The sequence below is a fragment of the Ixodes scapularis genome, unplaced genomic scaffold (genome assembly GCF_016920785.2).
Source record: "Ixodes scapularis isolate PalLabHiFi unplaced genomic scaffold, ASM1692078v2 PGA_scaffold1__304_contigs__length_218370807, whole genome shotgun sequence".
Taxonomy (NCBI): Eukaryota; Metazoa; Arthropoda; class Arachnida; order Ixodida; family Ixodidae; genus Ixodes; species Ixodes scapularis.
Window position 1 is genome coordinate 205,790,997 of NW_024609846.1, and position 72,089 is coordinate 205,863,085.

A 72,089-nucleotide genomic window follows, 5' to 3' on the forward strand; every position below is an offset into this window, starting at 1 on the left:
AACACAATGAAAAGCACATCAACGCAGATGCTTCGTCACGGAAACCGGCGGGCACACCGCGCGTGCGCTGTGGGAGAGCATCATGTCACCACCGTAGGCGCATGCCAAAAGAAGACGTGGCGCGCTGCCTCTTCGGCACTACAGGGAGTTGTAAACGTCTTTCTTTTTTTTTCTTAGAACCTTACCGTTTGCGCAGAACCAACCCTACCTAAAGGATCAGTCTGTGCACTAGAATTCATGACGTCATCACAGTAAAATCGGACGATAACGCGAATTTAACACTAGTGCTACATCACATTCGGCTATACTTCGTTTCAGCTTCCGTCCGAGCGCAGCCAAAGGCTGAGGGACGGTTCGCAGCTTTGAGAAGAGCATTCCTACGCACCACAAAGTAGTCCGCAAAAATAATTTTTATTAACAAAAATTGCTGTTTTGTGCGTAAACGTTGCACAACATTCCAGATGTGTACTGCTGAGAATGATTTGCAACAAAAGGAATTAAATATTTGAAGTTTATGCTTTTATTAATATATGTAAATGCGTGTGGTCTGGTGAAAACACGTACATCCGCTGGCAACACGGCTGCAGCGCTCGGTTCTTCTGCGCGCTTTCGCTCCCGTAACAACCGAATCATGTGCTTCGCTGCTTTCCTCACCGAGTCACATTCACCGAGTCGCTTCAGAACGTCCTTTCGCAAAGGCACGTTTGGCCGTCAGGCGCGAGCGGTTGTGATGAATGCCTGCTTTCAAATTCGCCAGGAGACTCCGGCCACGTCGTGCCGCGAATGCGTTGTAAACAAGAAAAGCGTCCGGGCGATTTCAGTTCACTGATACGCGGCGAAATCGGGGCACCCCTTTACCTGCCGATCACATTGAACGCCTAGAAGCTGGTGGAAAGAACTGCGCCTCGCGCCCTGGTATATCCAGACCATCCAAGGAAACATCAACGGCCGGGTCATCGGGCACCTTGCAATGTGTACTTACATCTCGAAACTATGCCGAAATGCCAGACGGGTGGAAACTTCGGACACGGACGCCAGCGGCCAGCCTACGTACTGACATCCCTTGTGCTTAAGTTTCAGAACGTGAAAGGGCACTTTTTAAACCTGTAGCAGACGATACTGTCGATAAACCCGTAGCAGACGAAATACTTGGAGAGCGCGGGCGGTGCGGACGACCAGCGGCGCAGCGAAGTGATACAAAAGTGCAGGCGAGATCGGATGACCTATTGCCGGCGTGTGATTGGCTCCGGCCACACGTAGCTTTGGCTGCGCTCGGATGGAAGCTGAAACGACATATAGTCATCGTGTCTGATCAACGCGTCAGAAACCGAAGCAAAAGAAAATTAGCTTTTTTTTAAATTTTATTACTTTTACCTTTTACTTTTACTATTACTATTACAGGACTGCATACAAGCTACATATAAAAAGAAAACAAAATAACAACGCGTCCGCGACAGGACTCGAACCTGCAGTCTTCTGATCCGAAGTCAGACGCCTTATCCATTAGGCCACGCGGACGTCCGGAATCTGCAACTTTGCAGTAGCCGCTGAATAAGAAGCAACTGTAGCATTCCGTGCCCAATCCCGCTTGTATAAAAAGTATTATTAGGACCAATCGAAGGTCCATGTCTAATTAGAACCAACCGAAAGCCTCGTAGCCTGAAACCAAGACGAAAGTTATAACAGCAGTGTTCAGGACACAAAACCTTTCTATTAGGGCTGGGCAATTGGGCGATTAATTTTCCGAATAATCGCTTATTGATCTAATCGCGATTAATTTGTTTAACTGGTTGATCGGTCGAGCTTGAGGCTGGGTGGACCAAAACTGAAATAACAATTTACCGGGGATTTGTTTTGTTGTTATTGTTTTTTGTTTTTGTTTTTTTACTTTAGTAATATATATTAATAGAAGAAGAAAATAGATGGTGCTATCTATATTAATGGAGTTTTAGTAGATCTTTCCGAGGATTCCAGTAACGGATTATTGGATTATTTTGATGGTGAAAAGACAGCGCTCCTGGTCCGAGCTATACATAATAGAGAGCGATATACCACTGATACATGGATTATACGTAGGATTTCGTGTTTTCGGAATTTATTTATTATGCAATTCGGAAACTGTTTTTCGAAGTTTATTTTTCCCTGGAAATCTGGGGTTTATCCTATTTTATTTTTCTTAGATTCCCAATTCTTTAGAATTCGGAGCTTAATTTTACTGTATTCCTATTTTTTTCAAAATTAAAAATAAAAATAAATTATGTATGAACAGATACGTAGCACATACTCTAAATCAACAAACAATTCACCGGTATCGAAAGTCATTTCCGCAGCGGCATTGGCATCGGTGCCCTTTCGATTAGCAATACCAAATGTCCCACGACAAATGTTCCGAACAAGTGTTGCTTCAATAAATGTCGGTACTTTGAAATAGCCACACCGTTGAACGTATATCTCTGGAGAAAATAAAAACCTCAGCAGCCCTCCCCCCGTGCTTCAAGTCTATATAATATTAACTGATTTAGTGGTTTTCGGTGGCACTCAGCAAGTTTTTGTATTTATAACCATGTTTATTTTCACTAATTATAAAATAAATTACAAAAGTTTAGTTAATTATTTCATGTAACATGAGGCATTACCGTCTATATCAGGGGTGGCCAAGCAGCTGCTCACGGGCCGCATAAGGCTCTTCGCGTGTTAAATTGCGGCTCGCCCCGAAACGAGAAATGGAACGCGTTTCAAATCGAAAGACAGGTAGCGGTTTCGTAGTCTTGTGCTACTGCTACCTTACGTACAGTTGGACTGCTTTTGACTAGGATAGTTTGATATTTCAAGTTTCGTTTATTGCTTTAGAGTCTAGACAAAAGTACCCCCCCCCCCTTCCCCCCCCCCCCCCCTCTCCCGCGGCTCTTGAAAATTTCGAGGTTTTGTTTGCGGCTCTTAGGTCGGGTCAGCCTTGCCACCCCTGGTCTATATAATGTTCCACTGGCCGTGTAACTCTCCTGCACAAATATCATCAGTATTCTTTTTACGTATTTTAATATAAATTTGTTGGAATTAAAATCAATCACCCTGTATATGAGAAGCCGTTGCATTTTGACGGATTTACGGAGGCTCGAATGATTTCGTCTACATTAAAAGCAACCTAAGCTGATTTTGTGAGAGAACATTCATCTCAACAAGTTCCAAAGATTCTTTAACGCTTTCTCTTGTCGACATGCTAAAGCGTAAGCTTATCTCAACTTTTGCAAAGGAAGATTTTAAAGGTTCTGAACGCTTTTTCTTCCCAGCCTTGTCCCAGACGCAAGGTTTTGGATGGCTTTTTGTCCTTTATTTTCTGCCCAACGACTGAGCGAGCCTTGTCCCAGAGAATCGGATAATGATGTCTGTAGGTTATTACCGCAGGTTCTTAGGCGAGCATTTCGAGGGCTTAGGGATCGTTTTATGCGCACGGACATTGCAAAATATTAAATCCCTTCGCATGTAGGTAGAAAATGTCGGTATGACTTTTTACCTTTTCTGTGTGTTTTTCTTCTTTCGTTTGGGCTTTCTCCAAAAAGGTTTTCAATTAAAACCTTTGCAAGATGCTAAATCCCGTTCTTTTTTTAACATTTGCAAAGAACATTTTGTAATGCTTTCTTTTTTCAAGATGCAAAGGCAAAATCTGAAGGTCTATTAACGTACCCTTGGGCAATAATATAAATTTACTTTTGAAAGTCTGTGCGTAAGGACGCCTGACTTGTTGATGCTCAATCATGGTCGGTTCTAGGGTGAATGGAAAGAAGAGTCACGATGTATTAAATGTGTGTTGTTGATTTACTGACCTTTTGTGCTCAAATTATATTCAAACAGAAGGAACAGCAAACTAATTGGTATAGTGACGCGCTTCGTGTTCGATCTGTTCTAATCTCTTATGTCTTCCGTACAAAGCATTATACTTTTAATATGTAGCTGATTAACGTTGTAGTTTGGACTTGTTCAAACTTCAAATCTCAAACTTCATTTGAGAGTCAGCGCTGTGTCCTGTCGGTTAACTTTTACTTTGTACTCGTCTTGCGCTGTATTTGTTCTTATTTTAAATGCACCTTATTTGAGGCAGTAAGGGTTGATGTTACAAATTTTAGCATATGAAAATAAATCTATTGCAAAATTTTTATTATTTTACGGTTTCTTTTCTTTTTTTCATTCAGGAGCTGATTATCGCGGTTTCGGTTCATTTTTAGAATTTTTCTTTTAGACATTATAAGCCCCGAGCGTCGCTGCGGTCGCCGCGCCCTGATTGGGTGAGGTGTACCGTGACGTCAGGTGAAGGACTCCGCTTCGCGATCTCGCATCCGGCTCGCTTCCCAGCCCCGGTTTCCCGGATTGGCCGTTGCGTTCCTCGAGCACTTCGAGGAGTGGGACCTCGTTTACCCGGTGTAGAAGACGCTGGGTTAGGCCGATAACGACGTGCTTCCGTACCTTTTATAAACGCATTTGCCCCTTTTAGCTTTATAATTGGGTTACAAATCCTGAAAGCTATGAATTCCGCCGATTAACCTCCCTGTCGGTCCACACGGCACAAGGCAATCGTGCGAGTGGCCGGTGATGCGGCGGAGCAAGTGTTTCAGACGCTGAAATTCTGTTCCTTGCACGCTCATGATTTAAGAGAATATTACATCCCGCTTTGCAGGCATTTCAAATGGCATTTATATGAAAGATCTTGGGGTGGCCGGCAAATAAGCTCGCGACCCCGACTCTGCGCGTGCCACTCTGAATCCGCTGGTTCGCAGATGTTTTAAAGGCTCTGGGTCTGAAGGCCGTGGAGCAGGCTTGTTTTTCCTAAATGTAGATTCTCCGTGAATTAATGATATAGTTCATACACGTTTGCAGGCATGTTTTATTTTTAGAAGATGCGCAATTACTGGAAATTAGTTTGTATAGTAACAGAAAAAACGGCCGAATTTCCCCCCGTTGCCTGTATAAGATGTATTGAACTGCCAAAAATATGCACAGCAATAGAACCGCAATTTGGACTTTTTATACTTTTTCCTGTCGTTCTTTTTTTTATTCCTGCCTTGTGTATTTGGAAAATACACAGTTTAGTTCGACTTGTCCTTTCTAACTAAAAGAGACCCTGCTGCAAGTCCCCAAAAGCTTCCTCAGCCTCCAAATTTCGTACAGCTGGACTCTCTGGCAACGGTGGAACAGAGGAGGAACATCAAGCATTCGAACGGCTGTCCAGTGGAAGATGCTGCACTAGTAGAAGAAAATGTAGAACCTGTGAAGGGCGACAGTCTGCGTGAGAAAAGCTTGTGGTATTTTCGCTTCAGGACAATTTATTTAGCTAAAATTTAAATTTTTGAGCCTAAGGGACTAATAACGGGCTAGACACCTTCGCTTACGTTTCTTCTACATTACTTGAGGGATGATATAAACAAGTCCACAGATGCCACCAGTGGAGTTTATAAAAATACTGTCCGAATTCAGGAAAGGTCAAATGCGAGCAATGTATATAAATAACTGCTCGTTCTTTACACATTTTTGAAAAACCGGAGACGACGGACATGTTCCTTGTTTCTTTACTGTGCCCCAGTGCTTGGGCTGTCTTACTTATGATTCTCTCTCAATGGCCCAGACTATATTTGACACGTTGCTCGAGCCACATGAAGCATTTCTGCTTCGGCGTTTTCGTTTAAAAACAGAAATACAAAAAAAACACACGAAATAGTACACATAACTTGCCAATTCATTTAGACCATCAGCAGCATTGATTGTACGTGAGATGTAAATCTATAGGGATGTTCCTCCAATTGTGGCCATATTTCTTCCTTTTCATACACCAGTTGCGATCCATACATTGCCTGCCCTGTCAACCATGCCTGAAATGTTGGTTGAAGTTTCGCCTGCAGCTACAGGCCATACCTCAATAAAGCCACATACGAAAATTTACACCTCTTACAAAAAACGCGCACAAAAAAGAAATTTAAATCGAAACGAGCGCGCGTACACCTAACGCCGTCACAGCCTCCACTAGGCGAGCGGGGCGATTCAGGGAAAACTTCTGTCCTTGCCGTGACGTCACCCCGATTCGCCGAAGGGGGCGCCACGCACACTTCGACAAAAAGCAACAGTAACACCACGTCCGCGACAGGACTCGAACCTGCAGTCTTCAGATTCGAAGTCAGACGCCTTATCCATTAGGCCACGCGGACGGCTGGAGCATGCGAATTTGCTAAAGCCGCTGAATAATAAGTAAACTTTGAGCATTCCGACGCAACTCCGGCTTCTATAGACTGTTATGTTATCCCTAAGACGACTTCAAGGCGAAAGCTCAAGCTCCGATGCATTAAAGACAGGCGCATGATTTACTTTATTTCAATTCAATTCAATTCCTCTTAATTCGCTGTGTCATCGTTCTTCATTTCATCGCCTCTAATTCGCCTGAGCTGTCACGTACACGTTTTGGTGCCATTCGTATCGCCGACGTATTTTCGCTTAAGGACTTTGAAGGTCGACTGAACGATGGGTCATATAAGGCTTTCGCCTTAAAAAAGTATTATCCGGACCAATCGAAAGCCTCGTAGCCGGAAATCAAGACGAAAATTCTAGCCCCGGCGTTCAGAGCACAAGACCTTTCAATTATTGCTGGGGGATTTGGAAATTACCCTTCCGATTAATCGACTAATCATCTAATGGAGGCCAATTTTTTTAACTGGTTAATCGGTTGAACTTGCAACTGGGTAAACCTATACCAAAATAGCAACCTTTTTTTTCTCTTCAGTGGTTTCTTCAAATAGAGTTTTGTTGATTGTTCCGAGAACTCTGATAACAATACCCGTACTCTGCCGCCGCCTTTGTGCATGCATCGTATCGTTATCAGGTATCCTTATCGAGGGTATCGGAGCATCAGAAAGATATACTAAAAGTCTCCTTTTAAAACGCAAACATCAGTCTGTTCGTCGACGTAAAACTCACAAAGAACAACACCATGCTTATCACCAGCTCAAAATGCGCATCACGTTGTTTATGATAGGAAAGAGAGCATAGAAAGAAATAATGTGCTTTTGCCCTTTTAGCGCTATTATGCCAGGGAATTAACGAGATCGATTAATCGGTTAATAATCGATCAAAAGGTGCATATCAATCGGCTTAAAAGTTTTAATCGACGCCGAGCCTTACTTTGAATATACCTGGGGCCCGTTTGCTCGAAGCACTAACCGCGGCTAAAGTTAGCCGCAGTACCCAGGAGAGGGATTTTGAGATCACGTGACTGGCTCGGTAGGGAAGCGGGGAAACATAGAGGTGCCCCAGTGAGTGAGCGCCGCTCGCTTTGGAACTAGTATGTCGTTGTGGTTGCAATATCGGGCGCGTTAGTCAGCAACGGATGGAGCAGGAGGCTTTCGCTTTGCCTTACCTCACTTAAACCGCAAAGCATGGGCAATGACATCGCCGCATTTTTTAGATAGTGTTTCGATTCTGGGCACTCCTAAGCCTAAATGAACGCGATAATTGTCGGCATAGCAACGTCTTTGGAAGGCGGATTGTTGATAACACACAAAAGCAGACGGCGTCCCAACAGATCCTTTTTCTAAATTATCCGAGGTGCATGCTACGACTGTAGTTGCACGCGTCGCACGTGCTGGCGTCTGCAGTAGTAACCGTTCTAAAGTAAAAAGTATAAAACAAATTTTGCTTTGCACGCGCGTTCGCTAAAGCCTTATTATGTTGTTTTTTTTTTACTTCAAATCTTTTATAAGAGGAAGGCCAGCGCGTGTGAACCGTAGAATTACACTTCCAGCGTTCTCCTCGCGATGCTTGGATAATTTAGGAAAAATTCTGTCGGGACGCTGTCTGCTTTTGTGTGCTATCAACAATCCGCTTTCCAAAGACGTTGCTATGCCGACAATTATCGCGTTCATTGAGGCTTAGGAGTGCCCAGAATCGAAACACTATCTAAAAACTGCGGTGAGGTCATTGCTGATGCTTGCGATTTAAGTGAGGTAAGGCAAAGCGAAAGCCTCCTGCATTTTTCGTTGCTGACTAACGCGCCCGATATTGCAACCACAACGACGTATTAGTTCCAAAGCGAGCGGCGCTCACTCACTGGGGCACCGCCATGTTTCCCAGCATCCCTACCGAGCCCAGTCACGTGATCTCAAAATCCCTCTCCTAGGTACTGCGGCTAACTTTAGCCGCGGTTAGCGCTTCGAGCGAACGGGCCTTGGTGTTTAAGCAAAGCCAGACGAAAATTCCCAAAACTAATATATTCTAGGGGAAAAGACACTTTCCTGGGGACCGCATTACTCGTAGCGTCGGATGTCAGAAAATACGCGATACTTACTCATGAGTTCGCTAATTAATTAAAAACGGCTAATAACTTTTTAATTAGTGATAATATACATAGAATTTCAATTGGAGACTTTCTGAGCGTCGTCGAAAACCACTAGATCTGTAATTCTTAGAAAAGACTTTGAGCGCGAGAGAAGCGTAGTAGTGCACTAAAGTTACTACTCGTGGAACAGGTACAAGGCTAGCGGTTGCGGCAAGGCGCCCGCGTGATTGTTTCATCTCTTACGAGAGCCCCAGCTATAAGAAAGTTTGCGTGACTAGCAGAACTGTGAACGCAATCCGTACGCCAGGCGCCGAGGGCCGGGCATCTGTCGCCCGAGCGGTCAGACTCGGTCCGAGCAAAACAGAGTTCGAGTGGCACATTCGTTTCTTATATATTTTTTTGGATGATCATAATCGAAACGTGACACCTACCATATTTTCAACCACGAAGAGTTGCTACATGTACACCATGTGTACATGTAATTACTTACTATATGTGCACCATGTTACTACATGTGCACATATTAAAACTGCTTCTCGCTACCACCGCTAGGAGATTATTTTTGGTTTCTGGTTGGCCAAGAGTGCATGCCAAGCCTTCTATCCGAGTCTGGTTTACGCCCTGGCTCTGCCCGCTCCTCTTACTGACCACACTCTCTATATATACACGGCTCTGGTATACACCTTTTCTACGTGGGCGCCGCCATCTTCAATTTTGGAACTTCCGGTATGCGTGAAAACATCGCTTTCCTGTCGCCTCGCCAGTTGAACATGTTAAAGTTTTAATTGCAACCGTCATTCCTTCTTGTTATGTCCTTTTTATATTTTTTCCACTTTTTCCGGGTTGAAACCTCTTCTTTTTTCCGGAACGCATACCGGATATGGGGCCAAGGTGGCTGGGTGCGAAACTAAACGAAAAAGGTGTATAGTGTTGCGCTTCATGTTCTATGGGTTCCAATCTCTTCTCTCTTCCGTAGAAAATATTAGACTCTTTAAATCTGCCTTATTTGAGGCGGTAGGAGTTGACGTTACAAATTTTAGTATATGGAAACCAATGCAAAATTTCGATCAATTTTAGCTATATTTTTTCATCCAAGCGATTACGATTTGAGTTTCAGTTCATATTCAAGGATTCTTCTTTTAGAGAGATACTACAATATATACAAGCAAGCGACGAATAAAAAGAAAACAACAGAGCACTACGTCCGCGACAGGACTCGAACCTGCAGTCTTCTGATCCGAAGTCAGACGCCTTATCCATTAGGCCACGCGGACGGCTGAAACATGTGACTTTGCAGTAATCGCTGAATAAGAAGCAAATTGCATAATGGCGCTATCTCCGCTTCTCGTTCCGTGTCTTAGTAGGACCTAGAGCAACTAAATGAGCTGGGCTTAGAGAATCGGCACTCCGTTCCCCGACATTGTTGTGGGCGCCGCCATTCTGGCTCGTACGCAGAGCAGACGCAATTGCCGATCGTCATGATTCAAAAGTGCGACTTCCATAGCATTAGATTCGGTGTTAGGAAGGTCATGTAATATTGCTTAGCTTTGTCGCGAACTGTTTAAACATTTGTGGAAGGCCGAAAAGCGTTTTTTGTGATTTAAGATGAAGCTTCAGATAACTGGCAACCATGATTTTAAGACACAATATGGCCAAGTGTCGTTACTCTCAAGCGTAGCTTATTTAGTGGCACTAGTAGGACCAATCGAAAGCCTCGTAGCCTGAAGCCAACACGAAAATGATAGGAACAGCAGCGTTCACAACACCAGGCATTTGAACAAATCTTAGTCGTACGGATAAAGTGGGAACAGATATTATGCAGCGTCTTTTGAGGCGTTTTCAGGTGTGATGAGGCCAACTTAAAGCCGAAGTTTCGCCCAACTTTTTGAAAGATTCGGCAAATATTTGTCAAAAATACATTTTTGTCGGACTTAAAAGTTGATATATCACTTTTTCTAACAAAACAGTTTTCTTTTTTAAATTTAAATGCAACGTTATAATGCATTTTAAGACATATATTACTATATCAGGGGATACGCTACAATATAATTGTATCAGTGTCATTTTTCAGTGTTTACTGGCAATTTCAAGGTGACTTCTTGCAGAACAAGTGCGACAACGAAGTTGGGTAGTAGCGCGCGCAGTCACGACTCACGATACGCAAGTTTCAGTTTTGAGGCCTCATCTGCGTCAGCCCGCAAGTGTGTAGATTGAATTAAAATAAAGGAGGTAACATTATTCTTACTTTGCTTTCGAGTCACCGTTTCCCGCACGAAAACGAATGCAACGGCTGCTGAGCTTCCGCCGGAAGAGAGAACAATATTATAGTAAGTATGCATGTTTTCTCATCTGAGTCGTTTGACGGGTCGCTAAGCTCGTTAAACACAAAGTTGGGGCGGAAGTACGCAGAGCGTGCTGATTGGACTCTCGCGACGTTGGCATCACGCGTGACGCGATGTCATTCATCCAAACTCTCTCAGTGCTGAAATTCTGAGGAGATCGTGAAACACAAAGTCGTAGCGAGCTTCATCAGAGCGCCCGCGAGCACCACCGTGTTGCCAGCCGATTGAACGGCTGCACTGATGACGTCGCCACATCCCTACGTCGCTTCTTTGGGCGTTTCACATGCAGCGGTTGCGCGGCCAATATTATTGCCGGCGGTGGCGCCGCGACAGAAATCGCGAGGTTTCATTTCACATGCGTCGTCCGCGGACGTTTTTTTGCCGCTGCGACGCCCAACGTTGCTTGCAGCAAGCGGACGCGCACAATTAGTTTCAGCGGTCTCGAATAACAATCGGAATTGCGCTAGTTTCAGTTTCCTTTTAGAACGCAGCTTAGGCGCCCGTTTTCGGCTTCAGCGGCGTCGTCGTTGCCATCGCCGTCGGCGTACCGCTCGGTGCATTATGGGATGTTTCCCATAATGACGTCAAACGTGAGGTCACGTGTGATGTCACGAAAATCATCAGTGCCGTCACAAGGGTCACCAGTGACGTCACTCGTGATGTCACCGCGCGTTGCATTATGGGTAAATTTCCAAGCTAAATTTAGCGGGGAGACCATAGAGACCAAAAGCGATGCGAATACCGTTGTTTCGCGCGAGGCCTCCTCCATTTTTACTTTGCAATATCCCGATGCGAGGTAAAGGGCGCTGAAGTATTTGGCCCTCTTCAGCGCCTCGATGGCGTCATCGATTCGGGGAAGATAGGAGTCTTTGCGTGTCGCAATGTTTGAACGACGAGAATCAACAGAAAAACGTGGGCTGCCATCCTTTTAGATCGTAGCTCTTAGGGGCCCGTTTCCGGCTTAAGCGGCGTCGGCGTCGCCGTCGCCGTCGCCGTCGGCGTAACCGCGCGGTGCATTATGGGTAAATTTCCCCGCTAAATCTAGCGTAAAAATTTTCCCCGCTAGATTTAGCGGAAAAAATTCCCCGCTAAATCTAGCGGAAAAATTTCCCCGCTAAATCTAGCCGGAAAAATTCCCCGCTAAATCTAGCGGAAAAATTTCCCCGCTAAATCTAGCGGAAAAGTTTCCTCGCTAAATCTAGCGGAGAAATTTCGCCGCTAAATCTAGCGGAAAAATTTCCCCGCTAAATCTAGCGGAAAAATTTCCCCGCTAAATCTAGCCGGAAAAATTTCCCGCTAAATCTAGCGGAAAAATTTCCCCGCTAAATCTAGCGGAAAAGTTTCCTCGCTAAATCTAGCGGAAAAATTTCCCCGCTAAATCTAGCGGAAAAATTTCCCCACTAGATTTAGCAGAAAAATTTTTCTGGGGGGGTCACGTGACTCCCCAAGGTCACATGACACCCCCCGCCCCGAGAACAGGTAACCCTAGTACCCTTCCCTCCTCCTCCCCAAGAGCTGAGCTCCAATTCGGTGTTACAGGGAGTTGTAAACGGCTTTCATTTTTTTTTTATGCCGGTACTATTGGCGCAGCCCACGCACTGTCGAAGTGCCTAACGACTTACATTTCCAACTCTTCATTTACTTTACCCTTCACGACGTTGTGAAGATGAGGGTGAAGTCGGCGAGGAGGCATTCTCAGGGGTGCGACGTATAAGTGTCGATGCGGTGTTTGCTTACTTATGTGGGGCCGAGATCGAAGTCCCTTTGAGAGATGACGTCCTCAAAGAAAAATGAGAGGTCTCCTCGGCTCTGAAGGTCTTGGATGGGCACTTCCGTCTGAGGAGAAATAGCCTCGAGGAGGAGGTTCTCCTCCAATCTTTGTCTGTGAAGTGCGATGCAATGCGACACGCAAATAAATCTCTCGCCGTTAATATTGCTCTAAAAAATTGTTTTCGTGTAAAATTTATTTTTGACAAACGTGTCCCAACCAGACCGTTTAATTTTTCTTAGGCTTTTTAATGTGACATTGTGGCACGATTAAGTTCGATCGTTACAAATATAGCAATTACGGCAAAGCTATAACTATGCAGAGCTTAGATGCGTTGTAATACCCTTATCATTCCATCAAAGCGCAAGAGCTATATTCCATCCTGCAACGTGCGTGTACACTTGTGGTTATAAGTAGAGTTCTGTGTTCTCGGAGTTCATTTTTCTTTCAATTGGGGGTGTTGTTTAGGGGTGTATTCTTTCCCATAGATTCCTTGTTTTTCGGCGTCAATTTTGGTGTCGCACAAAAAAAAAAAAAAAAAAAAGAAACCGGCTTTATCGGTGTTTATGTCCACAAAACAGGACGCGGGCGTGGAATTCCTTAGCCACCGGCGTACACTCGCGCAATCCGAATACATTAAAAACTGCGCTGTACCTATTAAAGAAGTAAACGAGATAAGCTTGTTGTGGTTCCGAACAAAGGATCAGCCTTGCTGACAGTTTATTCTTGGTCAACGCCAAATAAAACTGTCGATAAAGATGTTTCTTTCCTTGCAGCTTAGATGTTTCTTCCGCAAAGGCAACTTCCTTTTTTTTTTTAAAGTTTACCCTGACCTTTTTAAAACCGGTTGGGAGTGGTGGCGCAGCCACGAATTTTTTTCAGGGGGTAGTGGGATTCCGAGTCAGAACATCCAACGCGTCAGAACATCCAACGAGTCAAAACATCTATTCGTGGATGTTTTGTCTCGGTGGATGTTCTGACTCGATGGATGTTTTGACTCGGATGGATGTTCTGACTCGATGGATGTTTTGACCCCATGGATGTTTAGGCTCGGATGGATGTTCTGACTCGATGGATGTTTTGACTCGGATGGCTGTCATGAATATTTTGACGAGTTGAATGTTCCATCGTTTTTTGCCTGAAAGAAGAGAGCTGTTGTGTAAATGACTTTTGACTTTATGGTAAGCAAGGACCGTTTGCATACGCTCATAGATAAAATTTAATAATTTATGAAGGACGAAATTGAGTTCGGTATTTGACGGAAGTGGATAGGATATGTTCTTATTTCTTTACTATTATTTCAGCTGTAGGTTGTCCATCGCGATTTTACGATTTTATTATCTTATTGAGACCTTGTCAGTTATTTAGGCTATTCAATAAACGTGGGTTTTTATATGTATTTTGTGATTCCTATTTCTTCAATTTCCCTCTACCAGTGTTAGTTACTTTTTTGTTTATTTTTTGTTGCAAGATAATTGCTGTTGTTTTTCTTGGTCCCTGCTTGAACCACTCATGGTCTGTTGTTTTTATTAATAAATAAATAAACAAAATATTAAAGTTAATATCGTCAGGGGCATGTAAACGGACCTAAATAATTTTTCTTTTGTTTTATCCCGTTGTGATGATGTGACTCAATGTGGAAAAGAAGAAGTGCAAGTCAACCCATGGATCGGCCCAGAGGGAGAAAGGAAGATGACGAAGAAGGGAAGCTTTGGGAGTGCGTGCAGAGAGCGCGTGAAAGGAGACTGGCCGAAGAGAACGTGCAGAGAGTGGAACGACACCATCGGCCAGGGCAATCGGCGGCCTCCTACTGTCTGACCAGCAGCCTGTTCCAGCGAGGGCAGCGAATAGAAACCTACGCTGCCCCCGGCTTCCTGCAGCGCGAGCGCTTGGTGCGGTAACTCTGGGGCCGCCGACGGAAGCCAACCGCTCCCGCTGGAAACCAACCACAACCGTGTGCCGACAACGACCAGCACAAGACACACTGCTGCACAGGAATTCAAAGACATGGTGACTGATGCGTTTTCCTTTCTTTCATTTCTTTAACTAAGTTTTCTTTTCTTTTTTTGTATAAGCATATGAACTCTTTGATTTTTTTTGTATATACAAGTTTCTATGAAAAACGAAGGACATTGTATCTTGTCAATTATTAACCACAAAGAACCCTGTGACACCCGTGTTAAGGGGTGTACGCTCGTCAGTGACCCTGTGTCTTTCTTGTAGCATAACGGAACGTAAAATAAGAAAGTATTTTGGTGGTCAACTCCGTAATAAAATCAGGTAGGACACGACGGCGTAGTGGCAATGGCTCTCGAAAGCGGAAATCGGTAATGTTACGTGATCACGCGACGTGGTTTAAGATTGTAATTTGCTTGCATTATCGGTAAAATACGCTGCTTTGCCGTCTTGGAAGCGCTTCATTTGCTGTCGTTTGACCCGTGCAGCTCGAGAGCACGCTACTCTGCGATTCGTGGCTGCTACGTGACCCACAGACAATGGACAAGGCCTTTTGAATCCATAAAAAAATGATAGGTATTTGGATCACCTTTGAAGAAACCAGTGCGACAGCCATTCTTTAATTTTAGCTTGGTTTATTTCAATGCGTTCCTAAGAGGTTCGGAAAGAAAAGTGTATTTTTCCAGGCAATGTGGGGTAACAAACTTTAGCAATTCAATCAAAAGCTACGTGATAAAAATTCATATTACGTGATAACAATTCATATCAAAATTCATAAAATTCATCCAAATGAAAAGAAAGATATTGTTATTCACATGAAAAGTTAGAGCACGCTCAAGCTTGTGATGGTGAAACAATATTTAAAACAGAATGGCTCTGTTTTAAAAGTATTTCGCTTCGCCGCATTAAATTAAATTTTTTTTTTTTTTTTATATGGGTGGGAGCAGCAGAGCGCGCGATGGGCTGGCACTGAGGCGCGTCATTGCTCGAGGGACCAAAATACTGTTGTCGCTGAATTATGCAACATAAGCCCTTCAGAAAAATTAATTTCACCTCGCCAGTCAATTGCTTCCATTTTTGTGTAAAGCCTCTGAATTGTTTCAAGACGCTCTTGTCCCAGACGTTCGCCGTGATCAGTAACGTTATTTCGAGAGAATCGTAGCTTTAGTTCGTGGTTTTTTAAAGTTAGTCTCACTCTCTGAGAAAGCACTCTACATGGATTTTCTCAATTGTATATAAATAGTACTTTTTAAATTACGGAAGGACTATTGGAACACATTTTACAGTTTTGTTTTTTCTGTATTACAACTTTTTAGGTATTTGTACCCTGTCGTATAGCGTCTCTACACTCATTTTTGTCACGATTACTTCTACCAGACACAACGTAGTGCATATCGTTCGCATAAAGTCATTTGGTTGAATAAGACACCGAGACATCGTGAGGAATTCAAAGAGTTTTATTCAAGGAAACTGGCCCATGTGTGCTGTTCAGTTCATTCTACGGAAGAACTACATAGATTGTAATTCTGTCCAGATGGTTAAAGACATCCTGAAACGTCGGGACTGCAGATGACAAATAGCCAAATATACTAAGTGACCTAAATAAAACACGAACACGAGGGACCCTCCATCCACGACACTGGCCAAGGTGGTTGATCAGGTGTATCCCCGAAACTGGCACTTGGCAAAATTCGTAGTCTCGAGCCGAAAAAATTCATATATATTGTTTTCTTTTCTTTTCATTCAAATATTAGTTTTGAATCAGATGGATGTTTTGACTCTGATAGATGTTTTTATTCAATGGATGTTTTGACTCAGATGGATGTTTCGACTCTGATGGATGTTCTGACTCGAAGGATATTTTGACTCGATGGATGTTTTGACTCGATGGATGTTTCGACTCGGGTGGATGTCTTGACTCGTTGGATGTTCTGACTCTAGTGTCACGTGACCTGTTGGATGTTTTGACTCGATGGATGTTCTGACCCAATGGTTGTGCTGGCCATAAGCGGGGCAGTGGGGGGGGAGGGGGGGGGGGACGGGCGGGGAGGAAGGGAGCGGGGGGTTGGGGGGGGGGGGGGGGGTTGAGGTTACTGGGATGCCCGTGACCTGGGGTGAAGGGGGGGGGGGGTTGGGGGAGCTGAATTTTCCCTCCTGGCTACGCCCCTGGCTCGGAGGTTAATTTTTAGAGATTTCCCGAAAACACGAAACTCCAAAACTTATAAAGGTCCTAAAAAAAAAATAGAAAACTAAAATCAAGTGTGGCGGCAACTTTGTTGTCTGGTTTCGTGAAAAAGGTGCCGCTCTGATGATTTCGACAGGCCTCAGTTTGCCATCCCTGTTCTTTTTATGGAGGCAGGCCAAAGCGCCTTTACTGAGCTAATGGGCCCTCTCCGAAAAAATAACACTCCGTTGATCACTTGGGGCATGACACGCGTGGCAGTCGAGTGACGAGACCTGATACATCCCGGTCCCCTTAATGCTGGATCACGGGGGACGCTACGAGCCATCGGAGCCAATCCAATCCAGCGTGAACATCACGTGACCTTCGAGAGGGCTCCGGCGACGCGCGGGGCGTCCGTCCCGCGATATGTTCCTGGCACTTGGATGGCTGGGATGGCTGGTAGCGTCCACTGCGGTCCATCGCAAGGTGAAGCGAAGTACACCTTCGTGTCGCTGGGCAAGCGCCCAAGCTCTGTCTTCGACACGACGCCTTGTCAAGCAGGCCGTCAAGCCGGCCGTCAAGCCAGCCGACGGGTCGTGATAAGTCCTAAAAAAAATTTCGAACCGCTAGAAAAACAAATATTTACGCCCCCGCAAAGCCATTAGCCACGAACGGATTTTTCGAGGTGGCCGTCATTAAGAAAAGCCTATAATAGAAGTTCCAGCTTAACCCCTACGTTAAGCGCTCGAAGTTCAATACACGAAAGGGATGGAAAGATGAAGTTTACGAAACCATTAGTTGTCGAGCCTTTTGAAAGCTCGAATCCCTCTAACGTATTTGGTGAGGGCTCTCTGTGGTGTGAATGGTAAGCGCACTTTTAGAGGGTCGCTGACAGCCCCCAAATACCTTTTTATTGTCTCAAAGACTTGATGTGCTGTCACATAACCTAAAAAATTAGAACGCCCAAACAAAAACTTTGCGCGCCTACGCGCCTTTGAATACATCCTTCCCGCGTGGTCCTCCTGTCATCTGCCTCTACAATGACGCATATGACAAAGAAATTGAGAGAAATCGCACGTTACGTCTTTGTAACATTTATTAATGACATTTATTTAAAGGGGTCCTGCAAGCATATTTAAGCGTCTACATTTTTTTGCAATTTCCACATCTATAGGGTTTCGGGCAAGCCAGCGGGCACGGAGAGAATAACTAAATATCAGTGCGTCATAGTTTAACCGCACGACGCGGAAACCTCCTCCACCGACGGGGGCGACCCGCGGTGCCGAAAGCGCTCGATATGTGAAGTCTTTGGTCCTTGGCTTACTACTGGCCAGAGCCGCTAAAAGCTTCTTTTTAGTCGAAATAAAAAATATAAGTGGCACGAACCGCTTCAATTATTTATTAAAGTAGTTTTTGTTCAGTATTTTAGATAAAAAAAAAGAAACAAATGCAGTTTATTAAGTACGGAAACAAGAAATGACACGTCCACATACCTACCACCAAGCGGTGGAAAAGGCGGCGCATACTAAAAAGGGGGTAGCGAGATCAGGCGCCGACGAGCGGCGAGCGTAGAAATGTCCCGGATGAACGCGGCGGCGCTGCGGTCGTACGGGCTCGAAGATCCGACCGGTTCCCAGCGTTCCGAAGGCTTTCGGCGAGCAGGTTTGCTTTGCGGTTTGGCCGTTTGGTGGTTTGGCAGCGCGAATTGGCTCCCGTTCTGAACTGATCTTTACCCCGCGTTTGCTGTCGTTTGTGGCCAATGAAGTGTCATGCCGAATTAGTGTTTAGTCGCGCAGCAAATGCAATGCGAGCCGCCCGCCTCATCCAGCCTATTCAGAACATGCTTTAGTGGCGCCCTCTCGAGCCGTCGACACGGAGTGCGGCAGCCGTGAGCGCTCGCTGAGCTCACTACCCCTCCTCTAGTTCACGGCCACTCGAGCCAGGACCAAGGGCGTCATGAAGGAGGTTATTTATTGCTTGTTTTTGTCATTTTAATTTGTTTATAACTTTTAAAATAAATAAGGATTCGAGAAAACAAGAGCTTCATTAAGTTACTATGTTCAGTGCGCCCAGGTTCGGTGCAAATTAAGAACTAGTCGAAAAGTCGTTGCAAAAACCTTTTCACCTTAAAACTAAAAAAAAAAAAAATTAACAGACGTCTTTTTTGCCATTTAAGAGTGTATTCTCAATATGCCTTGGGCGTTAGCAGTCAATTCTAAAGTTTCGAAGTTCCTTCATCGGATTGGACAGGTCACAACACCTAAGTGCCCAAGTTGTGACTCCATTGAAACAATTCATCACATCTTATGTGAATGTGTCATCTACGACGCAGAAAGGACACAACTCAAAAACACGCAAGCATGCCTAGACAACCGACCTTTCTCCGTGAATAAAGTGCTTGGTGCTTGGGACAATCCACACAAAGAAGCCAAGGCCACAAAAGCACTAGTTAGGTTCCTAAAAACAACACGCCTGGACTTCTGCTTATAGAAGATGACCTTCATTGTTAGTGAATAGCGCAGTGTTAGTGTTCAAACTTTGTAGTTCTTAATTTTTTTTTAACTTTCTGTTCTTTCTTATCTCTTTTATTCCTCACACCCCTCTGCCCCAAAACAAAGTAGCAAACCGGGACAAAATACCCCAGGTTAACTTCTTTGTCTTCCTTTCTGCCCTTTCTTCCTTCCTTCCTTCTAAAGTTTCGTACGTAACCATGAAGTTAGAGCGGAAAGGTGGTATTGGGGGGGTACTGCGCGTCGCTGAATTGCCGCCACGCTGATTCTCAAAGAAATGCGTTAGCATTTCGCGCAGCGGTAACAAAACATGGTATTGCAGCCTCTCGGCACTTTTGCGTGGGGGGAACATTCCCGAAACCCCTCTTCTCCCTGGCTCAAGCATATCAGGTCACTTAGCATGTGCATAAAGGTCGGCGGCCGCGCAGGATTTGTTGCAGCCTAACGTAACACCCAGCAACCGAGGCAGGCACGTAGCCAGGATTTTGTTTGGGGGGGGGGGGGGGGGGGGGGGGGGCGCCCATGACGAAACGCTGTGTGAGGGGGAGGGGGAGAGGAGCTCCCAGCAAAACGAAAGATTTCGGAGGGGGCGGGGGCGGGGGGGGGGGGGGGGACCGGGCCCCATGGGCGCACCTTCCCCCCCCCTTTTCTGGCTACGTGCCTGAACCGAGGCTCAGCGGGGGCAAGCGGGTCTGGGGCGTACTACTTGGGCCGCCGGCGGGGCGCCGCGAGGCGGCGTGTAGAGGTGACCCAAGCCCAAGTGGTTTAATATTTTATGATGAGCCATCCGCAGACTGTCGCCGCGAAGGGGGGGGGGGGGGGGAGGGGGGGGGGCATTACGTGCCCCTCAGTGGTGCCCCCCCCCCCCCACACACATACACACACACTGCGCGGCGCCGAGAATTGGCGAAGGGGGACGTCGCCGCCAATCTTCAGTTGCTAGGTGTTACGTCACAGCATCGCTCCCAATAACCAGTCAATCCAGTGCTGTTTCCGTTGCTATGCGTCCTATCGCCAAGCCTCTCGAAATACTCACCCCGCGGCCATCTGTCGGCGCTTGCAGAAGGTGTTTTCTAGCCAGTTTCCTGTGGAGTCCAAGGTCAGCGCATGTACCAGGGCACTATTGCTAACGCATTAAAAGAGCGAGGGACGGAGGAAAGCATAGAAGATGAATCGCCCGATTCAGTACTCTAAGTTCGCTTCTTTGCCAGTTTTTCTTGTGATACCGACTCCTTGATATAGGATATTGCTTGGCATTGCTTTCGTAAGCTGTAACCGAAGAGGCCTCCCTACCTAGTCACGTACGAAAACTGATCAAGTTTGAGCATGTTGCTGAGCACATTTATTAACTGTTGCTCTTAACAATGCTCTTAAAGTGATGTGGATAATTTCTGAGTCAAAACTTGTGGAAGATAAAGTATCACCCTCAAATTGGGTACATGAAAATATAGAGCATACCCGAACCTGCTTTAGGTTTATAGTTCAACAGCCTATACAACTCGTTCAAGCTTGGGCACCACAGAAGGCATTTGGCAATTAAATATATTTTACTTGGGTCAAGAAAATGTCTTCCGCAAAATGAACCAGTTGGGTAGTTCCTTTTTGCTGAATGGCCCACAAACGAAATGAGTTGGAAGTTCGTCCTGGGAGACAGACATGTCCGCTTACTAGTCGGCATGACATAGAGCATAATTTCGACCTACGACCCAAATGTAGTTTGTTATTTCTTTGTTTTTGTTTTTTGGGCTTCGGTATTCCTCTCACAGAAGTTGCATAGAGGAAACTGTTTTGGTGCCCCCCCCCCCCCCCAATGTGCAGCTTTCTACTCTAATACTGTGCAACGTGTGCCAAGTCGTGCTAAAAAAAATAAAACAAATTGCATAAAAAGATCTGCATGTTAAAATGTATTTGTTGGCTTTCGAATTTCGGTAATCTTACGAAAACCGCTACAAACTTCAAAATCTTTATTGAACTTTTTGTTTCAATAAAAAAAGTGCGTGAAAAACTTCAGTGTTACTTCTGCTACTCATTGAAGTCATATTACGGTCAAACCTAAGACATTTTATTTCTGACGAAGCTGGAAATCGTAATGTGAGAAAAACGAATGCATCCATTTTTACGAAATAGTTCTGATGTGTGGGCATTCGGAGTGATGTCGACTGGTCCAGTCAATTAGAAAAGGACGCAGAATCTCTTTTTTTAAGTATTTCTAACGCAGTTCCTGGCGTAGGCATTGACCAGCAGGGGACTTTGGCAGGTCCTTCACGAATTCGAGCCCTCCGTGCAGCTGTTTTTGCATACTCGACTTGCTCTGAAAGTAATAAAATACGAGTGTCAGCAGGATTCCAAAACTAGGAAGAAAAGGGTGAAAGGTTCCATCAGTCGCGAACAATTTTTCTTCCTCCGTCACTCGAGTCACATCGATAAACGAGAGAAGCGTGCTATTCATGGCTACACACCTTTTTTTGTTTTCTTCCACGGTTATTTTGGCTTACATGAGAGGTACCATCATATCGTAGCTTGTAGACTAGACTTCTGAACTGCTTTTCTTTTAATACGCTATATTATGGTAGTCATGTATGACTTTAGCTTGCAACACTTCTGCCCTATTTTTTTTTTTTCAGTTTTGTGATAAGCTTATCGGCAACGTGAAGGAATATTTCCTCGACTAGGGAATCGTTGTCGCCGTCTGGTAAGCAAGAATCCTCGGCCAGCATCGCAAAACCTTGGGGCGTTTCCCCAAATTCTATGTGAGGAACCCCCAACCACCATGGCCTCCCCTACGCTGGGACGACTTCTTCCAGCTCGGCGGGAACCACGTGAATATCGATACAACGAATCATGTTCTTGATGCGTTCCGCCACACAGACGTTGCCGTCCTCGTCGAAGTGGCCGACATCGCCTGCACATGGGGGGATTCGGTTTAATTCCTCTGCCTTTAGAGGATGATTACCGTCGACATACCTTATTGCCGACTGTCTCCAGGTGTGGACTATACGGCAGTTTTTTAGAGCGCAGCTCTTAGGGGCCCGTTCCCGGCTTGAGCGGCGTCGGCGTCGGCGTAACCAAGGTCATCCCAAGGTCACGTTGCCCCCAAGGTCACCCCAAGGTCACGTGACCCCCAGAGGTCACGTGACCCCTCCCCCAGGGTCACGTGACCCCCAAAGTCACGCGACACCCAAAGTCACGTGACCCCCCTGAAGCCACGTGACCCCCCGAGGTCACGTGACCCCCCCCGCCCGAAGTCACGTGACACCCCCCAGGTCACGTGACCACCCCCAGGGTCACGTGACCCCCGTCGAGGTCACGTGACCTCCCCGATGCCGTCGTCACTGATGACGTCACCGGCATCCGCATCGTCATCGTCATCATCACTAATGACGATGACGATGCGGATGCCGGTGAGGTCATCAGTGACGTCACTGATGACGTCATCAGTGAGGATGACGATGACGATGCTGATGCCGGTGACGTCATCTGTGACGTCACTGATGACGTCATCAGTGATGATGACGATGCGGATGCCGGTGACGGCATCAGTGACGATGACGTCATCGGGGAGGTCACGTGACCCTGGGGGTGGTCACGTGACCTGGGGGTGTCACGTAACTTCGGGGGGCATCCGCATCGTCATCGTCATCATCACAGATGACGTCATCAGTGACGTCACCGACATCCGCATCGTCATCGTCATCATCGCTAATGACGTCATCGGAGTCCGCATCGTCATCGTCACTGATTACGTCATCAGTGACGTCACTGATGACATCATCGGCATCGTCACGTGACCCCCCAAGGTCACGTGACCCCCCCAGGTCACTTCACCCCCCAGTAACCTTCCCTCCTCCTCCTCAAGAGCTGCGCTCTAATTCGGTGTTACAGGGAGTTGTAAACGGCTTTCACTTTTTTTCGTCAAGATCATTCATTATTACGAGACGTGGCGAATTTTGTGAATGACAGATTATAAATAATGTTGATTTACGTACGATATGTTTCTTTGTGAACCACTACAGCAGACATTTGTCATGGTGCGCTGTGTATGATAACTTTTTACGTTTTGATTAGGTAGTAAGTGCGGTCAATACACGGCGTGAAGACTATCTAGGCAAACACTTCTATTTTTGACCCCTAATTTGCCCCCGCGGCCCGTACACCGGGTCCGGACTAGAGTTCGGAAAATACGGTAATTGGTTCGAAAATTTGGGTGATAAGAAAAATGTGGAATACGGGTCGGAGTTTTGAGTGGTTATCGGACAGGCCGAGGTGAAACGGACCAACGAATTTCCTCCATAAATGTACTGTTCGTATTGGGACCAACGTGTTTTCGTTTGTCGAGCCCAGTTTAGCCGAAATTTCTGAGACCCCAGACTGATATTACGAGTAATGCGGTGTATTGATGTGAACTGGCGTCGGCTGTAACGCGTTCTGTGGTGTCCTGGCGGAGTCAGTGTCAGAGAATGAAAAATTCGTATTGGTTGATGATGTCCGTAGTATACAGCGTTCGCATTATGCCCGTGATTGGGACATAAATAGAACACAATAAATAAAACACGTTAGAACGACAGTTCATGCATCCCTCGACAGGCTCTTGAAGGTCGTCCAATTCGTTTCTCCCTTTCAAGACTCAATATGCGGGAATATGTTTGCTTAATTTTTAATTCATATGCAGTGGTATTGATGCTTTAAATTTTAATTACATTCTGTTACATTTCACCAAAATCTTGGGAATGTACGCCAACGTTGCGCCGAAAATAAATGTATTGAAAACTGCAGGCCATTAGTACACACGTGCAAATTTTGCTTTTGATCACCGATTCGAACAACCAATTGCTTAATTTAACCAATTCATATAAAACACTGCTGGTTCTCAAAAGTTTCGCAATAGATATTTCGCATTGTTCCAGGCTGTCGCGAACTGTTTTGGGCGGGTCAGCTAGCTCCGTTGAGTGCGCTTCCCACCTGACATGGATGTCCGGCGGAGAAGCGGCCGTCCGCTGGTTTCGGGTATTTATGGCGAAACTGGAACTACGGGCTCGGGAGCGGCGTCATCAGCGGCGACGACAAGGTCAATGTCCCTTTCGTACCCGGTTGCAAGAAACTCGAGAAGTCTAGCGGCCGTGGCGAATCTGAGGAGCAGCTGCAGTGCTTGCAGTCGTCTGCTCAGGCAGCATGCGGAGGAACAGTTTTCTCCATGGTGATGAAACGTTGCCCAATCTGGCTTCGGCAGCAATTGACCCGCTGGTAGTCCCTGCTAAGGAGCTCATAGCCCTTTTAAAGACAGTTTTAGCGGGAATTTTAATGTAGTATTTTGGTTATCACATTGCGCCGCACTGAAACCATATCAGTCATTCGTCTTGGTTTTACTGAGTGGAGTATGGGCACCCTGCCTCTGCTAGGAGCCGCAACCGATCGCCCAGCGAACAGCGCCACGCGCGGCCGTTGTTGAGTCAGCGTAGGGAGAGTTGCCTTGTTGCTTTTGTTGCTTGTTGTTGAGTCAGCGTGGTATGCCTTGTTGCTTTTCCTTGGGAAGTTTATTCGGGAATAAGCCTACAAGCAGATATCGCCCCCCCCCCCCCATTTGCTGAGAAAGTATACAATTTAGGAAAGTTGCGTCCTTCCTCAACTGGCGACGCTTCTGCTCAGCAATTATCCAGGCCCTTTGTGTGACAATGTGCAAAAACTTGGGCTCTTCGGGTATTTTGGGAAAATTCTCCTTAAAAGGAATGGCCGAGAGTAGGTCAACTATACTCGGCGACAACTTTTCTTGGCAATGCAATGGACGGTACAGGCACGCGTTCAATTTCCCATTTTGAACACTAAATAAAGCAATGCGCGGGCTCTCCCTCCCTTCACTGCATTACCAAGAAAGGTTGTCGCCGAGTAAAGTGCTGCTGGGAGAATAGAATTAGATTGCGTCCGAGGCGGAAGGGAAACGTTTCACGTGACGACTCCTTGCAAGGACGTGCTGCCATTGCAACTTCTAAATCAGGAAGACAGAAACACATCACCCTTTTAGCAAGAACCTCCTCCGTTGAATGAACAGAGAAACCAGCGAGTCGTCTGTCTTTCTGAGTCACATCTAAAGAAGCTATTCATCATGTTTAACACTTCTGTCGTATGCGTCAGCAAAGCCACTATTCAGTAGGGTTCACTTTGAGGCAGATAAGGTTGTTGCGGTGTAAACAGGAAGATCTGAGTTTTGGTACATACCTATAGACCAACTCAGCTCTTTGACGTCACATCACTATGGTGGCGCAGTTGTTGGCACTGTGCATGCGCAGCCCCTCGCTTTAAATTAGCACGAATTACTGCCCCAAGGTATTCAAAAGTAATGTCAAAGTAATTTCAAAGTAATATTATTACTTTTCGAAAGTAATTGTAATGTAATGTCATTACCTTTAGTCTGCGGTAAGTTGTAATATACTTTAATTACATTTTCGCAGTTTTCAGGAAAGTAATTAGTTATGTAAATTAATTATTTTTAAAAAGTAATTTTGCCATCTTTGAAGCTCCAGTCGAGTTGCGACTGTCGAGGTCGCTTCCCGATGAGTACGCGCCACGCCGCCGCGAGAGGCGCGCGTATCGGCAATAGTTGCCTGCGTGTCTCTCGCTTCGCCGCAGTGCAGTGCTATTTTTGCAAGAATAAAAATATATCAATAAAAAAAAACAAAAAAAAAACAAAACAACTTAGGTGACCGTTTTTGTAATAACCTACTTCGAAGTTAAAAAAAGAACCGTTGTTAAGTTGTTATACATGTTTGTAGGACATGCTCTGACGTCCTCTCTGGAGCTGCGTTTAACGTAAATCGTAATGAATCTTTTTTCTTCTTCAAGAAAAAGTATTTTATTTGTTTACTTTTAGGGCTTAGCTCCACTGAACGAGCGAACACGACATAAAAGCAGCTTTTGGGCGGCCTGAGCAACCTTCAGCATGAAACGCTTCTGTGTGACAGGTACGACAGAAAATGGTTTTCTTTTTAAAAGGGAAAGAAACAGCGAGGGAGTTTGAGTTCCTCTGGAGGAAGTTAAACTCCCTTGTGTTCATGGAATGAACGCAAGACTTCTCCAAGACGAACATGATCACATTTGTCCGTAATTTAATTTTGCATTTACTGATGGACTAAAAATAGGATAGTCGCCGTGGGAATTATTGACAGTTTTACGTTTATCAGAAATCTTGAATATGTCCTAAATGCCAAGAGCAAACGTTTTCTAATACAGTATAGAATTGTGTTACAGCTACTTGCTTTGGTTTCTTTATGTTTTATGCCCTAGTAAAAAAAAATATCGATCAAGGATAATAAGGTGGCGAACAGGGTCAGTTGGTTGACGTTATGCATGATTAGGAAAACAGCTCAGAAAACACGGACTGCGAAAAAGAACGAACACGACAGGACAGCATTGTCCTGTCGTGTTTCTTCTTCTTCGTATTCCGTGTTTTCTAAGCTGTTTTCCCCAACATGCAGTACAACGATCGAGGATTGTGGGTAATTTTAAGAGTCAGCCACACACAGCTCAGTAACAAGACACAGCTGTCGGTAAACCCTTTACCCGTATGTAGCCATCCCTCGGAGTCTATTGTCTTTGACGTGGCCTTCTTGTTGTTAAGATATCCTTTCATGACCTGAGGTCCCCTGGCACAGATTGCGCCGTCATCGTTCAGTCCCAGGGGTTCTTTGCTTCGAGGATCGACAATCTAGACAGAATGCACCATTTTCAGAAATTGTGCACTTCGTTCCGTGGAATGAGTTGCACGGTGTGAAGTTGAAGAAAAGAACAGTGGTGTGCCAACTGTTCCTTTCACTTCTTAGGTAATTGGAGTTACCTTTGTTTCTTTGCGTGGAAAATGGAGATCCTATGGAGTCGGGGTTGGTGGTGAGCATCGTCATGAAACCGGTTAGCTCGGTCATGAAGTATCCTGTAGCGAGGAAAGATATATACCTTCTCCCCCAAATTGAGTCCGACCCCCCCCCCTTTTCTCCAGATTTTTTACACAATGTACGCATACGTATGCCCCCCCCCCCCCGCACACACACACACACATACACATACAAAAATGTTCACTCGTCTAGAATGAAAATTCTGTGTAAAAGACCTGCCGTTCCCCGATACTGTACGAAGTGACCCAAAAGCTGCTCTTTCGCGGTCGCTAATAATTCAATGATACGTGACCGCACGCATCTTCCCTCAATATTTTACGTGTTTTGCTGTTGTTGCTCCACTCGCGTTATTTGAAGACAGGGTAGTTATGTTTGCTTTCCAAAGTCTCGAGTTATTTTGGAACTAATGTACCCGCTCGCCTGCATTTCTAGCACATTCTCTCTCCCACTCAGTGTGCTGCCGCTACATGGGATAAAATGTTATATATATATATATGCTGTTCTTTTTTTAACTCAATTAAAAAAAAAAAAAAAACATGAAAGTTCCACTTATGCGATTTGTGCAGGTGAGTTATACGGCCCGGGAGACATAGTATAGGGGACAGATCGTAACGATGAGTCGGCTAATTAATTACAATACGTTAATTAACTTTTTAATTAACGAAAATAGAAATATGGTTCCAAATAGAAACTTACTGAGCGTCATCGAAAACCCCTAAATCAGTAAATTTCAAAAAGACTTTGAACGCGAGAGAAGCGTAGTAGTTGCAGAACGCGTAAGATTAGAGCATCATCGTGTTCCGCCACTGCTAGCTTTGCGCCTGCTCCACGAGTGGTACCTTTGGTGCGCCCCCAAACTCCCCACGAGCTTCAAGTCGTTCTAAAATTGACTGATATAGTGGTTTTCGATGACGCTCTCTAAGTTTCTAATTCAAACCATATGTCGATTTTCACTAATTAAAAGTTAATTAACGAATTTTAATTAATTTGCCGTCTTATCACGAAAATTAGCCACACACATACTGTCCCCCTGGCCGTATAACTCAGCTCCACAAACCGCATCATGTAGAGCCCTGCATATCCGCGGATTATCCGCGAATATCCGCAGATATCCGCAGTAAACGGGCGGATGTGGATAAAAAATAGATGGATTTTGGCGGATTGCGGATCGGATGTGGATGTCAGGGGCTGCGGATGCGGGTATCCGCGGATCCGGATCCACATTTTTGCCCGGTGGCATTCAGTTCGACTGACGTTTCATCTACAGATCGTTTTGTCGACATGCGACGTTTGATCGAAAGACTTCCCGTGTTCGTGTTATCGAAAAGCCTGAGACGTTTCGTCGCACACAAGCCTGCTATTTCCGTAATAAACTTTTTGCGCTTCGCCTGGATTACAGGGGGAGGGTGGCAAGGTTTGGTTAAGCACGCTTTAGTAAATCGCACGCTAAATTTTGGCGGCTTAGTGAAGAAACGTTTTGTCCCACGCATGTGCCCACAAACGTACAGCGTCGACGAGCCGCGTGTCCGTGAAAAGTTGTCCACGAAACGCATTTTCACAAAACACGTTTCCAAGAAACGCTAGGGATCCCAAGAAATACCTGATTCTCACTGAAGATCGCTTCAGTTAGTGCGTTTCATCTCGTCAAAAATGCTATCTATACACGAACTCATCTCTGTTACGACAGGGCGCGGCGGTGGCGCGTCGGGCGCACTTCCGGTCTGGGGCTGTGGGCGGATGTCCCCATGTGAGACGTGCATTCCTACGTTGTTTTGGAAGAAACCGGACAAAAAAAAATGAAAGCCGTTTACAACTCCCTGTAACGCCAGATTAGAGCGCAGCTCTTGAGGAGGAGGAGAGAAGGGTACTGAGGGGACGGTTTATTCCTCCTCCCTCCTCCTCCCTCGTGATCCTGACTACTACTCCTGAACGAAACGGCTCCGGTTCGAAGCCGACCGAGGGACAAGAGAGAAGAGTCTTTTAAAATCGTTTTTCGGAGTAATGAAAATTCGGATTCGTTCCCCCTGCTCATCCTCCCTGCTCCCTTCCTTTCTCCTCCTCCCCTCACGGGGGTCACGTGATCTCGGGGGGGGGGGGGCGGTCACGTGACCCCCGGACCTAGGGGGGGGGGGGGGGGGGTAACGTGACCTGGGGGTGTCGCGTGACCAGGGGAGTCACGTGACCTGGAGGGTCACGTGACCAGGGGGGGTGGGTCACGTGAGCTCACGGTTACGCCTACGGCGACACCGCTCAAGCCGGAAACGGGCGCCTAAGACCTGCTCTCTAAAACCTGCCTTCTCGTCGAAACGCCGCGACTGGGGCTTTAACAAAAGAGTCGAGAAAGGTTTGGAGGTCAGTTTTCATGCGTTTTGCGCATGAAAACGTGGTTCACGTCGGACCATGATTGCTCGAGCGGGAATCACTTTGCATTGAATTGACGGACACTTATGGTCGTCAGATTTATTTGTTTTGTTCCAACATGAACGCGGGAAAACCGTCAAGTTGCACGGAACACCTGCGGGCTACGTTCAGTGCGTCATCACGTTCAAACAGCCACCTCATCGTTCGAGCTGTCGTCTGCTCTCTCAACCGTTTCTGCTTGTCGTCTGCTCGTTCAAACGACAGCGATCCGTAGACCGAACGTTAACTTGGTAATTGAGATAAGAAGTGCAGACCTCGAAAGACGTTTAAGTTTGAAGGTTTAAAGGTTGCTTCGGGTAAGTAGGCTCAGTGTAAACAGTAAACACTCACATAGGCAGCCCGTAAAATGCCTGTCTGTTTCTTTTTTGTATGCTTAGAGTCCTAGCCAAAAAGTCTGGCAGTTCATATTTTTCCATCTACGACGCCAGGTTGTCGTAGCCGGACGAATATGAACCTCTTTTACTTTTTAATTGCCTGACGATACTAAAATGTCATAACTTATACTGCGTTTCAGCTTCGGTCCGAGCGCGGCCGATGTTATGAGCCGAAGGCCCAATCAAACAGCGCAAAAAGTGCAGCGTCATGGTGTGCTCTCTGCGCTTGATAGGACTAGCCGGCGGAGGAGCGCGCAGAGAGACGGCGAATACCGGCTGGTCATATCAACTGCAAAGAGCACCCCATGACGTTGTGCCTCTTACGCTGTTTGATTGGCCCTTCGGCCCATAACATCGGCCGCGCTCCGACCGAAGCTGAAACGAAGTATAGTATGCCCTTTTTTAACTTTTTATGTTTCAAAAGTACGCGTCTGCATAAAATAGGTGTTACAAAGCAAAAAAAAAAAACTAAATTTTTTTGTGGGTTTTTGCTGGGCAGAGTGTCGCAGACTCCTAGGGCGATCACCTAACTCAGATCATTTTTCCTTCGACGCGCAGTGTCTCGGGAAGGCTGATCGCTTTTAATATAAATACGGTGAGACTGATAATGATAAAATGACATCCCCTCTGAAAGGTGACCCAAAGATTTCTCTGTATTTCTATTTCTATTTTTTTTTTCGTTCACGCTTGATGTTATGATATACAATGAATGCCTTGATTGTGGGTCGGATGCGATTCGGATACGGATAATCAAACTTTTATCCCCGCAGGGCTCTACGCATAAGTATAAATTTCACGACTTTTTTTTTTAAATAAGTCCGTAAAACTTAACAGACTTGTATATATACATGAACTCAACTCTGTTACGTCACAGCGCGGTGGTGGCGCGACGGGCGCACTTCCGGTCTCGGGCTGTGGGTGGATGTCTCTATTTGAGACGTGCATTCGTGCGTTGTTCTCAAAGGAACCAGACAAAAACCTGCATTCTCGTCGAAACACCGCGACCGGGGCTTTGACAAAAAAAGTCGAGAAAGGTTTGAAGGTCAGTTTTCCCGCGTTTTCTGCCTGCTTGGTTCGTCCGAGAACGTGAACAGGTGCCGTTGAAAAGTAAAAAAACAGACGCCGTCGGACCACAATTGCTTGGGCGGAAAGCACTTTGGATTGAATTCACGGATACTTGTGGTCGTCAGATTTATTTGTTTTGTTCCAACATGAACGCGGGAAAACCGTCAAGTTGCAGGACCACCTGCGGACTACGTTCAGTGCGTCATCACGTTCAAAAAGCCGCCTCGTCGTTCGAGCTGTCGTCTGCTCTCTCAAACGTTTCTGCTTGTCGTCTGCTCGTTCAAACGACAGCGCCCCGTAGACCAAACGTTGACCCGGTAATTGCGATAAGAACTGCAGACCTCAAAAGTCGTTTAAGTTTGAAGGTTGCTTCGGGTAAGTAGGCTCGGTGTAAACAGTAGATATAAGGAGATGTTGATAATTGTTACCAGTGGCCATCACCGACTTGTTATGCCTGATTCACTCGGTCCGATTCTGCTTGCGATATTTAGTATCGACGTCGACATCTCAGCTACGGTTCAGGCTTTTGCAGCCCGAGCGACGTCATGACTGAAAATAGCGAGCAGAACCTCACCATGTGAATCAGGCTTTAGCGTCCATTCTGCGGCGTCCACGCGGAACGAACCTGCAGCATTTTACATTATTCACGCTAAGTTTTGCGCTGGAACGTGCCTCGTTCATTTCGCTGAGGCCGCTCAAGTAGACAGACATTGCCAGGAAGATGTAGAATCAACAATTCCAACGCGAAAAAGAGCGCGGGGACTCATACCTACGCCGACAACATCCCATTCTAATGGTTTCTTTATGGGCGATGGCGAGTTTCTTGCCCACACCTCCATTGCGGAGTGCGCGGCGTCGGTGGCGTCCGCTAGGGGCGCTCCGATTTGTTTGTAAACATGAACTGGTGTATATATACAAACAGTCGCGTGATCCTTTTAACGAATTGTAAATATGTGGTGGTGCGTAGATGGTCTCCAGGTTGAATTTCCGCCAAAAGGCTTTAATGATAAAAGCCGGCACGACTCCTCCACGCAGTCCGGCACTGGTCCAGCTGGTGAGATCGTAATTCTCGGCAAAGTGAATGTTGCTCAGCATTACCAGCCTCGTGGGCATCAAAGGCATGTGCGTGATCTGCGTGGCCAGAAAGCTCGACTTTCCATTGATAGAGTTTGGCCTCTCTGCTTTGTTCTTTGATATCGATGGCGGATACCATGAAACAGTTTGCTGGTAGGAACTATAGAGCCCTCACCCTGCACTTTTAGACTGCCGCAAAAATTTCTTCGGGATTCGTCGAGGAAAGCAGCATCGTAGTGAAGCCTCTCTGAGGCAGTTACCGAGCACAGTGACAATGCCGGACAAATCCACAGTGGGCATCCAGTCTAGGATCACTGGCCTAGCCACCTTGGCATTGGTCACGCATGTGGACGTCCACCTGCGGACGTCCAGTGCTGTTGGTTAAATATGCACTGGGACGTTTAGGAAGGAGATGCGTTGCTGGAGAAAGTTGACCGAAAACGAAGGATTGCAAAACATTACAAAAAAGTTAAACTTTTTTTTAATCGAATCTTACGTACGTTTTTTTTTTTCTTTTGTTATATTTAAAAACTTCATATATCGAAATGTTAAAAGTCGATATTCGTCTACTTTTATTTTCATTCTGTAGAAACGCACTCAAGAATGGTGTTTAAACCAGTTATGTTATACTTTAATCGATACATAGACAAAAAGACTGGACTAGAATATGTTTAACTCTTAATGGCGGTCTGGCTCTTTCTCTTTCGAGCCTAACCACAATGAAAATATTAGTTTTTGCTTTTTTATTTCTTTTCTGACCGCGCTTTATTTTCTGGCGACGTAGCTTTACACCCACGGAGAAACATCAGGTATACGGAAGCTCCACCTTTGCCTTTCGTTCTGTAATTAGGAATGGGACGTACGCATGCCACATGATCTGTGTGGCAACGAAATTGTAGTGGGTGAGCATGAAGTCCTTCAGCGGGCCGGTGGTGCCTACGGAGCAGGTGATCACCATCAACGCTTCCTTTGGTACCGGTACGGGGTCCTTGAGAGTCGCCTATGGTTGTCTTCCGCTGGTACGGAGTGCAGCCCTCGTACGGAGTGCAGCCCTCGCCGTCGCCAAACACCACCACACCCTTTGACAATCAGGAGAAAATAAGAGGGAGAGAGAAGGGAGCATTAACGGTCTAAAAAGGTCAGTATCAGTGGGGTCCAGGTGAGGACAAACTCGCACCTTGAAATCACCGAGTCCCTTGGAGGCTTCGAGAATCCTCATACAGTGCTGTAACGGGGGTTGGGGACCTAGTCAGGTGATTCGTTTTCGCCTTTTGTCCCAACCTCCCTGACAGTTGTGTCAAAAATAAAATAAACAAACAAACAAACAAAAAAAACAATGTATTCGGGTTCTGCGAATCCTACCGCTGGCTTCGCGTCTTCCTGTTGCTACTTGAATTCTCCTGCCAAGGGCCGAGAATTTCGAAGTTTCAGAGAAGCGGTTCGTGGGAGCTTCGAAAAGAGCCACCCTCGACGTCTAAGATGTCTGAATAATGTGTAACGTCGTAGCGTAGTGAAGCGCTATACGTGATGTGCTGTCGTAATTCTTCCAAAGGTTCTTTTGGAATTTTGTGAATTCCAAAGCCACCTTTGAAATTCGCAGAGCACACGGAAATTGAACTTTTTTTTCTCTTGACCTCGTGTCATAACGCCGGGCACAGTGCCGCAGCCGCTTTTGATGTGTGGCCAGGACACCAGCACTATACGAATGCCCCTTGCATGGTCGGTGTTTTAAGTTTTGTACTCTTCGCGGACTCATTGAACGCCAAGAGAGGACAGCTTTGGGTTTCAGATGTCTCAGAACCATAAAACATGCGCCGACCGGGCAAACCATGCATCCAAGCACGCCACTTACGTGTGAACTGTTGCGAACTGTAGATGGAACGCTAAATACACGAAAAAATATCCTCTTGATTTCTAGGAAGTATTGGCGACGTGCGCGATCGAAAGCGTCGCTGTGGTCGGCCTTCCACGATTGGCCGAACGCTGACTATGACGTCAGAAAAGGATTTATCATCGACGGAAATAAGAGGAATGAAAGAACTTTAATTTTGACGGTGTTGGCGATGTTCCTTTGAGAGCGCAATGATTTCAAGCTTCCACCATGCTATTTACAAACACCATCGAACTTGTTGTTCGCAAGGTAATGACGTCACGAGAGGAAACCATTGGAGCGCGCTACCAAAACATCTCGCCGCTAATTGGCGATGTGAGCGATCGAAAGCGTCGCTGTGGTCGGCCCACCACAATTGGCCGAATGCTGACTATGACGTCAGCAAAGGATGTCTCATCGACGAAAATAAGAGGAATGGAAGAACTTCAATTTTGGTAATGTTGGTAGTGTTGGTTTAAGAGCGCAATGATTTCAGGCTTCCACCATGCTCATTACAAACACCATCGAACTTGTTGCTCGCAAGGTAATGACGTCACGAGAGGAAACCATTGGAGGGCGCTACCGAAACATCTCGCCTAGGGTGCCTACATGTCTGTGTGTCTCAGGGTGAAGACATCCATATGAAGGCACTCTAATCTCGCCGCTAATAGACGATTGCAAGAAAGGCGACTAGCCGCCACATTGTCTTTGTTCGTGCGGACAAGCCCGTGCAAATGCAAGCTTGCCGAAACTGTTTTCATGCGCGAGCTGCCAGTGCTTGCACTCACAAGGCACCAATAGGAGCGCCATGCTTGCAATCAGACTTGCACACATTACTAAAAAATAAGTAAGAAATCACATTTGCCATTACACGAGGCTAAATTTTAACTAATTACAGGTCTCGGAAGTCTCGTCGAACGTCTTGCCTCGTTTCTAGGTGAAGATATCTGCCACCGCGCTGAACACCCTTTGAACTGAGGCACTCACGAATACGTGACGCACTGCACTGCGTGCTTCTTGAGAAAAATGGAACAGCTCTGGTGAAAGCGCAAAGCTTCGTTTTTACAGCCGGAGTTTGATGCTGATTAGAATCGCAAAGGTAAAAAAATTGTAATACAGATAAATAAATCTCGATTGAAATCAATGTATGTGAATATATTATTTAAATATATTTTAGCCGGAAAATATCGCAAAACCAGCGGTACAGAAAAATAGCAAGATGCGGTAATTACACCTAACAATTAAATTATGGATTATGCTTCTATATCAGTCTATTAGCTCTGGAAACACGCTGTTTCTCGGTTGAGACATCGGTGAATAAGAGGATGAACCTTTTGGTATTTAACCAGCAAAATCCTCGGGGGATTTTTCAGAAAACAAAAAAAAAAAAATATGATGTCGATTAAAACGGAAATGTAGACGCACTTATGCCGTGCTCTCTCGATGGCGTTCAAAGCGCATGTAGCACGGGTCGGCCGTAACACAGCTCAGTGTTCTTCAGCTAAACGTCAGGTGAGGCAACGACAGCGTCCTCCCACAGCAAGAGCAGTAATTCTAATTTTGTGAAATATGAGATGTAACTTCGTTCTTTCACGTCTGGAAAGTGCAAGCAAGCACCGCCATTCAACGACGAGCTAGGGACCGCGATTCTCACACCGCGGCACCACCATCGCTGAAAGTTGACATGTATTATCCACAACGTGCCTATTGTGAAAAAAAAACGCTTGACACATGACAAGCGTGACAGGGATGTAGGCAACCTGAAGCTTTTAAAAGATTAGGTGAAAAGCAGCACAAAAGGAAAAAAAACTTGCCGAAGACACTTTAGAGTGCTTGCGTGTTGTAGGAATGCAAAAGCATTCTTACACGCAGCGCATTCTTACAAGCACCGCGCCACGTCTTCCTTTCGCACACGGCGCTCCGGGGGTGAAATCTGCTCTTTTTGTGTTTTATTTCTGAGACGTGTTCTTGATGACGTAGTTTTATGACCATTTTTCGGAGACAACGCCGACGGCCTTCCGCGCAATGGGACAAGTATGGCTTTCGCCTTAATAAACATTCGCATCTCCCAAAGATGGTAAGTGTTCTAATATCTTTTGATCAGCATGTCAGTTAATGTCACATCCTTTTTAGTCGATTTCTGTGTTGTAGTTGATTCAGAGGAAAACGGAGCGTCCTTTCCTATTTGGCAATATGCAAACTGTCGTAGTCACTATAACCGAGCAGGGCGTTGTTAATTGTCTCGAGATTTTGGAAGGCGCGCAGCCGGCCCAGCCGACGACCGTTTTGTGTCCTCTCCGCGTCTTTGAAAGCAAAGGAGGAGGGAAGGGACAGAGAAAACGCGAGCACAGATCCACTGCACCAGCTCGCGCTTTTACAGCTTTTTTTTTTTTCGTTCTTTGGTGGGCTGGAACATATTGATTTTGGGAGTTGGTGGCACCGAGAGTCCTGTTCTTTGTATCAGTGTGATTGCCCCTTCGCCGAGGGCGAGCAAGCTGACGAGTGACAATTTGCAAACAACCAAACCAAAAAAAAAAAGATTGAATTGAAGCTTTAGGTGACGTGAAGAAACGTTTCTCTCGTTCCAATTGACTCACGAGGTTCCGTGGCTTTCTCCTAAGCTCAAACGTAGTATAAGAAAACAGATGCGTATAACACGAACAAAACCACAAGTCTCTTTCTTGCTTTGTGTGATTTCAATTATACTTACGTATAGCGGGTGCTGAGTAATAGACAAGAAAACAACAACGCGAAAGCTTTTGTTGTTGTTTTTACAGTCGATGTTTTGTGGGTATATAACACTACAAAGGTGCACCTTTTAGAAAAAAGAAAAAAACAGGAGCCATCAATTTTAGTAAACTTGTTTTTTTAATTTTTCCAAAATCATGCTCAGTGCATGCTTTCCTGAATCACGTAACGGATGGCATTCATGCAGGTTCGGAGGACGTATTCCGTTTTATCACGGTCTTCTTTCTGCAGTCCAATCGAGAGAAAAATGACTATACTCTTAGTTATAGGGACGCTTCAACAAAGTACACTTCGGAACGCACAGAAACGCTGTCAGCAAAAGAAACTCACAAAACGAACACGGTAAATCCACATTTCACACGTAACTAAATTTGCATGCTGGACAAACTTACAAACACAATTTCGTTACGTGCTGTACGAGCATGAACGCAGTGGCACTTTCAAGTGCGCTGTTCCGAGACCACACTGAGAGTTACCACGCAGTAAGTATTTAACACCCTCGAAAGTGATTTTCAGTTTGTACCAGGGCACTCAATAAATTTACTCAGCAAATTTACACTCTTTACACACTCAATAAATTTACACCCTTAAGGCTGTTAGTTACCCTACACCCGCTTCAAAGCAAGACTGCTTAAGGTGTAAGTTATGTTTACAATTTTCCTCGGGGCTAACACGCTCAGGGTGTTACAGCTAAACCCTTCGTGTGGTGGCGAACACCCTATAGTCTATAGAGTATAAAGCATAGCTTGCCATGCTTTGAGGCATTTTGCCCGTTTACAAACAGCACGGTCAACGTGCATTGTTTCTGTGCGCACGCACGAGACTTTGGATACAGGAGGAATGAAGGACGCTCAAGAACGGGACCCGGTGGACTTCAACTCGTACATTTGAAACTCATTCGCTGGTGAGCACCTCCGCAATTACGAAGGTTACATATATGTTGTTTTGTTAACGCCAAAGTTCGCATAAAGCCTAATATATCGAGGGTCAAGGAATGTATGTCCAAGTCAAAAGCATTGGTATAGGCAATAATTCTTCGAGATAGGTGTATCGAAATCGGGGTGCTGAAAGGAAGTAGCCGTGGATCTAAATGTCTGGAATACCGATTTTGCCCATTTAACGGCGTGAACAACAAGCGATAGTGTATGGTCCAGCCAGTGGCGTCACAACGGCGGGCGGCGGGCCACTGCCTCGGGTGCCGCTAGTGATGCCACTGGGTCCAGCTCGGATATCACGTCTCAGAACCGCAAAATAAGTATATGGATAATTTGCGACTTCATCGGGCGCGGCTGCCTACGTATACGGGTAAGCACTGCAGGTTAAATTCCATTCCGACTACATAACAAAAAGATTCTACATGAAAGACGGACTTAAGCATTAGACTAACGGCCACAGCCAATCATTTCGCCGGCGACCACCCCGGCAATTAAAAAGATTACACATGATGCTTTTCTATTGACAGTATTTTTATGAAACAATATATCGGGGTTCATGGACTATGCCACCTAGTAAAGCGCATTGACAGAAAGAAATCGTTCGACACAGTCGCTAAAACAAGCAGTTCCAAGCGGATGCGTTGTCGCTTTATCGCAGCACACCTCAGCGCCCTATATACGCCCCCTTACCCTACTTGAAAAAAGGGTACCTAAAGGGTGTATTGCGTGACATAAGGGTGCCGTGCAAAATGGGTGTAGCGGCGAGTGAAAGTAAGTGTGCATGTCCAATGTTCAGGCATCCTTCTTTCGTATGCGTTGATTGCGCGAAGGAAACGCATATTATGACCAGTGGCGTGGTTGAAGGGCAGGGGCTTATAGTAAGCCTGCCCCTGTCCCCACACTCTCAAGAAAAAAGGGTGTCAAAAGGTGTATCGTTACACCCCTTGTCCCATATAATACACCCCCAAACTTCAATTCGACGTACAGCGCCCTACAGTCGAACAGACGGCCCGAAATTTTACGAGGGGCTTGATAGCCGTGTGGTACAATATTTTAAACAGCTGAAGTACGTATCAAAGACCACATAAAGAAAACACCGAGTTTTTACAGTAGGGCCAAGAAAACCCCGATTAGTTTTCTTGTCAGTAAAACGTCCATTAGCTATTTTAATAAGTTGCACCACACGGCTATCAAGCCCTTCATAAAATTTCGGGCCGTCTGTTTGACTGTAGGGCGCTGTACGCCGAATTGAAATTTTGTGGGTGTATTATATGGAACAGAGGGTGTAAGAATACACCTTTTGACACCCTTTTTTCTTGAGAGTGCACGACGATAGAGGGATGCACTCTAAAAAAAGTCTGTGCATCTACTTTCATCCACAACACTCGGAGAACCAATCAGCGCAACTTACGGAGGCAGCTCAGCGAATGACGATGCCGAAACATATGCTTAGACCAAAAAACGCAGACTGAGTTGTGACATTAAGCATTGCAAGCGTGACGTTTTGCATTGCTTAATGTCACAACTCAGACTGCGTTTTTTTTGTTTTTTTTTTTTTTGTTGGTCTAAACATATGTTTCGGCATCGTCATTCGCTGAGCTGCCTCCGTAAGTTGCGCTGATTGGTTCTCCGAGTGTTGTGCGTGAAAGTAGACGCACAGACTTTGTTTTAGAGTGTGTGCGTGTTGAATGCGTGGTGGAAAACAACAGGTTGGCAAACCAGATAAAGAACAACGCAGGGAGAACTGGATAAGGCCACACCATAGAGCTACCTAAAAAAAAACAAAAAAATGGGGGTGTATGTATGCTTATACAGCCTAAACTTAGTCTCTCAACGGGTGACTTGTCTCCTAGCTGTAGATGAGAAATTTCGCCAGTGCAGCACAAACCGCTAGCCTGGGGTCTGTAACGTGCATCACGCGGTAGTGAATAGTGATCCACGACCGCACGCCGGTACGATGCTCATCCAGATCGAAACGGGCAGAGGCAGGGATTCAACCCAGGATCCTGGGTTTAGAACTACCTAATAAAGCTCTGAGAGGTAGAGACGTACAGTCAGTCCCGCGTGCGTCCGCTCTTGCTCGTGTGCTCATGCAGACTATACAATGGTCAGAAAAATTAAAAAAAAAGGTTTGCATAGATCGCATTGGCGTTCCCTTGGTACTACTGCACACAACGTTCAAGTTAAAGTGTGCATCGGAGTAAACCTCGCTTGACAATATCTGGCAGGGCTAATATCCTCAATGCACACGCAATGAGTGTCTTTGGGCATCCGCATAACAGACGCGCAGGCGTCTGTCATGTGTGTGCCCAAGGACACAGGGCAAAAGTGCGATCTCGTCTCCTTTGTTTCTCGTGCCTATGCGGCCATACATATCTCAGTATCAAGACGTATCACCACCGTTTTGCTGGAGAATGCACTGCTGGAATACGCACCTGCACCTGCATCACCGTGATCTCTACCTGGAAAGAACAGTTGTCCGAGCATGATCCTTCGTGCACAATTAAAAGCACTCGTGCAAACAAACGTAAGCACCACTATAAAAAATACATACATATACCGGTTTCATTTGGATTCAGGCAACGAGGTGCAGTTATATTTTTTATTTTCCTTCAAATTTTTTTATTTCGTGACGCATATTCCAAGAGGAACAATTATTTTTATTTTAATGTCCTGACATGTTTAGTTTCTGAGAAAAAAAAATCTCAAAGAAGCGGGAAAACACGACGAGGTTTTGACGATTGTCGTTGTGTGGCATTTTTTAATCACTCTCAATCTCAAAGTATTCAGAAAAGAGCGTCTATATTTTTTAGTGTGATATATATGCAAGTAGATAAGGCGACATTATAACTACTGTTTATTATTGGTCGCTCCAATCTTTGTAAAAATCCCCAAACATGCCTCCGCGAACAACTGTGACCTAAATTGCGAATTTTTTTTTAGTCGACTGTTTATTATCGCTTTTAAAATAACCTCTTTGTTGCTCTTTGCTCTTTGTTGAGGCTGCGGCTTACTCACAATGCTGTTCACAAACTCGGGACTCTGTAGGCACATTTCAGTCGTCACCTCTGCCGGGTCACGGCCCTTGAAGTATCGTTTTCCTCGTTTGTTCAGCAGGGCCGACACCTGTAGAAGTAAGAGGAAAATGTTGAACGACAGTAGAAAAAAAGCATAATAGTAATTCCATTTCGGAACTTGTCAATTAATTTAAGAGATCCTGGAAATGTGCTTGAACTTGTGCCCCTTTTGTGTTTTCTACCTCTACGGGGATCGGGTAACGAGGATTGAGTGGCAGAACATTATGCGTCGAGAGGGAGAGGAGGAGGCGACAGAGTGCGTCAGAACTCCCAGCTCCGATGCGCCGCCAAATTTGTATCCCCTGCACCCGTTGAAGGCTTTAGAGCCCGGAACGCATGCGTCCGGCGGGCATTACGCTAAGGAAAACGTCCTTTCAAAAGTATGAAAAACAGCTCGTTTTTCAAACGGCTCGGTCAGACGCAGCGGAATACAGTGCAGGACGATTTGGATGAGCTCGAGGATAGAAGCAGTTACTCTCTGCTGACCCTAGCATATAAGGCTTATAGACAAATTCAGACACAACCGCGGCACCCAACTTTGTACTAGTTTTGAGAATTTGGAGCTAAATCTCCGCGATAGGCAACTGCAGAGGAGGTAGGAAGGAAACAGGCCATCAGCGAGCAGACGATGGATATAGTATACATCTTAAAATAGATGGAATAAAAACACGGAGGACGTTTACAGGCAACCCCACTCTTTCAGTTAGCAAAGAGGAATTTTAACGCGATAGCGTTACGGAGCTCGTGTCGCAGAAAATCCGGCGTCGGTGGCGTGACGCGAAAATCCTGATTGGCCGATAGGGTCATGACGTCAGAGCCACATGACCTCGCGTGGTGATTTCAAACAACGTTCACGTGAAACGTGACGTCACGCGTGGAATGAACGTGATTTAAAAATGACATGTAATGCAAATTAAAGGTCGCCGCATGTCTAAAATGATTTCACTTTATAAAGTAATTTATTTTGCCGTCAAAGAAAAATTTAAAGAATTTTATGCGGGATTCGAACCCACGACCTTTCGGTTTGCAAGCCAGACACAATACTCCTTTTCACAATAACTTGGTGAACAGTAGAGGCTGCGGCCCCCGAGACCCAATGAGGGCGCCAGAACAAGGCACGTGATAACACTCCATGATCGAGGCCACGGGGTCCTCGTTACCGCCAGAGCAGCAGAGCCCTCCGCGACAAAAAGTAGTTCTAGGCTTCTTTTTTCTTTTAACGGCAATTAAACTCGCGCGATTACAACTATAACGAGAAAATATGAAGAATGAAGAATAAATAATCACAAATTTATGAGTTTCAATTATATTTGAACCAAAAAAGTAACGCCACATCAAAATCCACTCAATTTTTTTTTTTTTTTGGCGCTGTGGTAATTGGCGGTCGCCGGCGATCGCAGCCGTGTAATCGGCAGTTTCCGCTCAAAACGTCGCACAGTGCCCTGGCATTAGCACCCGTCACAGATTCAAGGCTAGATTGAGCGTGTGGTTGTCTCGTGAACTGTTCCCGAAGTGCTGGCTATTCTAGCGGACGGATATGTTGCTGCAATGAACGTTCACCCGAAGAAGGTTGGTTTCGGAGCAGACGACTATTGTCTAGCAGACGACAGCCGGTTCCTCCGGGCCTGGCGCCTCGTATTTGGCGTAATGATACAAATGCTCCCGTGACGTCGGGTCACGTGCTCCGCTCCTACGTTCTTATTGGCTCGCGGGGCCCTAGCCTCCACAGTTCACCAAGTGATCATGAAGCGGAGTATAGGCCATGTCCGCCGCACATTCTGCTCATTGGCAGGAAGAGCGTGAGAAGCGAATGAGAAGGCGATGTGAACGGGGCCCGATTAGGCTGTCGCGGTCCAGTCTTGGAGGTGCACTAGGACATTTCTGAGATCGTCTATTCTTGCTGATAACTCATTCTACGGGGTCTTAGCATCCCAGAAATTGAAAACTTATGCTCGTGAGACGTCTATTTCCCTACTAAATATGTTATCGAAGTTCGTACCACGCCCCTTTCTGAGCGGAGAAATCTGGGGCGCAGACTTCAGCGGAGGCGCCGGCGGCGTGACGACGGGCACGCGTCAGCCAATCCCAACCCGCCTTTCCAAGAGAGGCAGCTTGCGATTGGCTGACGCGCGTACGTCGTCACTTTGTAATAAAAACGTCGAAAGATTTTCTGTCACCTCCAAGATGTTTTTTCTGCAGCTTTTCAATTAATAAACTACAGCCGTCTAAAAAGAAACAAAACATTCTTTACAGCTTCGCTATTCATTCAACAAAGTTTTTTACGCTTACTATGGTTTTCCACTTTGCTATAAATTGGTTGCAGCAAAATAACGTAAAAAAACACGAACTTGTTTTTTTTTTGTTTTTTTTTTTTTTTTGGGGGGGGGGGGGGGGAGGGCGGAAGGAATTATATTAGTAAGTTGCATCTCTGTAGCATTTGAAGGCACTAGTACATATCCTACAACTACAAGATAGAAACGAAGACAAACACCACAAAGCATTTAACACCTGAATCACAGTCACGTTGACTGCTCTATAGCCTTATACACTCCGTGCGGGAACTATTCGCAACTCCGGCGCCCTATAGGTGGCGGGGCGGTAGTTCCAAGAGACGGGGATAGATTCTCCAGGGTTTCCGACAGCGTCAGCGCGGTTTAGCGCGTTGACGCTGGTCAGAGCGGTAAAAAAATTTATTTTTTCTGCAAACGCGAAGCGGTTAGGGCAGGATCATAATACAGGTGACGGAGATGTTGACGCGCGTTAGCAAAATGAGCGTGCTGATATTTAAATGTTGCAGAAACCTCGACTTGCGAAGCTTTGTAGTGGGCGAGCGCGTTTTACGCACCGGCCACGTCACTGTCTGTGGCAGAATATTTTTGAGGGTGATGTATATATCGTGTTTGCGCCTTGCCTGGCCATTAGTGCTCTAAAAAGAGAGCCGCGAATGGTGACCGTCAAGCTTCGGAAGAGCAGCGTTCACAGTATTGATGTCTTCGTGTCACAGGCTCAAAACTATCTGCCCACCGTCTCGGTTTTAGTGTATTGCAACACGTGATCAAACTGCTCTATGGTTATTGATAGGGAGATTGTTACCGAAGCTACCGTGCGGTGCAGCATTACAACCGGAGGCTCGCGCTGCGCCTTTCAAGCACAATTTTCAGTGCGAGCCAAGAGCGTTGCCTTGCTCACGGTAACCAACGGTAGCCTGCGGTAACGCCACGCTAAAACTGTCTATTACCAGAATCGGCGTGTTTAGGGGTTTTATTTACTGCTTTACCAAAGAAGCATATTTTAATATACCGCATATATATATATATATTTTTTTTTTTTTTTTTTGTACCATAGTATTTGCAACGTTGTGGCCCATCTCGCCAACACTGCCCGTTCTAAGCTCTCGTCACGAACGGCTGACTAACACAAACGCGCTTAAAACGCTTCGGGAATTTTTTTTTTTTTTTTTAATCACGTGAAAGCAAGTACGCGTATTCTGTCTTTTAAAAGTGCTTGTCATAAATGGTCATGTCCCTACGGCCTTAAAACGCAAACCCATTTCCGACGTGTATTGCTCGACATATCCGTTCCGCGGCCAGTTTTCTCCTACTTAGGGCAAAAAATAGACTTTTCATAGACCGAGCGCTAGAGCTATACATTATTAGCGGGAGCGTTTGCCGTCACGTTGAGCCCAGATTGAGTTGGCGGCCATGCACAAGACCAGAAATCTGCAGCGTATGCGATATACGAAAAGTCCCTAATGAAATTAGACATCCCGGTCCTTCGTGCAACGCGTTGCGAGGTGGAGCACAATTATTATTATTTTGACGCGTTCACTTTTTTTGTTACAACGGCTTCACGCATCAAGGCCGACAGCCCCTGCCACCCTTTCCGCGCCGCCGCCGCCGCTGCCGTCCCCGTTCCTCTAGTTCTCCGTTCGTCCGCGGGAGGGCGAACGGCGCGCTGGAGTTGCGAATAGGGGGCGCTTTGAAAAACGCGCGCAGCGCCGCTAGTGGAGGAGCTGGCGTTCGACTGTGAGGCGCGTTCAGCAGCCTGCGGCGCCTTTTCGCATGCCATACTGTGGCGGCGGAAGCGCGCACGGACGAAAGTTTTGCTTTTTGAGCCGATACGTTGAGGGTGACGTTGCATGACTGCTGGGGCAGACCTAAGAAGGGCATTTAGCTGTTCTCCACTTCTTATATATCTTATATATTGAGTTTGAGCCGTTATTAAGGGTAATTTCTCTAGTTGCGGCCAAAAAAGGAGTTGGAGCAATTTTCCGAAAAACAAGACGGCCGCCACCATAATTGCTCTGAGAGGGAAGTTTACTTCGCTCGTCGCTGTAAACGTAGGACTGCTGGAACAATGATATTGGAGGCGAGTGAGATGTTTACTAAGTTTGTGCACGAAGTGTGCCAAGTTTCATTAAGACAGCAGGTGTGAAAGTTATGTTTCTAACGAATAAAGAAATAAAGCTGTACGGGATATCCAATACTGGACCCGAAATGTTGTGCTATAGCGGGCTGTGCAAAGTGAAGATTTAGGCACACAGGTGCTTGGACTTGACAGTAACATGACACAGCACTTATTGTACAAAAAAAAAAAAAGCGGCATAGGGAAACCAGGTGAAAATTCGGTATGGTCGGCGTAACTCAATGGGAACCGGTTTTGACTATGAAAAGGCTGTCAAGAGAATACCGCTGGTCGGGGAGGTGGAGACTTTAGAAGAAGGAAGGGACTAGTGGACTGCACTTCCAATTGAATCAACTTTACGAAAGGTGGTTCCAAAGCCGAGAAAACAAAGTTGTCGGCCAACACACGGTTTGGCCGCCAAGGGCTTTTGCGGTCAGCTGTTGTGTAATAACCTATTGTGCGAGGTGCTGATTTTCGGCGCACAGGTACTTTGACATGACCGTCACTTTGCAAAACACTTATTATAACAAAAAGAGTTCGCATAGCGAAACCAGGTGGAAATTTAGTTTGGGCGGCGTAACTAAATGGGAACTGGCTTTGACCGTCAAAGGCTGTCAGATAATACCGCTCATCGTGGGAGGTGCACGCTTTACAGGTAGGAAAGGACCAGTGGACGGTACTTCCAGTTCGAACCACTTTGCGATAGGTGGCTCTAAAGCCGAGAAAAAAAATTGTTGTTAACAGAACTCGGGGTGTCCGCGTTTCCACATCCAAAAGGAAGCTGATCAAGAAAGAAAGCACACCACATAAACTTCCATACCCAAACGTCGATTCTCCAGTGATTCCGAGTTTCATTGTTGTTTTCTTTAGATTTATATTTGTCACTTTTTTTTACCGTTCGAATCTTTCTTCATGAAGTACAGATTGCGTGCCATACTTGTCCGGAAATATCATCGACACGTACGACGAGGATGAAACTTCTTTAGAGGGCATTCCTCCAGTGAAATCGGCACTGCATACCCGCGAGTGTGGGATGGCATTTCAGTTCGTCCCATCGGCGCTGACACATGTAGGCGTTACGGGTACGAAAACAAACGCAGAGCGCAAAGCGGCAGTGTAGAATATGTCAGCCGTGCCGACACAGTGGCAGACATGATCGGGAGACCAAATTTCTCGCGTCGTAGGGCACGGCTCCATCGTTGTCGCTGTCCCACAAAACATTGGCGAGGTGAAAAACTGTGAAACTTTGTCTCCACGAGATACAACGCATGACTATTGAAACACTTAATGACGCAGCACAGGCAGCACTTCATGCTGTGAACCCAGCGCAACCGCACCACTCCGACTTCAATGCGTACCAACGTACGCTGCGTGGTTTCGGTTTCGTTTTCTCTGGGGTTCTCACTGCTTACCTTCCGTAGCGGCCGCGCGGCGGCGCGCCAGTCGCGTCGCACGGAGTGTATATAGCCAACATATTGAAGTTCATTATTTGGCCGGTGACCCCTCAGCACTTGTTAAGGTTCCGAGTATTCGATCTTTTCCTCGGGAGTCTGTCAAACGGAAAACAGTGCTTCGAAGTTCGTGGACGATATCTCTTACTATAAAGCATTAGTACAATTAATAATAATTCGGCGCAGTCGCTAAAACAACATCCACAAAAACGGTTCCTAGAAGAAATGTTATCGCTTCTCTGCATATCATCACTCAGGACGAAGCGAGTCAAGGCAGTTTCTCCACCTTAAAATAGTTATTTTGCTTTTCTTTACAAGTTCACTATTTAGTATGGTCATTAAAGTCACTATAGTCACTTACAAAGTGAGAACGACAGGGCGTGTATTCCGAACGCCTGGCATCCAGCACGCGCCCCATTTCTTCCGTCGTGCTTTGACTGCACGCATGCGCTCGAGGTGCACAAACGCCGAAGCGTTGTCAAGGGTAGTAGGCTCGCGCTGGAGGCGGGACAACTGAAGCTGCTCCCTACCGTTCTCACCTTGTTAGAGAGCATTAAGTGTCCTTTGACATCTAGTCGAGGTGTACAATGTTCAATAAAAAGTCAACAGAAAGTCTATAGCTTTTCTATTGGCACTGGCTACAGAGGGTCAACTGAACATTTTCAACACGAAGTAAACAAAACGCCTGCAGTCATGCTGATGACACTATCAACAGGAAGTCAGCAGAAAAAAAAATTAACTTAAAGTTATAAGAAAGTCAACAGCTTTTCTTTTGACTCAAGCTGAATAAAATCATCAGAAAAGTTTCAACACAAAGTCAACAAACTTTCTGTTGACCATGTCAACAAAAAGTCAAAGTCAAAAGAAAGTAATCAAGTCAACAAGAGGTCAGAACGTTTTCAATAAAAAGTCAACAATCATTTTTATACGCCGCTGGCGCCTCCGCTGAATTCAGTCCTCCTGATTTTTTCCTCTCAGAAAGAGGCGTGGCACGAACTTCGATAACATTTTTAGTAGGGAAATAGACGTCACACGAACATAATTTTTTTTTTATTTCTGGGATGCTAAGATTTTGTGTAATGACTCATCAACAATAGACGACCTGAGGAACGTCTTCAGTGCACCTTTAAAGGCAAAGCTTAAACGTACGTCCTCCAAGCTTTTTTTTTTTTTTTTTTTTTTTTCGGGCACGAAAATTTGGGCGTCAATTAGGATCCAGATAAACAAGGGGAAGGGAAGAAGGGGAAACGTATAATCGAGGGCAGTTAAGGAGCTTAGCCTGTGTACCGTGACTGTCCATGTTTATAAATTTTCTCGTTCTGGCTGGCCTGATTTAATTTTCCGATAAATTCTAAATTTATCGTGGAAGAAAATGTTATCAAAGTTAATTACTATGAGGTCAGTTTCATTGCAAACTTCGTGTCCGTCCGAAAATCATTACAGGGTTCCTTGAAAACTGTTGTATTTATAAAGTGAAAGATAAAATACCCATAAAGGAACCCGATCGATGCATAGGAGAAAACAGAATGTTGGTTGGTGTCCGCAACCATGTTCGCAAAGTGTTATTTTGCGAGTTGTCTGCAACGTACCTGATGGCTTACTGACAAAAGTAACGCTGGCTCCCATCAAATCGTGTCGGTGATTAATTAAAAACAAAAATATTTTTACGATAATTTCTGGGGCTTTAAGTTGGACAATCGGAGAGAAACTCGTCGAGATCGCCGACTGCCGCGATTGGCCAGTGCCGCGCCGCGATTGGCCAGCGAGATCAAGCGCAGAGGTCGGCGCTTTCGCCGACTTTCTCGCCGAGTGTCCAACGTAGAGCTCCTGCACTGATGAAATCACAGCAGTGCGGTCCTTTGGCTGGCATCGCGGTAGAACTTAAAACGTGTGTGCTCACGTGAGTCGGCATCATTGTCGTTGCGCACCAGAAAATGTTATTTTTCATTTCCTTTGTCATGTCTGCAATTAAAACACGATTGGACAAAGGTTATGAGTGTACGAGTTAAAATGCGAAATGTCTGGTCCCAAACTATGGTCTATAGCAGCGGAACGCGACGGAACAGCACGCGACAAAACAACACGGTCAAAACCGCACGACGTCACGATAGCACCGCATCAAAGATGAACGAGTTCAAACAGCACGAGACGAAGAAGCACACTGCTTGTCTTGTCGAACGCTGTTCTGCCGTATAGTGCCGACCCTAAATATGTCGAAAATGCTGCCGGACGAATTCCTATTTCATTCTCGCGGCATCTTTTTCTCATTTTGAGTTGGTGCAATGAAAACAGAAATTGTAAGTTATTATACCGAGGTAGGTGAGAATCTAGAGATAGCACAACGTTCACTAAGTTTGGAGCACTGCTCAAATAGTGACTTATTAAAGAATCGTAATGCAACATTACCGCAAAATTGAACGTGACTCGTTTGGTTGCTAGTCGGTGGATCGGAGGAGGCCAGCTTCAGCATCGTAACAGCCAGAAAAACGTGCAGGGTGAGGAAGTGGTCCATTGAACCACAGCATCCAGTCAGAGTTCTGTCGATCAGGGCTGAGGGGCCCGGAAAACTCAAGAGGAAAGTCGTGCAACGAAACGTGATTGATTTTCGTGTACCCGTACTGTTTGTGCAGCCACCATGATGTAATTAAAACTTTTTGTCGGGCTCTCGAAGAATATTCAATGGTTCACAATTGCGCTCGGATGAATCCGAAAGATTATATTTATTTGATCAGATTTGCGTTCTCGAAGGCCACTAGCTGCGTGCATCGTCGAAACCTATCGGCAAATGTCTTTATGTAGTAGAAACGTACCCTAGCAAAAAGAAGGAAAAAAAAAGAGGGCGACCTCCATAGCTAATAAGAAAATGCACAAACAAATATTTACGAAGATCCACACGCACGCACGCACGCACCCACGAAGACATGCACGCACACACCTACATGTGTGTTAATAAGCGCACGCCATACCTGGGTTAATCACTTCGAAAATGTAATTTAATTGTACAGTTACAACTACTTTGCTCCAAAAGCAGTTAAATTAGAATTAGGATTAGTAGCTCAAAAATTAGTTCATTAAAATTATGTATTACTTTCAGAAAATAATGCAATTACTTCGCAGTTACTTTACTTTGAAAGCTACCGACTTCAGCGATGTTGACGTGATAACATTTTGCTACGCTGAAATATACTTCCGAGTCTAATCATCATCTGGCCGTTTATAATATAATGTAGTATGGTATTTTGCATTCATCGCGTTAATGGTGTGGTATCGGAGCTGAGCTCTAACTATGATACGGGTGGGATGTTTTTATTGCGAAAGCATTAACTGTATTGTACTATTTGAGCGTGTTGGTGCTTTTTTAAACATTTAAAAAGTGGAGACATCTAAGGGACGATACAAAAAGGAAACCATTCAACTTCAACAACATTTATTTTCGGCTTCAAGCTCGCCCGCCCGCTCCTTGGGAGTACGGGAAAGGGAAAGCTTGCTGGCTGGCTACGGTTGGTGGGCGCAGGACTTCGTGCACGCTGCGGAAAGCAGACACCTGACTATGCCGGATTTTACGTGTCTTTTTTTTTGTTTTTTTTTTTAGTGTGCGCTTGAAAATGGAAGCACCTGTTGGAAAGACCAACACACTCTTTTTTCGGAAGGTCGGAGGCTAACTTTAGGTGCCCAGGCGAAGCGCTGAATGCTGAATACTTCGCCAGGGCACCTCACATACAAGAGGGAAGACCCGACGCAAGGCGAACTGCAGTTCCTGGAGGTTAGCCTCCAACCTTTTGAAATAGGAGTGTGCTGATCTTTCCAACAGGTGCTTCCGTTCTCTAGGCAACTGTGTAAAATAAAATCTCTAGGCAACTGTGTAAGTCAGACTTCGCTACAGTTCAGAACCACTTTAAATTCTTTTTTTAAATGTAATGTCAATCCTTTTTTCTTTCTCATGTGCTATCTTTGTTGTTTGAAGGGCGACCTTGACTGTGATCGGTAAAAAGAGCTGTAAACTAGTTCTATTTTACGTGTGTTGACCCAAAAAACGTTTCAGTGTTGTTGTTGTTGTTTTTTTGTTTTTTTTTTGGTCATTAGGGTTGGGGCGAGTAGGGCTGGATGCTGGAGGTGTGTACGATGTCATATGGTCTGGAGCGGTGGTCGCGGGACGGAGGTATTGGAACCAGCTCGAAGTTGAAAAGTCGGAATGTCGGAAAGACGACGTATGGATGCGATATGGACCGGTGATTAGGTAGAAGTTTTCACATTTTCCAGTCTGGCGAATTGGTGTCTTGAGTAAAACAGGGTCGCCAATATTATAAGACACTGGTATGTGGGTGTCCGCGTGACGAAGTTGTTGTAGCTGTTGCGATTGCAAAGTTTGCAGCCGGGCGAGTCGACGGGCGTCTTCGGCTCGACAAATGATCTCAGAGGCGAAGGGGTCCAGAGGTGTGTGAATATATGGCAAAACAGTGTCGAGAGTAGTGAGAGGGTCTTGAGCGTAGAGGAGATAGTAGGGAGAAAATCCTGTAGTTGTTTGACGTACGGTATTGTAAGCGTAAGTGACGTAAGGAAGAATTTCATCCCAGTTGGTGTGGTTGTCGGCAATGTACATGGACCTCATGTTAGCTAGTGTGTGATTCAGCCGCTCGGTGAGGCCGTTAGCCTGCGGATGGTAAGCGCTTGTCACATGATGAATCGTACTGACGAGCCTGAGGACCTCAATCAGAAGTTTTGCAATGAAGGGGGTGCCACGGTCGCTGGTAAAGGACTGCGGAGCGAAATGGCGCAGTAGTAAGGAGGTGAGGAAAAATTTCGCAACTTCTCTTGCGGTAGCCTCGGGAACATATTCGGTTTCTGCATAGCGGGTCATGTAGTCAATAGCTACGATGATCCACCGGTTGTTATTGGTGGAAACGGGAAATGGGCCCAAGAAATCAATTCCGACTCTCTGAAAAATATGATCTGGTGGGGAGATGGAGAGCAGGGCACCAGATGGTTTTGTCGTTGGACTCTTCCTGGTTTGACATTGGTGACAAGATCGGACATATTTGTTGATGGCACGGTACATTCCGGTCAAGAAGTAGCTGGTTCGGATTCAAAAGTACGTTTTGGAGAAGTCTACATGTCCGGCCGTTGGGTCGTCATGATTTGCACGAATAACATCTTTTTGCAGCTCTTGTGGAATGACAAGAAGCCGAGGACGTCCTTCCGGTTCGCAATTTCATCTGAATAGGGTGTCGTTATGAAGGGCGAACAAACGCGCTGAGCGAGCTATGCTCTGTGAGACATGTGGAGTTACGCCAAGAAGGTAATCAATTATCGGTTTTAAGTAAGGATCAGACGCCTGAACTACGGAAATGTCAACTGGTGTCAGAGGTGCGGTCCTGAGCAAGTTTCTTGTGTCTTGATGAGGAGCGACGAGCGGTAGAGGGCATCGAGACAAGCCATCGTCATCGAGGTGTTTTTTTCCAGATTTGTAGAAAACGGTGAAGCTATAATCCTGCAGTTTGAGGGACCATCGCCCAAGGCGTCCTGAGGGGTCTTTCAGACTGGTGAGCCAGCAGAGTGCGTGGTGGTTGGTCACTATATGGAAGTGAATGCCGTAGATATAGGGGCGAAATTTTGGCACAGCCCATACAACAGCCAAGCATTCGCGTTCAGTTATAGTATAAATCCGTTCACATCGGGTAAGAGTGCGACTCGCGTGGGCGATAACACGTTGGTTGTTTGGAACGTTTTGAGCCAAGACGGCACCGACACCATGTCCCCTAGCGTTTGTACATATTTCCGTTTCGGCTCCTTCAGTAAAGTGGCCAAGTAGGAGACCGTTTGTAAAGGCCGATTTAAGGGACTCAAAAGATTGGCGTTGAAGTGGGCCCCATTTGAATGCGGCGTTATTGCGAAGGAGTTGATTGAGAGGTTCAGCGACGTGAGCAAAGCCAGGGATGAACTTTCGGAAGTATGCGCATAGTCCAAGAAAAGCACGGACGTCTTTTTGAACTTGCGGAACAGGAAATTCAGAAACGGCTCTGAGTTTGTCGGGGTCCGGGCTGATGCCATTGGCACTGACTACATGGCCAAGTACTTTCAGTTGTCGAGCAGGGAACGTACATTTATTCTAGTTTAATTGTAAGTGTGCGGAGCGAAAACAACCAGGAACTTGCCTCAGCCGGTGTACATGTTGATCAAGTGTGGTTGAGAAAACGACGACGTCGTCGAGGTAGCATAGACATATATACCAGGTGAGGCCGCGGAGCAATGTATCCATCATCCTTCCGAAGGTCGCTGGGGCATTGCACAGACCAAATGGCAGTACGTTGAACTGGTAGAGGCCGTCAGGTGTGACGAACGCTGTTTTAGGTCTGTCAGCATCAGCGACTGGTATTTGCCAGCAGCCGGTCCGGAGATACATCGATGAAAACAAGGATGACCCTTGGAGGGCGCCTACGGTGTCGTCGATCCTGGGCAGCGGGTAGACATCTTTCCTGGTTACTTTATTCAGACGGCGATAATCTACACAGAAGCGCCAGGACTCATCCTTCTTTTTTACGAGGACGACGGGTGACGACCAAGGGCTAAAGGAAGGCTGGATGACTTTCTTCGCCAACATTTCGGTGACGTGCTGTTGGATGACTTTGCGCTCTGTGGGTGAAATTCGGCATGGTCCTTTTCAGGGGCGTGCCTCTCCAGTGTCAATGTGATGATGAACAACGGATGTTTGAGCAAAAGCATGGCTGCTGGAGTGAAATAAATCAGAATAAACTTTAAGCAGGGTGACTAAACGATGTTGGTCCTCGGGAGGCAAATTAGCGTCCACCGTCGTTGAAAAGTTGTCACTCATATCGCGTGCAGAAGCGGATAGAAAGGGGGGGGGGGGGGGGGAGACAAATGTTCCGAAAGAGTGGCGATGTGGTGTTCTCATATTGGCAACACGAGTGTTCCGGGGAAGCATTTGTGACTCCGTAGATGCGTTGGTGAGGCAAAGACAAACACTGCCATTTACTAGGGACACGACGGAGTATGGGACAAGAATACTTTTCTTCGCAAATAGTGATTCAGCAGTTTTCACTAGTCCAGAGGTGCCTATAAACGACGGGTTGGCTGTGAGCGCTACGGCAACGGCAGACAGTGTTGGCAAAAGAAGATCGTCGTTTGTGCGAAGGGTCATGTTTGTCGAATGGGAGTGATCAGCGACGGGGTCGATGCAGCTCAGCTCTAGTTCGCCTCTAGCACAGTTTATGAAGACGTCTGTGGATGTTAGCAAATCCCAGCCTAAAATAACGTCAGCGACGCCGTTAGAAACGACGAGGAATACGACAACATAGGATATGTCAGCAATAAGAATGGACACCCTATTGAAAAAACCAGCTTAACCTGGTCTCAGCTTCAAGCTGGGTTATTGGCCCATTGGTTATTGGTCTGGTCATACTGGTCATGTTGGTTGATCTGGTCCCAGCTTCAAGCTGGGTTATTGCTTCAGCATGCCCAGTTTGGCAAGCTGGTCATGTTGGTTGTTCTGGTCCCAGCTTCAAGCTGGGTTATCGCCCCAGCATGCCCAGTTTGGCATGCTGGTCATGCTGGTGAACTTCCCAACCAGTTTAACCTGTTTAAACTAATACACAGGATAAACAAGCCAAGCACTTCAGAAAAGCCAACTCGGCATCCAATTTATTATTTTCGTACTTGCGGCCGCCTCACATGAACTCAGATGCTACACATCCTCGGCGCTGACACAGTACTAACCGACGCACAGACAGTGGTTCTCGGTGCAAAGCCTACAATGTTAATAAAACCAGATTGCTTATCTTTCAACACGAAAGATACTAGACACACACCAAAAACAGGTAATAGCCAACGAAAATACTACACGGATGAGAGAAGCGAACCTGGGTCCCGCCAGTGATGGGGACGAAGCGGCAACTTGCGTAGTTGGCAGAGGCGAGGAAATCCGTGTGGCTTGGATGACATCGACAATACTCCTCGGCACAGCCGTCATTCTTGAGCACACACACATTCGAAGACACGAAGCGACGCCTCAATCGGGACGTCCGACATCTTCCCGCACTGAACGGACTGCTGCTCGCTGTCTCCTCAAAACCCGCTTCGCTTGCACCGTCGTTCAACTAGTCTCCAAACAACGCGCACACAGCCGTCCCTTCGGAAATCTGTCCAAGATAGCCAAACGCGTCGCAAATTCTCCGTTCCAGCCACTCTCTCTCTCTCTCTCTCTCTTTTTTTCGCACTCAAAGGTAGCTTGCAGCGCTCCTGACGCGCCCGGTCGTCTGCCAAAAACGAGAGGACAAAGAACAGGACGTGGCCTCGTTCCAGCCTAAGCCGACCTTGGCGCGCGCGCTCCCAGCAATGCCAGTTCGGCTATCTCTAGCCGACCTTGGCGTGCGCGCTCCCAGCATGGCCAGCTTGACCACCACGATTATTAGTTCGACCAAATTCACCAGCTTGTCTCCCAGCATGACTAGCTTGCCTCCCAGCTTGACCACATTGGCTCCATGGGAAACCAGTTTGACCAGTTAAGAACAGACTGGCCCCCAGCTACACCAGTTTGAATCTAAAACCAGATTCTAGTGAGACCATGATGGTTTTTACTTAAACCGGACTGACCAGCTTAAACCAGCTTGATTGCGAGTTAAACCAGTTTGACTACCACATTGACCAGATTGACCAGCTTAGTTACCAGCTCGGCCAGTTTGATTTTCATGCTGGTTTTTCCAATAGGGCACTGATGCACATTCGAGAGGTTGCACCAAGTCGCCGTAACCTTTGCGCAATAGGTGTCCGTTGACTGGAGTAATTACCTTACGTAAGCGGCGGCAGACATTGTCTGATATGCATGATTTGGCGGCTCCTGTGTCGACCAAGGCGAGGAATATTTGTCCTGCAATATGTACGTTGACTGTCGTCGGTCCAATAAAAGGAGGATTTTCGGCAACTTGTGGCAGTGCAGCCTGACCCCCGGTGGCAACACAGGCTGCCCTCCTTAGTTTGACGACGGGGTCGACGCTGCGGCTGCGTGGTTGAAGGGTGACACTGATCCGCGACGTCTGGGGTACGGCGAGGGTAATCGGCCGCAGTGGTCTTGAGGTGTTTGTGAATCATTTGCCGAGCGGCGTGCGTCGGAGGAGCGGCTGTCGTCAAAAACTCTCGAATAGGGAGACGGATTGCCAGGTGCATGATAATAGGCGTTTTATATTCGTCGACGGCAGTAACGGGAGATGTGACCAGCGGTGTGACAATAGAAGCACACCGGGCGCTGGTCTTCTGTTCTCCGAATGTCGGTGCGTCGTTGTTGTCCATAAATTCGTCGGGGGGGGGGGGGGGGGGGGGGTTGGGGTTGGGGTAGGAAGGACGTCTGGTATTGGGGTTGCGTGTCGTACAGTATTGTGGGTGCTGGTGGCGCTGGCACGTACGTAGGGGTAGGCCGAGCGAGTGGTTGGGGAGCAGCTCGTACTTCGTCGTGTACTACTCTAAGAAAAAGGCGAGCGCGACTTAGTCCCCGAAGGGAGCAAGTGCGTTGCCACAACCATTAGTCCCCTCGGGGACTAACGGGAAGGGGAGTAACAGTTGCGCCCCTCCATTAATCTCTCGCACTAGCACCGTTAGGACTAACTGTTACACCGTTTCAATTGCACCTCGAGGACCAACTGTTAGGCCCTTGCACTTGGTCTCCTGGGACCAACTGTTACGCCGTTTCAATTGAACCCCGAGAACGAACTGTTAGGCCCTTGCACTTGGACCCCAAGGTCTAACTGTTACACCGTTTCAAATGAACCCCGAGGACTAGCTGTTAGGCCCTTGCACTTGAACCCCTGGGTTTAAACGTTGGGCCCCTGGGACTAAAGGTTTATCCTTTGCATTTGGTCCCGAGCCACAAATCTCTAAAACGAAATCGTGCAGTTCAGGTTAAACGTAGCTTTATTGCCTTGTAAATACCCATCGCATTCAAGGATGACTGAAGTCAGGGTAGACCCACGATAAGGCCAGATTCCGAAGAGTGCACTTGCGTCGACGATGGCTTGAACACTGGGACGGCTGTCCAAACCGGTCGTGGTCCAAGCACCGTTTATTGGGGCACCTGCAGCTTCTTGCCTGTTTGCGAGGAATTTGTATTATTAGCAACAGGGGCAGCGTGAAATACCCGATCGCTCAGCAAAGGTATGAGATATAACACACACATATTGAAATAACAAATAGGCTACAAAGGTGCTACAATGGTTCACATCTAACATGTGATCTATTGACAGCAGACCAGCGCAATATTATATTTTTAGTAGACCGCTCGCTGCGAATTACAGACCCAGCGTGTGCGTGCTCAAACTATGCTTCAAAGTGACGGAACGAGCTCCCGCCATCAACGCGAAAGTCTGTACAATCGAATGAATATCTCCATTAAGGTGCAACCCCACCCCTGGTTAGTGTGATTCTGAACCAACAGATGGCGGTGGGATCGCCTTCCAGGCCTGTACATCAATGCGAGAAGTCGTGTGTGGTGGCGCTTCGATACAGTTGGATATTCTACTATATCCAGAATTTGACATCCCTGGTCCCTTGCTTGGTTTTCTCTGCACGAGCTTTCTTTGGAACGCGCACCGCTGCGCCAGTTCTCGTGCAAGGGGGCCAGTTGCCACGCTCCGAGCTCACGTCTCCAGCAAATGTAGGCAGAACAAAATGCGAAAATCGTCCTGAGCCAAATGGCGAGACACATGCACAACAAAACTACCGACGCGTTGAAAAATATAAATTGCCTGTGCGCCGTTATCGGAGATTTCAGAGGCCAATGACACATATTACAATGTGATCAGATTTATACTGATGCAAATGAAGGTGACGAGAGGACGAACAGTGAACTAAAAAATAAAGGTTTAATCGGCGAACTTGTTCCAAACAAAAAAAAAGTAAACAAAGAGCGTCGAGGCAGCAGAAAAGCAGGCGACGATTCGGCAGCGTAACAAAGAGCGAGAGCGAGACTGACTCGACAAGGTCGCTGGCAGTTGCTTATTTAGAGTGCGTCACGTCAGCATCTAGAATGTTCGGCAAAGAAGGTTCGAGCGTCGCGCGTTCGGGGCGAGGATGAACTGGCACTTTCGAGGACAAGAAAACAGGGCGAAAGTTCCGTCTGGTGCAAGAATGAACGCGAATCTTCTAGAAGTCCGTGACCGAGCGTTGTTTTCTCGGCTCTGCGGGTGGCAATATGACGGCCCGGTCCTTTTATCGTGCATATGTTTGGATCTTTGTGGATTTTCAGCAAAACGAGATGACGTCATAGTCTGGTTTTCAAAATTCTAGCCTGAGGAATTAACTACCTAAAAGAAAAGACTACTTTTTGGACTGTCAGGTGTCTCATTTAGATAGCTGGGTGTTTATTTTGACCCAAACCACGCGACTGAAAAACACAAAAAATGACACTCAGGTTTAGATGTTGAGTTTGGTAAACCCAAAGTAGGACTGGTGCGGGGGTCATAATAAAGAAATGCCGAGGTTAAAAATAAACTCGCAGCAATAAAGAATAATTATTAATTTTAATACGAATCGGTGAAAATGCAATGACTGACCAGGCAAAGATTCTGGGTATGTTGATAGCTTTTGCATATAGTTTAAGCAACTTGGAGTGTGTCACAAAAGAAAAAAATACAGGGTTTCTTTTTACCCCAAGAATAAACTAGGCATCGCCGAACGCTCATTCTCCGCCCATAGGTAGCGCTAGAGGTACAACCAGATGACAAAGTTTCAGCCCAATACGATACCTTCTTCAAAAATGATATGTGATTATCTGAAAAGTTCAATGGAAAAATAGCGGCCGACGGAGTTTTCGAATACATGGGGCCCTATGGATACCAGAAACGAAAAACAGGCCAAAAATGGGCTCCATTTTTCCCATTGGAATTTTCAGAAAATCACTTATAACTTTTGAATAAGGTGTCCGTTCGGGATGAAACTTTGGCATCTGGTTGTGACCTAGCGCTACTTTTGGGCGGAGAATGAGCGTTAGGCAATGCGTAGTTTATATTTGCAGTAAAAAAAACAACCCTGTAAATTGTTTTTGTGACATCCTGTGCCAGTCTTAATTTGGTGATTAATGCGCGCAAGTAGTGGTGTGCAAAAAAACGATGCAAACGAGTAGGCTTTGACGTTGAATAAAATATAGTGTAAGCACGCACATGGTACGCTGATTAAGAATGAAACAGCCCTACGTTTTACACTAGCGTTGAGCGTGTCGAAAGTTAGGGGTGCATCAAAAGCTAAAGCTTGTGCACATATACTGCTCTGGCCATTGTGTTTGAATGCTCATAGTAATTTATTACTTCAGATATGGTGTAAGTTGTCTGCTGAGTGTTTACAACAGAAAGAAGGAAACATTCTAACTCTGGGTTGGTAGAAAAACTCCACCTGTTTACGGCCACCAATCATCTCGGCGCCGATTATGAGTATTCACTGCATGTCAACGGTCGTGTGCTTAGAACGAGGTTTTCCCACGTGATTTCATACGATCGCAATTGTTCTTGACAAACAACAATGTCTAGTCAGGCAAGCGGTCATATGTGAAGCTTAAAATATCTTCTATTGGTTGTGGCACGCGTGGCAAGTTGCATAGGTTTTTTTTTGTTTTTCTTAGAATCCGCGAAAAAGAATGCTCTTGGGTTACCATCGTCTCTAATAGTTCATGCAGCACACAAAAGGGCACGAACTTAATCGCTGAGGGAAACGAAAACAATAATGATAAACAAACGTGTAATCACGCGAAAACTGAGGGCATTGCACATATACAGAAGGCAAGCTTTGTTTCACTAAATACATTACCGATAAAGTATTTGGTTTTATCCTGCGAGCGGAAGCGGAACATACAAGTGCGAGCATACTGTCCTGAACTACACTTTCAGTGAACAAGCGCATCATCCAAAGCACCGAGCTCGCTTTTATAGCGTTTGGGGCGCTCAAACCTTTGAAAACACAATTATAATCAATTCTATTATTTCAATTATTTTTATTAAATGCGACTATCCGTTTTTTTTTTTTTGTTTTTTTTTTTTACTTTTACGTTTACGTGTTATTTTTTTAGTTATATAATATTTTTCCAGAAGTCTGACAACTATAGTCTGTTTCATTATAAGTAAGAGCCACATAATCAAAGATGTAAACGAAAAATGAAAGCCGTTTACAACTCCCTGTAACGCCGAATTAGAGCGCAGCTCTTGAGGAGGAGGGGGGAAGGGTACTGGGGGGGTGGGTAAGTGACCTCGGGGGGCGGGGGGTCACGTGACCTTGTGAGAGTCACGTGACCTTGGGGCGTCACGTGACGTCGGGGGGTCACGTGACCTGGGGCCACGTGACGATGCCGATGACGTCATCAGTGACGTCACTGATGACGCCATCAGTGATAATGATGATGACGATGCGGATGCCGGTGACGTCATCAGTGACGTCAGTGATGACGTCATCAGTGATGATGACGATGACGATGCGGATGCCGTTGACGTCATCAGTGGCGTCACTGATGACGTCATCAGTGGCTATGACGTCAACGGGGGGTCACGTGACCTGGGTGACCATCGTGACCCTCGTGAGGGTAACCCTAGTAACCCTTGGGAGGGCGACTCTCGTGACCCTCGTGAGGGTAACTCTCGTGACCCTCGTGAGGGTAACTCTCATAACTTTCGTGACCCTCGTGAGGGTAACCTTCGTGAAGGTAACACTTTTGAGGGTAACTAACCCTCGTAACCCTCGTGAGGGTTACGAGGGTAAGTAACCCTCGTGAGGGTAACCCTCGTGAAGGTAACCCTTTTGAGGGTAACTAACCCTCGTAACCCTCGTGAGGGTTACGAGGGTAAGTAACCCTCGTGGCCCTCGTGAGGGTAACCCTCATCAGATTAACCGTCGTAACCCTCGTAACCCTCACGAGGGTTACGAGGGTTGCGGTTACGCCGACGGCGACGCCGACGGCGACGCCGACGCCGACGCCGACGCCGCTCAAGCCGGGAACGGGCCCCTAAGAGCTGCGCTCTAAAAAAATAAAAATAAAAAAGTGAAAGCCGTTTACAACTCCCTGTAACGCCGAATTAGAGCGCAGCTCTTGAGGAGGAGTAGGGAAGGGTACTGGGGGATCAAGTGACCTTGGGTGGGGGTCACGTGACCTAGGGGGTCACGTGACGATGACGATGCTGATGACGTCATCAGTAACGATGACGATGCGGATACCGATGACGTCATCAGTGATGATGACAATGACGATGCGGATGCCGGTGACGTCATCAGTGATGATGACGATGACGATGCGGATGCCGGTGAAGTCATCAGTAACGTCACTGATGACGTCATCAGCGATGATGACGATGAAGATGCGGATGCCGGTGACGTCATCAGTGACGTCACTGATGACGTCATCAGCGATGATGACGGTGACGATGCGAATGCCGGTGACGTCATCAATGACGATGACGATGCGGATGCCGGTGACGTCATTGATGACGTCATCAGTGATGATGACAATGACGATGCGGATGCCGGTGACGTCATCAGTGATGATGACGATGACGATGCGGATGCCGGTGACGTTATCAGTGACGTCACTGATGACGTCATCAGCGATGATGACGATGCGAATGCCGGTGACGTCATCAGTGATGACGACGATGACGATGCGGATGCCGGTGACGTTATCAGTGACGTCACTGATGATGTCATCGGGGGTCACGTGACCCCGGGGGTCACGTGACTTGGGGAGCCACGTGACTTTGGGTGTCACGTCACCTTGGGGAAGGGGTCACGTGACCTTGGGGAGTCACGTGACCCCCGGTGTCCCTTGGGGAGGGGTCACGTGACCTTGGGGTCACGTGACTTTGGGATGACCTTGGGGGTCAAGTGACCTTGGGATGACCTTGGTTACGCCGACGGCGACGGCGACGGCGACGCCGCTCAAGCCGGGAACGGGCCCCTAAAGGCGCGACCACATTGGCGTTTCGGAGGCCTGCGGCGCGACGGTCGTCGCTGCCGGTTGCCGGCGGAAACCAGTTTTCGGCTTCAACGTCACGACGTGCGGCACCGCACACCCAACCGCTCCGTGCGCGGTTCAGAGCTTGACGCCGCACGCCGCAGAAGAGAGGAGCCAATGGGAGGTGGCGTAGATAGTGACGTCGCGATGCCATGGCAACGCTCAAGCCGGTCCTCGGCGCCTCTCGAAGCGAAGGACGTGTTTGGTGTCGTCTGCTCCCCCTATTTCCCCCCGATGCCTTCCCCAACGGAGCGGTTCCTTGAAACTAACCAATTCAGAATTACAAGTGAGTTTCTCCGTGGCACTTGTTGCATGTCGTCTCTGTTGTGACGGATGTCGTGTTGATTTCGTGACACTTCCGAAAGTAGCCTTCGTCTCTGGCGCGCCGCCGGGGCAGCAAAGCCCCGGCGGCGCGCCAGACCTCTCCTGTCCTTCGGTGTTTCGGTAGAACCAACACGGCCGGACCCAAAACCTGCGCCTCCTTCCCTTCAGAGCGCGGCGACGTCGCAAGATCAACGAGCAGGTTAGGATAATCACATTCACGCTGATCACCAGGTCATTATGAACTCTTACCGTCTAGACAGCGAGTGCGGAACGGAAGAATCTAACGAAGAGCAGACGACGAAAGAGCGGGAAATCCGACGGGAGGCGCGATCGCGGGAACCAGTGCTGTCACGTGACGCCTGCAAAACGGAGGCCAATGTGGACTCCTCGCGTTGGGACGCCGGACGGCGGTACCGCCCGGCGGCGCCGTTCACGCTAGTGTGGTCGGGCCTTAAAGGGGGACCAGCAGAAATATTCTTCCGCCTGGCGGAAAGTCCTCCTCGCTCTCTTTCTTCCTTGTATTGTAACACGGCGAGGCGAGGGGAAAGGTCCTTTTTTGCGCCGGCTTCTTCTAAGAGGTTAAGCCGAGAATATCCCCTTTCTGAGCGACGGGCGATGGGTGCGGCAGCAGCGACCTCGTGGCCTCACAGGTATCTTCAGCTCCTATCGCGTAATCTGCCCTATTTTTTGGCTTTCGCCAAGCGTAGCCCCTCGGGCTAGGTTTTACGGAGCTGCAAGGCTGCGCCCTCGCAGTCACCGAATTCGAACTGTTAAAGTTCTTTTGTTTAGCCCGTGGCAAAGTGAACGCATTTGAGCTCCGATGCATCCCCGCACCCATTGAAGGAACGTTTCATAGATATTCTCGGTTAATCAAGAAGCTCAACACACATGCGTGAGATGTGGTGATCCGAATATGCAAGGATGACTTACATCTTCACAAAACATTCTATCTTCAGAAAAAAAAAAAACGGCTTATCACGCTCAAACCTACCTCAAATTGGGATCGATGGAAAAGAAAACAATGTACCAGGCGCGGGCATCTTCTAGAAGGTCTCTGTTTTCTAGTAGTGAGCACAAATTATTGAAGAACTTTAGCAGACTATTTTTTCAGGCAACGATATATTTAGCTGGAGCTCGCGCTACGACTTCGATGCATTCTCTGAATGCGCGCGCCTGAAGTGCCAGCGGGCCTTTAAAAACGATTTACTAAAATGCCCTGTTGTGTGCCTAACTCGCACTACATGATGGCCAGCAAAATGTATGAAATTCATATTTACACATTCCCAACAACCACCTGAGGTAAGAGGGCATCAAGGTTGGATTCAATATTAGAAAGTTTTAGTGGGTCGCTTTTAGCCACTTCGATAACCGTACGGTCCTACCACACAACGAAATGTTAGCTAGACTCGTTGTTTACAGTCTTTATCGAGTACGGCTATGGAGCGCAAAAGACAATATTAAACCCCTTTTTAGCAAGTCTAGCGTGTCGTGTTATGGTTCAACGTTGCTTGTATTGGTACCATAGCACAGGCCGCCACTTCGAAGTATTTCTGGTGTCTCAAAGAAACTAAAGCAAAAGCAGACACTTTTTTTAACATGACACAGAGTTGTACTTAAGATTGTGAGAAACTTTTAGGTAACCTACGCCGTAGGCGTAGACTACGGGGGGCATCGGGGCTCGTGCCACCCCGGGCCATGATCCTGACCGACATGCTGTTTCGCGCCATGTAACGAGCTTCTAGTAGTGGCGTGTAAACAAAATAACGCATGCGTTGCCTTTATTGACAAAATACATGGGAAATAAAATCCCAGCGTGCCTTCGTTAGCTTCAATCTCCAGTTCTGGCGAGAAGCTAACGCGCCGGACCCCCCCCCCCCCCCCCCCCCCTCCCCCCCGGGAAAATGGAAAGTCTTCGGCGCTGCCCTACGCCACGCAGTTATCACGAACAAGCTATCGGCGGTGTTTCCCACTTTTTGTTTTCTTGTTAGAAGTGAATTATGTCTAGGAAACTGTTAATGCGAGTATCCAACCTAAGCGCTAGATTTTAGTGCGAGCCAATACATTGCTGGGGAAAATAGCAAAAAGCGCCGATGTCGTGTTTGCGCTAACAGTGTCGCGTAATATACACATACCGCTGCACAACCAACGCTAACGGAGTGAATCAGTAAATTTAGTGGCCCCCCAAAAGTGGTGTTATTTTGTTTGGTTTTTATGGTTCTAAAGTTGTTATTTTTATGCAAGCAATTCCGTAAAGGGTGCTTCCATTGAGCACCAACTTACGAGGCATCGATTTGTTCTTATACACTAAATTCTGCATGGCCCTTGCATAAAAATGTTAATATTGCGTTCGTGCTGGCTGTGTTACGCACAGTAAGAAGACCAGTTACACCAAATAGACATTTTGCGAGTACCCTCTGTTACTGGTGGTTCATACAATAATCTACGTTGTTTATATGGAGGAAAGGAAGTGGTGGTGAGGGGAGGGGGAATTGAATACAAAAGACGATTCTAGGGAACCTCGAACTTTGTAAATATTTCGCACAACCTCTAATGCTGAGTTAATTAAATCACTTTTGCTTTGTCTGTTTCAGAACTTGTTAAAAGTCGCGCTAAAGGCCAAGATGAACGAATAGTCAGATGCCCTGTTTATTTGAGAAAGAAACGTGTATATACGAGAAAGAACTGAAATAGCATACGAGTGTAACCGCAGCAATCTCCGACCAAGCCTGAACCTCACTTTTTCTGAAACCACGGAGATGACTGCTTTTGACGACTTGATAAAGCAAGCCAAAGCCGTTAATAAGTGTGACTCGTTGTCAGCTGTGATAATCAAGGCGCTGCGACGATTTCTTGAAACCTTTCATCTATTAAAACAAGGCGTGTAATAAACCCATTACCATATTATGCTTAATTGCTCTGATTTGGTAGCGGTATGCGTTCATTACGTGGCACTGTTAGCCCGAACGCGACAACGGCGCTTTTTACTATTTCTGCCAGCAACATGTATTGTCTAGCACTGAGCTCTGCCACTTAGGTTGGATAGTTGCATAACAGTTTTTTAAACATCATTCACTCCTAAGAAAACAAAATGAAAAAGACCGGCGATAGTTTGTCCGTGCTAACTGTGTGGCAGTATACCTAAAATGTGTTTGCAGTGACAAATTACAAACGCGTTTCATGTTAAAAAAAAAATCGGCTACATTTGATTTTTTTTAATGCTTCAACAATACTTTAAAGGGGCAGCACGTGCTATAGCACCGATTTAAGCAGCCTTGAAATATAACACGACAAGCTTCGATAGCCACACTCGATAAAGAGTGCTCACAGAAATGTTATAGCTTATATATTGTTGTAGGGTACGGTTATCCAAGAGCTAAAGACGATCCACTAAAACTTTTTAGTATCGACGCACACCATTGCTGCCTTCTCACCTCATGTGGTTCTTGAGATGCGTAAATACAAATGTCATCTACATTCGTTGGCCATCATATAGTGCGAGTTACGCACACAATAATTTGTGCTCGCTGCTTGAAAACAGACCTTCTACAAGATGCCCGCGCCTGGTACATCGTTTTCTTTTCCATCGATCCCAATTTGAGGCAGGTTTGAGCGTGATCAGCCGTTTTTTCGAAGATGGAATGTTTTGTGAAGATGTATGTTATCTTTACATATTCAAGTCGCCACATCTCGCGCATGTGTTTGGAGCTCCTTGATCAACCGAGACTATTTATGAAGCGCTCCTTCAATGGGTGCGGGGATGCATCGCAGCTCCCAAGTATGCCCTTACTTTGCCACGGGCTAAACCAAAGACCTTCGACAGCTCGAATTCGGTGACTGCGAGGGCGCAGCCTTGCAGCTCCGTATAACCTACACCCGAGGGGATAGGCTTGGCGAGAGTCAAAAAATAGGGCAGATTACGCGATAGGAGCTGAACATACCTGTAAGTCACGAGGTCACTGCTGCCGCACCCATCGCCCGTCGCTCAGAAAGGGGATTTTCTCAGCTTATCTTAGAAGAAGCCGGCGCAAAAGGGGACCTCTCGCCTCGCCTCCCGAGGCTACATTACAAGAAGGAAAGAGGGCGAGGAGGACTTTCCGCCAGGCGGAAGAATATTTCTGTAGGTCCCCCTTTAAGAGTTGCGCTCTAAAAAGAACGCGAACACACATTAAAATTGCGATGTAACGGCGCATTCAAAATTAGTCGTTAGTTTTTTAGAGAGCAGCAATTTCGTAGGACGACATTGTTACCAGATGAAAGTTATAAAAAGTGCAGTGCAACTGTTAGCTCGGGGTCTTTCACGTGCATTACGCAGTATATGTGATACACAATCGCACGACGGTAGGATGCAGATGGGCGACGGAACCCAGGGTCCCTGCTAAAGCCCCTAGATAAAGGCGTTTTTTACAAGTACCGCCAACCATTATTGTGAAAACGCTCAAGACACGTCACGAGCGGGCACTCCGCCGCCATTCGCTTTCAAGGGCCAGTCATTATATACCCGTGCCTACGGTGCCCGTGCCACACGGGCAACTCGAATTCCATTTACAACGAATGACATTTGAAGGATCGGACAATCAGCGCGCGACACTCCGATAAAATTGAAGGGGGGGGGGGAGGGGAGGGGGTTATTGTGATATTGTCACGGGCGGTGACCAATAAACAAGAAATAAACAGGAATAAATAAACGTTTAATGTGGCGAACTTGTGCCAAAAATAAAAGGGTAGAAAAGATAATAACAGAGCGTCGCGGGCGTCGAAGTCGGCGTAGCAGCAGAGTCGAACGCTGGGGCGAAACTGACTCGACAAGGTCGCGGGCGGCCTCTTATCTAGAGTGCGCCGCTATCTCGAAGATTCGGCGAAAGCGGTTCGAGCGTCGCGTGATCGGGGCGAGAATGAACACGCACTTTCTAGAAAACAAAAGCAGGGATAAATGATAGAAGTTACGTGCGGTACATGAATAAACGGGAACTTTCTGGAGGACCGTGACCGAGCGTTGCTTTCTCAGCCTTGCGCGCGGCATTACTCCCCCCTTTAAAAGTGCATCGCCCCGATGCAGTGTAAAACAAATCAAAATAAAAAAAGAACGATAAACTAAAGAGTCTTTTGGAGCACAAAAGGTCCACAGTCCTATCGAGCGTAGTACGGCTTCAGGCGCACGACGTGGACGACCTCAGGTCGTGGTGGGCGGCGTGACGATGTTCGTGTTCCGTCGGGCATCACCTCGTAGTTCAGCTCGCCGAGGCGACGTAGTACCTTGTATGGTCCAAAGTACCGTTTCAGCAGTTTCTCACTGAGGCCGCGGCGACGGATGGGCGTCCATACCCACACCCTATCTCCGGGCTGGAAGTGGACGTCCCTGCGACGAAGGTTGTAGCGGCCGGCGTCGACGCGTTGCTGGTCTTGAATCAGGAGTCGGGCGAGCTGGCGAACTTCTTCGGCGCGTTGAGCAACCGCCTGGACGTCGTCGCTCTCGTTGTCAGATGGCTCATGGGGCAGCATGGCGTCCAGCATGGTCGTTACCTTCCGACCATGTACCAGCTGGAAAGGGGTGAATCCAGTGGTCTCTTGAACCGCCGTATTGTAGGCGAACGTGACGTAGGGCAGCACCTCGTCCCACGTCTTGTGCTCTACGTCGACGTACATAGAGATCATATCGGCGATTGTCTTGTTGAGTCGCTCCGTAAGCCCGTTGGTCTGCGGGTGGTACGCAGTTGTACGACGATGGCTGGTGTGACTGAGTCGGAAGATTTCTTGGGTCAGTTGTGCCATGAACGATGATCCGCGATCTGTAATCAGAACTTCTGGAGCGCCGCGCCGGAGGACGATGGACTCAATGAAAAACTTGGCAACTTCCACAGCAGTCCCCGAAGGAAGAGCTTTCGTTTCGGCGTACCGCGTGAAATAATCTGTGGCGACGATGATCCAGCGGTTCCCCGCCGACGAAGGCGGAAAAGGACCAAGTAGATCCATTCCGATCTGCTGGAAGGGTGCAGTTGGAGGAGAAATAGGCTGCAGGAGTCCGGCCGGCCTCGTCGGAGGTTTCTTGCGTCGCTGGCACTCGTGGCATGATCGTGTGTACAGGTGGACGGTCTTGGGGAGCTTGGGCCAGTAATACTTTTCACGAATACGGGCCAGTGTCCGGCTGTATCCAAGGTGTCCGGACGTCGGGTCGTCGTGACATGCTTGAAAGATCTCCCCTCGAAGGTCGGTCGGGATTACCAGCAGCCACGGCGAGTTGTTGTTCCCGAAGTTCTCTTTGTAGAGTACATCTTGTCGAATGGTGAAGGTCGGCACGGCTCGTGAGAAAACACGGGGTACGGTACCGCCGCGCCCTTCCAGGTGCTCGATTAAGGCTCGCAGCTCCGGATCGTCTCGTTGACGTCGTGCCATGTCATCGGTGTTCACTGCCCCTAGAAAGCACTCGTCATCATCGTCGTCGTCGCTGCTGCCGGAAGATGTTTCGACAGGGGCCCTGGACAGGCAGTCAGCGTCGCTGTGCTTGTGTCCTGACTTGTAAACCACAGTCATGTTGAACTCTTGTAGCCGGAGGCTCCACCGAGCGAGGCGTCCTGACGGGTCCTTGAGGTTCGCAAGCCAGCAGAGCGAGTGGTGGTCCGTGACTACGCGGAACGGGCTTCCGTACAAGTACGGACGAAACTTCGTGATTGCCCAGACGACCGCAAGCATTCTTTCTCAGTCGTGGAGTAATTTCTTTCTGCCTTGGACAGTGTACGACTTGCGTAGGCGATGACTCGTTCGGTGCCTTCTTGTACTTGAACTAGTACCGCGCCAAGTCCTGCGTTACTTGCGTCAGTGTGAATCTCGGTGTCCGCATCCTGATCGAAATGTCCAAGAACCGGAGGCGTCTGGAGTCGTCGCTTCAGCTCGTCGAATGCCCGCTGTTGTTTCTCGGCCCATTCGAACCTCTCGGCGTCCTTCGTGAGGTTTGTGAGCGGTGCGGAAATCCGTGCGAAATCCCGAACGAAGCGACGATAGTAGGCGCAAAGTCCAAGGAATCTTCGCACGGCCTTTTTGTCTGTCGGCACTGGAAATGACGCGACGGCGCGAGTCTTCTCAGGGTCTGGGCGTACGCCTTCGTTGCTAACCACGTGACCTAGAAACTTCAGTTCGTCATAGGCGAACCGACACTTCGACGGCTTGAGGGTGAGTCCAGCGGTCCGTATGGCTTGAAGAACAGCTCGGAGCCGTCGCAAGTGCTCGTCGAAGTCGCTGGAAAACACCACGACGTCATCGAGGTAGACCAGACAGCTCTGCCACTTCAGTCCTGCCAGTACGGTGTCCATAACACGCTGGAAAGTTGCTGGCGCCGTACATAGTCCGAAGGGCATTACCTTGAACTCGTACAGCCCATCCGGCGTGACGAAAGCTGTCTTCTCTCGGTCCCGTTCGTCGACTTCGATCTGCCAGTAGCCGCTCTTCAGGTCCATCGATGAGAAGTATCGAGAGTGGCGCAGCCGGTCTAACGTGTCGTCGATTCGGGGGAGTGGGTAGACGTCTTTCTTCGTCACCGCGTTCAGCTGCCGGTAGTCCACGCAGAACCGAAGCGTTCCGTCCTTCTTCTTAACCAGTACGACTGGAGAGGCCCACGGACTGCTTGATGGTTGGATTATGTCGTCGTTCAGCATCTCTTGAACTTGCTCCTGGATCACCTCCCTTTCTTTAACGGAGACTCTGTACGGTGATCGATGCACAGGGCGCGCGTCGTCCTCGGTAATGATGCGGTGCTTCGCAACGGCTGTTTGGCGTACCTTCGACGACGTCGCAAAGCAGTCACGGTATTCGGCGAGGAGGTTAATCAGCTGCCGTCGTTTCGGGTCCGGAAGCTTAGGGTCGATGTCGAGTTGCGCTGGCGACGTACCGTCTTGCTGAGGTGGCGAGGATTCATCAGTAATGGCGGCGATTTCGGCGGAGTTTCGAAGATCCTCGACGTGGCCAACGGCTGCACCTTTTGTGAGGTGTTGCGTTTCATTCCGGAAGTTCGTCACGAGGACCACAGTGCGGCCATCCTGAAGTTCAGCTACTCCTCGTGCGACGCCTATTCCTCTTCCCAGGAGCAACTGGAGGTTACCTTCCAGAAGAACTTCGCTACGGGTAGCTGCATCGGTCACGACAGGTACGACAACACTTGATCGCGGCGGCAGATTCACGTGGTCGGCAGCGACTCGGACGGCGGCTGACGCAGTTTGGAGTTTCTCTGAAGCGGAACAGGTGTCCGCAGCGTCAATCTGTTTTCTCCAAGGTCGATGACGGCGCCGTATTCACACAAAAAGTCCATGCCGAGAATGACGTCTCTGGAACAGTCTTGTAGAATGACGAATTTCACAGGACACGTCTCGCCGTGAATTTCGACGCGAGCGGTGCACCTTCCGACAGGCGTGATGAGGTGTCCTCCGGCGGTTCGTATCTGCGGTCCATCCCACGGCGTTGTGACTTTTCGAAGGTGGCGAGAGAGCCTCCCACTCAATACTGAGTAGTCTGCCCCGGTGTCAACGAGTGCCGATGCGTTTTGGCCATCGATAACAACGTTTAGGTTGTTGGACACCGTTGCAGGCGCGTCGGTGCAATGCGGGGCGTCGAGAGAGTGGGAGCGCTCCGGCGTTCTTGGAGGCTGTTTGCTTCCGTCGTTTTCGGCAACGTCACCTCCAGGCGTTGCCGCACTCAGTTTTCCCGACGACGCAGGGGAGACAGGCTCTCTCGGCGGGATCGTGGCGCTGGGGAGGCTGAACGTCGTGGCGATGGGGAGCGGGCTTCACGGCGGAGAGACGACACTGGGGAGGGCGAACGTCGGAGGTACTCCTCGATGTCGTGAGGGCGCTCGCCGTACCTCGGGCGTGGGTCGTTCGGATGGAATCCGCGCAGCCCGAGTCGTCGGTATGGGCATCGGCGGTACACATGGTCGGCTTCCCCGCAGTGGTAGCAGAGCGGGCGTCGGTCGGCCGTTCGCCACACATCGGTCTTCCGGGGTACACGGGGCTCCTGGCTGGCGTACTGGGGCTGGTCGTCGCGGCGTCGGTCGTGCTGCGGCGCAGGAGACTGGCGTCGGGGCGGCGCGACATAGGCGCGAGGAGGGGGCGTTGGCCGTCGGACCACTGCGGCGTAGGTCACGGTGGGCTCCTCGGGTGCAGCTACGTTGGCAGGAGCCTCCAGTTGAATTGCCCGCTGAACCTCGTCGCGGACAACTTCGGCTATTGACACCGAAGCCGGCTGGTGGGTAGCAGGCAGGAGCTTCTTAATTTCCTCCCGGACGACGTCCCGGATGATCTCGCGAATGCTGGAGATGCTGGAGCCAAGGTCGCAAGCGGACGGCGGAACCGCGCTGACGCCGGGTAGCCTCTGGTAGTGGCTGGCTCGGGCTTGCAGTGCACGCTCAATGTTCGTCGCCTCGGTTACAAATTCTTGAATCGTCGTCGGTGGGTTGTGTACGAGGCCACCGAAAATGTCGTCCTTCACGCCGCGCATCAGGATACGCAGCTTCTTTTCCTCGGTGGACTGAGGGTCGGCGCGGCTGCTCAGGCGGAGGACGTCTTCAACGAAGCTGGTTACCGTTTCGTTGGGCCCTTGAGTTCGTACTTGAAGGAGGTCTTCCGCTCGCTGTCGTCGTGTGTGGTTCGTGAATGTCTCCTTCAGGCCAGCGATACAGGTGTCCCATGACGTAAGCGACGCCTCGTGGTTCTCGAACCACTGCCTCGCGGTACCCTCCAAGGAGAAGTAGAGGTTTTGGAGGCGCTGCTCAGTGGTCCATCCATTATGGCGTGCTACACGTTCGTAGTGCAGGAGCCAGTCCTCTACGTCTTCGTGGGTCTCGCCATGGAAGGTCGTCGGGGTTCGCTGGGCAACAGGCAGGTAGACGACGGCGGCGGCGGTCGGGGACTGCGATTGCTGGTCGTCCATCGTCGGCCTCGTAGGCTGCCTGGTCCTGGGTGGCAGGAGTCCGTATTCCGGGTGTAGACCTTGGGTGCGGCGACTGGTCCGAGTTTCAGGTTCCGCGTTGAGTGGTCTTGTCACAGGGCTTGGAATCGGGCTTGCACTGCGGGCCCTGGGAGGGGAACGCTGTACGGGCATGCGGTACCCCGCACCTCCACCAAAATGTCACGGGCGGTGACCAATAAACAAGAAATAAACAGGAATAAATAAACGTTTAATGTGGCGAACTTGTGCCAAAAATAAAAGGGTAGAAAAGATAATAACAGAGCGTCGCGGGCGTCGAAGTCGGCGTAGCAGCAGAGTCGAACGCTGGGGCGAAACTGACTCGACAAGGTCGCGGGCGGCCTCTTATCTAGAGTGCGCCGCTATCTCGAAGATTCGGCGAAAGCGGTTCGAGCGTCGCGTGATCGGGGCGAGAATGAACACGCACTTTCTAGAAAACAAAAGCAGGGATAAATGATAGAAGTTACGTGCGGTACAT

The 72,089-nt window shown here is 47.3% G+C and overlaps 3 non-coding genes and 1 pseudogene across 3 annotated transcripts; all 4 read right to left on the bottom strand.

The window, feature by feature from the left end:
• Window positions 1-1,445: 1,445 nt before the first annotated feature.
• On the bottom strand, window positions 1,446-1,518 carry Trnar-ucg. Its single transcript has one exon. It is a non-coding gene; the product is annotated as a tRNA-Arg (tRNA).
• Window positions 1,519-6,118: 4,600 nt separating this feature from the next.
• Trnar-ucg lies at window positions 6,119-6,191 on the bottom strand. The gene has a single exon. It is a non-coding gene; the product is annotated as a tRNA-Arg (tRNA).
• A 3,321-nt stretch (window positions 6,192-9,512) lies between these two features.
• Trnar-ucg lies at window positions 9,513-9,585 on the bottom strand. Its single transcript has one exon. It is a non-coding gene; the product is annotated as a tRNA-Arg (tRNA).
• Window positions 9,586-21,167: 11,582 nt separating this feature from the next.
• LOC115317056 lies at window positions 21,168-32,823 on the bottom strand (annotated as a pseudogene).
• Window positions 32,824-72,089: the final 39,266 nt, after the last annotated feature.